Consider the following 71,837-nt stretch of genomic DNA (forward strand, 5'->3'; position numbering starts at 1 on the left):
AACACTGTCCCTTTAATTAAGACAGACTTTTTAACTGACTGGTTTTTCAAAGACAGCTTTGAAACTCCCCATTGCTGACCTATACGAATCTATAACTGGGCTAATAACTTGCTAACTATCAAAGAATATCAACACCTGCAGCTCTGCGCTCTGATCTGAAAAGCTCCTTCACTCATGATTGAAAGCCCACTCAAGCTAGCTAGCTACTGCAGGACATCAACAAAGCAGGCCAGAAACAGACACATTTTTCTGATAATGATGACCTGTTGCTTAGGATGTGATTTGATTTGTGTAAAGTCAAATCTTTAGGTTAAGTCAGTAACCCCGGTTCTCTGATAGTATGAGTGAGAAGCCTTTATTACAGCAGTCATGATTGGCTGGACATCGAGACGTGTGCGTCGGGAAGGGTGTCTCTCCTACCCTATACAAAATAAGCAATACCTCTTCCTCCCTCATGCAAGGAGGGTGGTCTTGTGAAATACCTCACTCATACTATCAGAGAACCGGGGTTACGGTTGTAACCTAAAGTTCTCTTTCAAGTATTTATTTCGGTATTTCCCTTATGGGATATACTGACTCCCGTGTTGCCAGACAAGCTTATCCTGACAATGACTGCCCTGAGCGATATATCACACAAAAATCGGGCTTTGCCCTCAGAAGATCCTACACGTTAAACAGTATGCGCCAGGGTCGGTGCAGTGACATTGAGCCTATAAAACTTTGCAAATGTAAGAGGCGAAGCCCAACTCGCTGCTGAGCAAATATATTGGATAGATATGCCCTTAAATAAATCCCAGGATGTAGCCATTCCTCTAGTGGAATGAGCCCGTAGGCCAACAGGAGACTGAAGACCCTTACTTGTGTAGGCCAAAGCGATAGCCTCCACTATCCAGTGGGAGAGGCGTTGTTCAGTGAGCAATTTACCTGTGTGAGGTTTCGCCCAGGCAACTGATCACATTTTCTAAATCCCTTTGTCCTGTCCATGTAGATTGCCAGAGCGCACACCGGGCACAACATATGCAAATGTTGATGTTGCCGGAGAGGATAACAGTGGGAGATAAAAAGCTACCAGCTCAAGGGGAAGATGCATCAAAGATGGGTTAATAATCTTAGGGAGGCGGGGTTAGGCAGCAAAGATACCTTATTGTTACCGGGTGCAAATTGTACACATAATGAGTGCACTGAGAGTGTGTAAATGTCACTTTTCTAGTAATTCTAGTAATAGCACGGCCTTAAATGAAAGCATCTTCAGCTCCACCTGATCCAGGGGCTAAAAGGCTGTTAGCATAGAGTATTCAAAACAATTGATAAATCCCATGACCTGGGAAAGCTGTTTTGGACACCGGATGCAAACAATGTGCACCCTTCATAAAACGGGCAACAAGAGGGTGTTGCCCCACTGTTGTGCTCCCAAAACCCACATGACAAGCCGAAATAGCTGCTAGATATACCTTAATAGTCAGAGCACTGGAATGGCACTGTCTGTGATTTAGTGCACCATTCCTCAAACACGTGCCATTTACAACTATAAAGGAATCTGGTGGATGAGGCTCTAGCACTCTGAATAGTCTAAATAACATTTTTGGGGAAACCCGGCAGTGTTGAAGTTGAACCATTCATGGCCCAGGCTCAGAGTGCCAACCGTTCCGAGTGAGGATGGAAAATCTCCCCTCGTGGCTGGTCCCGACACAGGGGGAGAGGCCACGGTTGATCGCATAGTGGGGGGAATGCATACAGGAGGATGTGTCCACGTGCGCCAATGCATCCACTCCCATCGGTGTATCTCGAGTATTATCTATTGATGCATAAAAGATCCACTGCTGGAATCCCAAAGTGCATCCAAACCTGATTGGCTACCTCTGGGTGGAGCTTCCACTCTCCGTATAGAGGGTTCCCCCTGGAAAGTAAATTTGCCCCCAGATTCAGTACTCCCGGTACATGAGTAGCTCTCAGTGACTGGAGATGCACACTGCTTCACATAATCACTATGTGTGCCAGTGTGTGTAAGTGAGGGGATTGCAGTCCCCCTTGTCTGTTTATGTAAGCCACAACAGTGGTATTGTCTGTTCTGACTAGAACGTGACGACCCTCCAGAAATGTGAGGAACGACTTTAATGCTAGGGACACTGCAAGGAGTTCCAGGCAGTTTATGAGTAGATCGGAGATAGGGTCCCCACACCCCGTTGACTGTTCTGCCCTCGTGGGTCACACCCCAACACGAGAGAGATTAGTCCGCCGTGACTACTTTTCTGGATAAAACAGTGGCCATCTGGGCACCCTGTGACAAAAATGTCTGTTGTCTCCAGGAGTGCAGTGCTACCATGCGGTCTATGGAGATCTGTACACGGTGATGTTTGTGACGTATTGGGTTCAGACCTAGAGACAGACCCAGCGTTGAAACCTTCTCATATTCAAACAAGGAAGGTGTTCCAAGAGTAGCTGACTGTGTTCTAAGACCTCGTCTCGATTGCACTCACAGCAGCCAAATGTCAATGAACATCATCAGCTGAATCCCCCTCTCTCTGAGTGGGGCTATGGCTGCCTCGATACACTTCGCAAAAACATGAGGTGAAATGAGAGGCCAAAAGGGAGTACCAGATATTTGTAGATTATGCCTTGAAAAGCAATTCTGAGATGTTTCCTGTGAGGAGGGTATATTGAGATGTGAAAGTAAGCATCCTTCGGGTGGATGGACACAAACCAATCGCCTGGGGCCTTAGAACGTAGAAGAGCAGTATGTCTCAACATTCTGAACGTGTACTTTCTCATGTGCCTGTTTAACTTCAAGGTATATAGGGGGCAGCATTTTCACTTTTGGATAAATAGCGTGCCCAATTTCAACTTCCTGCTACTCATTCCAAGAATATAAGATATGCATATTATTAGTATATTTTGATAGAAAACACTCTGCAGTTTCTAAAACTATTTGAATCATGTCTGTGAGTATAACAGAACTTTTGTAGCAGGCAAAACCCAGAGGACTAACCGTTCAGAATTCATTTTTTTTGGGTCTCTGTTCAGTGAGTTCTCATTGGGAGACGATATTTCTTAGGCACTTGTTTTTAGTTCCTACCGCTTCCACTGGATGTCACCAGTCTTTGGAATTTGGTTGAGGTTATTACTTTGTACAATAAAGAAGTACGGCCATCTAGGAAATGGGTAACACTGTTGAGAGTGCGCAAGACTTGAAAAGTAGCGTTGGTTTGTTGTCTTCCTGTATTGAACACAGATAGACCAGTCTTCAATTTGATCGATTATTAACGTTTAGATATACCTAAAGTTGTATTACAAAAGTAGTTTGAAATGTTTTGGCAAAGTTTACAGGCAACTTTTGAGCTATTTTGTAGTGACGTTCTGCAATTTGGAAGCTGTTTTTTTCTGGATCAAACGCGCCAAACATTTTTGATATATATGGACGGAATTAATCGAACAAAAGGACCAATTATGATGTTTATGGGACATATTGGAGTGCCAACAAAAAAGCTCGTCAAAGGTAAGGCATGTTTTATATTTTATTTCTGCGTTTTGTGTAGCGCCTGTAGGGTTGAAATATGCTACGCTCTTTGTTTACTGTTGTGCTATCATCAGATAATAGCTTCTTATGCTTTCGCCGAAAAGCCTTTTTAGAATCTGGATTCACACTGAGTGTAGCTTTAATTTAGTATCTTACATGTGTGATTTAATTAAAGTTTGATTTTTATATCATTTCATTTGAATTTGCCGCTCTGCATTTTCCCTGGCTTTTTGTCAAGTGGGATGCAAGTGTCCCCTATACCATAAGAAGTTTACGCACGTAGATCTAGGATCGGGCGTATGCTTCCCCCGATGTAATTTCCTCCCAGAGTACACGTGCTGATTCCCCTGAGCCTGAGAGTGTATGATTCCCTTGAATCAAGTCTGGGTGAACGTGTATTGCAGTCTATATCCTCTGTCTATCATGCCCTGTACCCAGTTTGACACTGCGCATGCCACTTTGAGAGAGGGCTGACCGGGCTTCCCCCCATTGGACTGTACAGCAGTACACCCTCCCCCTCTGTCGGGGAAGGGTGTACGACAGTCCGTGACGCACTGCGCATGTCCGGCTGGCTCGTAGCGGGAGAGGGCTTATGTGGTCTATCACCCCAGAAGGAGTAGCAGCTTCCTCTGGTGGCATTATAGGGAGGCACACTGTTTGTTTTGATTTTTGACTGCACCCTTCGCCTGTAGCCTGGTTGCGCTAGTGTTAACATATTTAATATAAACTTACATTGGGGAGTGTTTGTGAGACAAGAGGGGGCCTTGTAGGAGCATCCACCTGAACATTGTCTCTTCTCCTCTTTGGGCTGTACTCTGTTGCCACAGTCTTGGTCCCGGTATGCCGGAAAGAACACAGAAGTGCCTGAGAACTTGCACCCTGGAACAAGCTCAGGATTGGCGGAGGCGATAGAACTGCGCTTGGGGGAGGCCATTCTTGCTTCTCTGGCGATGGGTACGTCGCTAGGCCATCCGATGGGGGGGGGGGGGGCATCCGGTGGGGTTAAGGGCAGGCTGGCTCCTTGGTGCCATGGGTGGGAAAATACGCTTCTTAGACCAGGGGCCCTTAGGGTCCAATGTTCTCTGCTGCCCTGGGCTTGCAGCTTGGGGGTCTGGACGTCTGGGGATCTTAAAGGTTGAGGGGGGTCGAACTGCTGCAGCATGGGCAAAGGTGTGGCAAGGCACAGGGGAAGCACTGGGCTGTGTCTTCCTGGGGGCTTCACCCTCCCTCTTTTTCTCCTCACACCGTTTCTGCATCATCTCGACGGTGGGTCCGAAAAGGCCTTTAGGGTCTAGTGGAGCATCCAGGATCTTCAGCTTCTCACTATTAGACACCGTGGATAGGTTGAGCCATCGAGCCCTCTCCTGGGATATCATGAGCGCCATCGCTCTTCCTGACGCCTGGACAGCGGCTTTCAACAGACGCAGGTTGAGGTCTGTGGCAATACAGATTTAATCCCATAGACCTGGCTCCGGTGTGACCGCTAGCTCCTCCTGTAGCTCAGCTTGGTATGCTGAGAGCATGGAGGTGGTCCTTAGAGCCCTCACCGCTGTGGCGACCGACCTGTAGTACTTCTCTGTTGCAGAAGACTGGAAATGCTCTTACTTGTTTGGTAAGGTAGGGCCAGTTGAGGTCATGTAGGACTTCTGGATGGGATGTAGATGGGAAGACACCAGGGGTTCGATGGGGGGCATGTGGACAAGCCCAATCCCTGCCATGTCAACACAGTCCAACACCGACCCACCTTGGACAGGGTTCTTGGGGGAGAAAGGTGTACTCTTGTTACAGGTAACCTCCTCCAAGCATTCAGGGAGACTGTTAGTAATTGCCTTGCTGCCCCTTTGGCTTTGGGTATCCTTTTACCCTCGTAGCGGGATGTGGTGGTCTCTGCTACTGCATTGGGCCAGGGAATCACCAGTTTATTCGCAGCGCGTTTGCACATGTCCTGTAGGTCCACACCGAGAACTGGTGGGGATGGCACCCCGCCGGTTTCGGATTCCCCGGCAGGAGGCTTGGTGGCCTGGCGGCCTGGCCTGAGGGGATGAAGGAATCTTCGTCTCCGTCCGATGATCCCGAAAGGAGGCTGTCCCCAATCAGGAAGACCGGCAGGGAGTCCGTAAGGTCGGCAATGGCGTCAAGACCCCATGTTAGGGTCCTGTTGACTCAGGTTAGCTTGGCGTGCTAGCCTGTGACGGAGGTTCTTCACAGTGAAGAGAGCACAGTGTGGACAGGAGCCGGGGGGGGGGGGGGGGGGGCTAGTCCGACAGCTAGCGATTAGTGGGTTACCTCCGATGATGACACTCAGTGTGATGGCTGGAAAACGTTTCCGAAAAGACAGGTTAGAAAAGATAGCTTGGTGTAGCTAGTAAAAGCTTTTCTTGTTGGTAAACCACAAAAGCTAGCTAGCATGGTGGCTAGCTTGCTAATGATTAGTCACTGATTGGATACAGCTAAGTTGGTCGTGAACGAGTTAGCCGTGTCACAGCTGTACCAGTTTCTTCCTCAAATAATATTTCTCTAACTATGGTGAAGGAAAAGGAAAATTGTCACCACCGCACAGTCCCGAGAATAGCACCCGGCGAGCTAGTTGTAAAGCTCACGTCTGAACAGTTTAGCTAGTTCTAGAAACTGCAGTCGTGTTGACGTAAGTTTTCTGATGAAAAGCGAGAAGAGGTGTTTGAATGACTCAGAGACGCTGCCTTTTATAGGGTAGGAGGGACACCCTTCCCCGGCGCACACGTCTCGATGTCCAGATAATCATGGCTGGCATAGTACAACCAAAACGAATACTTTGAAAGAGAACCAAACTGGTCTCCCTTTTGCTGTGCCAGGACAACCCACATTTGAGCTCAGTTTAACACTGATTGGCATTTTTTTATTAAAAAAATATATTATCAAGGGAGGCCAAATGCTTGCTGGCATCAATCAATCAATCAAATGCTACAGCGACAACATGTCATACTAGTTTGTTCCAGAGAGCATCAGATACAGTACATGGGCTACCCATACTGAGACAGGGGGTCGCTGTTTCCCTCACTCAGATGATTCCACCAGGAATTGATGTTAAATTATGAAAACACAAAGAGGAAAGAGACATTATTTTATCATTTTTATTGGTCAAATATTTGGAGTGTATTCATTGTCATCCATGAATACACTCCACTGTTTCCCTTATATTTTAGATCCTAATATTACACTCTATGAACCTTCAACATATTGAAGATAAATAGTCTGAACACACGCGTGGAATGTATTTTGTTTCTGTAGCAGATTGGTATCACATGACTTGTTCATGAGCACGTGTAATTGACAGGGTAGTTCGTGGACAGGAGAGGGAGAGCGAGGCAGGAGAGATAGAGATAGATGCTAGTGGGAGTTACCAGCGGAGGATCGGCGGGGGAATGGAGCGTACTTTTTGTTGATTGAGGGGGACCTACCGTTTCTCCCGCGGCAGAAGCGGTAGTTCCCTCCCCAGGACAAGCATCAGTTTCCAAATGTAACCCCGGGTGGTGGACATATATGGATATTTATAGGTTAAACAAAGAAATGTGTCTAGACCATCACCAAGACAATCCCGGAAATAACAGACATACCCTCAGCCGGTCACGTAGGCTACATTGCTGGAAGCTTTGCGTTACTGATAGGTAAGTGTACAATCAGCTGACAGACAGAGGGCTATATTTTGCCGGGGCTACTATTATTACATGCACGTTGTTGAATTGATTTCTGAATCGTAGCTAAACTCACTCCAAAATAATCCAATATAGGCTATCTGTATGTTGGAAGGAATGCAAACACGTGTAGGCTATATGTCTTAAATTATTGGCTATGCATGCAGGCTATACACTGTAGTAATGTGAATGCATAACAAGGTAGAGTGGCATGCGTTCTTCAGATTAGCTGCTCTGACAGTGTGTTTGCCCCCTCATCGTGAAGTGGGGAATTATTATAACCGATATGAATATTATGACTTTAATGTGTTGTTATTGCCTGAAACATAGTCATAAAAATATTTTAGGCTTGAACTGCTGTAAAAAATCGATTACTATTTAACTACCCGAGTCACTATAGCCCCATGTCGGAATATAATATATTATTAGAATATAATAAAACATATTTAAAGCAATGTAGGCCTATTCTAAGTTAGTCAATAAATGTAGGCAACGCTACATAAGATATTCAGACTACGGTTCAATTTGTCTACAAAGTGTAGGGTCCCTTGGAGCTTTCTTAATTTATGGAATATGAATAGTCTCGGCCTGGTGGGAAGATTAGGCTGATTTATGTTTAGCTTGAGTATTTTGTCCCAAGCATGTGAGGCTATACGATTAGCCTACTTATTATAGGCTATAACGGTAATCGCAGTCAAGTAATTATTGTATCATTTTGTTTTAGAAACGTTTCAAGCTTCTGAATACCAGAAAACATTTCAATCGAAGACAAATGTGAAACCATTTAAAGAAAAATCATGAATGAAAGAAAAACTGTGGCAAGGAGACTTTTTAATATGAAACTTCCCACAACTGTGGCACCGCTCCTCTCTCGCAGCCTAGGCAGTTGTGCTGCACTCTCGCTCTCGCACGGTGGCTCCCGTAAAAAATGAGGCGAGGACGTGGGCTACGTGCGCATCTAGCACTAGACGAGATGAAATGGAGAGCTTGGAACACACGGACCTTTTAAATCAAAGCTCTTCCCACGGACACAACAGTTTTCCAGCCTCCGGCGAGAGAGTGAGAAACGGTGAACACATATTTGGAGCTGCCGAGTTTCAACCTTTCCAAACCAACATGGGACTCAATGGACTAAACGGCTACTGCCAGGGCATAGCGCCGGTTGGGAGCGCCACGGCCGCGGAATTACTGTCTGGTCTGGCTTCAAAAACAAGCACTTCCAGCATCACGGTTTTAAAGAAACAGACGAATACTGGGCTGCCGTTCTATAACGGTGGGATTGTGTCTCCGTTCGCAACCATTGAGGGCAACCACAGTGGTCCCAACGGTTACCCTCCGCAAGTGAAAGGGGTGGGGGAGACACCCAATGGCCTTGCGCAACCCCTAGGCAGCAGAGCACGCCTCGTGGAGAATGGGGACAGAACACAACATGAGAAATGCATTCTTCTGGTGAAGAGGCCCAATGGTGACCCGCAGGTCAAACAGCTGCACCATCGGAAGCGGAGAGGTGAGGAGAACCGGGACATGGGTTCTGAGACGCCCAAAGGTTGTGCCTTATCAGTGGGTTCAGGTTTAGGTACTCTAGGTATGATTTCCTATGGACCAGGTGAGTCGATAACCCCGGACTGCAAACGGAGACGAGTGTCGGAGAGCGAAGTTCACAAAGCAGAGCCCTCCAAACCCGGCAAGGCTGTCCTCCCTCTTGCTGCCAACGGCGACAGCAGCATCAACAATAACCATAGCAACCTCAACCACTGCGCCACCCCTCACCCCTCTTTGCCCGACACTCACAACAACAAGCTGCACCACAATGTACACAAGGTGATGCTGCTGGGCCCCGGGGTTGTTCCAGGCCAGATGTCCCCGGTGGAGGCCAACAGCATCCAGTCTCTACCGTTACCGGCCGGGGTGGGCTGGTCGGCGGAGAGTATCGCCCAGCAGTACATCGTGCCCTGCCTGACTTCCTATGGTATCTGTGTGAAGGACAGTTTCCTGGGGCCACGGCTGGGTGAGTCGGTGCTGGGCGAGGTGGAGAGTCTGAATCGCAGCGGGAAGTTCCGGGGGGGTCAGCTGGTCAGCCAGAGGAGCATCCCCTCACGGAATATCCGTGGAGACCAGATCGCCTGGGTGGAGGGGCACGAGCCGGGTTGCGAGGGCATCGCCATGCTGATGGCACACATCGACGAGGCCGTGATGCACAGCGCTGCCCACGGGCAGCTGGGGGACTGTGTCATCAATGGACGCACCAAGGTGAGAGAACTGGAAGGGTGGGGGAGGACAGAGGGGCAGGGTAGCAGGTAGAGACGGTGGGTTTGAGGACAGGAAGGGACGGCGTCATCACTTGGAGCACCAAGATGAGGAGAGATGTGGGACGAGAAGCTGGGGAAGAGGGAATATAGAGAATTGTGGAAGGGAACAGGGTGAGCTGGGGACTCAGTGTCATCAATGGCCATATCATGCTGAGGAGGATGAGGGGTGAGAAGAAGGAGAGACTGAAATAGAAAGGATTAGTACCAATGTCAACGTTTTATATAATTCTACGCCATAGATAGGGGGGTGCGGTGTCCCATTTTGATGACATCTCTACTGTGATCCTGAACTGGCACTATCATATCACTGACAAAGGGTGGGTATGTAATCCTGTCTGTTCTCCCTCAAGTAAGTGGGGCCATAGCTGTCCTATATGCCCCCGACTTCTCCCATGCCAGTGTATGCCCCTATTGTTATGCCACTGTTTATGCCAATGTTCTCATACCACTGGCAGCAAGTCAACCTTCTGGGAGCTATCTGGTCTGAGATCGGTGTTTCACTAGCTTTGAAGACCGCTCTTTCAATCTCTCACCCATACGCAAACAAGGCATTCTTGTGGCTGGTTTGGTAAGGGTGCGTGTGTTTGATTGGTTGGTGTCTGTTTGGATGGCTGTGTATGTTTGATTGGTTGGTGTCTGTTTGGATGGCTGTGTGTGTTTGATTGGTTGGTGTCTGTTTGGATGGCTGTGTATGTTTGATTGGTTGGTGTCTGTTTGGATGGCTGTGTGTGTTTGATTGGTTGGTGTCTGTTTGGATGGCTGTGTGTGTTTGATTGGTTGGTGTCTGTTTGGATGGCTGTGTATGTTTGATTGGTTGGTGTCTGTTTGGATGGCTGTGTGTGTTTGATTGGTTGGTGTCTGTTTGGATGGCTGTGTGTGTGTTTGATTGGTTGGTGTCTGTTTGAATGGCTGTGTATGTTTGATTGGTTGGTGTCTGTTTGGATGGCTGTGTGTGTTTGATTGGTTGGTGTCTGTTTGGATGGCTGTGTGTGTTTGATTGGTTGGTGTCTGTTTGAATGGCTGTGTGTGTTTGATTGTTTGCTTGCCTAGCCTATTGTAGGCTACTTCTGTATGGCTATGTATGTATGCGCTTGTTTGGATCGTTTTTGTCTTTGTGTGTTTGAGATTATGAATGTATGAAAGAATGGTTCTTTTTAACCGTCCTCCGCATTGCATAAAACATTAATATTACAAGCTTAGACAATGGCCAGATATGACTGACAGGTTTGGGTTCAATTCAAATTGAAGTCACTCAATTCAGGAAGCAAAAAAAAATGTGTGTGTGTGTATACACATATATATATTTTTTTAAATGAATAGTTTCTCCTTTTCAGTTCATTAAGAATTCCCTGAAAAGCCCTGTTCAGTTATTTAATTGGAATTTCAGTTGACTTCCTGAATAGACTGACTTTCATTCGATTACCAAGGCGCAGTAGTTGGCTACAGTGCTGTAAGCTGTCAGTGAGCTTGCCCAGTGACGCAGGTCTGGATATTTGAGCCAGGTCCTACGTCTATCTTTGCGTATTATGTCACGGTCCTACGTCTGTCACCCAGTCTCACTGCATTCTCCCAGGTTTCCATCCCACCCTGACCCAGTTTCTCAGCCCACTCAGCCCTCTCCTAAAGCAGAGTTCAGACCTATCTAGTCCTTGGTTCAACTAGACTAGATCATGGTTTGAGTCCTGTACAAGCCACAGTACATTATACTGAATATAACCCTATCGTGTTTCACTGTAAGTCACTTTGATATAATCTGCTACCTAGTGACTGTGTTATATTAACATATTATCTCAGTTGTTCACTACTGAACCTTGACCCAGGGTCTGCCTCTTATCAGTGGCGTTAGTCATTGAAGGACTGTCTAGACTTTGTTACGCCACATTTACTCAAAGAGCTTGAAGTGAAATATTTCATTTCAATATTTATAGTAGATAAAGTAGTGATGGTGGGGATAGCAGTCGTGATAGAAGTGGTAGAGGGCATAGCAGTAATAGTTGTGGTAGTTGTAGCCTTAATATAATTAGTAGTAGTAGCTATAATGTAGGGTACTACGTGTAATAGTTGAGGTAGTTGTAGCCTCACTAGTGGTAGTTGGGCAATTCCATGGTAGCGGAATTACGCTGAGACTCACATTATTTCACTTTAAAATGTATACCAAACAAAAACCATTTGCTTTCAAAGTTGAACAAACCGTTTTTCCAGTAAATGTGTTTTTATATATTTGAGTGAATTGTTCAAAGCAGTCGTTGTGCTTTGAAATCAATGTTTGTTTTTTGTTTGGCATACATTTTAAAGTAAAAAAATCTCTACGTATTTCCATTCTAGTGGAATTGCTCAGTTGTAGTGTAGGGTGGTAGTAATAGTTGTAGCTTTAGAAGTAGTGGTAACTGTAAGGTAGGGTAGTAGTAACTGTAGTGTAGGGTGGTAGTAATAGTTGTAGCTTTAGAAGTAGTGGTAACTGTAAGGTAGGGTAGTAGTAACTGTAGTGTAGGGTGGTAGTAATAGTTGTAGCTTTAGAAGTAGTGGTAACTGTAAGGTAGGGTAGTAGTAACTGTAGTGTAGGGTGGTAGTAATAGTTGTAGCTTTAGAAGTAGTGGTAACTGTAAGGTAGGGTAGTAGTAACTGTAGTGTAGGGTGGTAGTAATAGTTGTAGCTTTATAAGTAGTAGTAACTGTAGTGTAGGGTGGTAGTAATAGTTGTAGCTTTAGAAGTAGTGGTAACTGTAAGGTAGGGTAGTAGTAACTGTAGTGTAGGGTGGTAGTAATAGTTGTAGCTTTAGAAGTAGTGGTAACTGTAAGGTAGGGTAGTAGTAACTGTAGTGTAGGGTGGTAGTAATAGTTGTAGCTTTAGAAGTAGTAGTAACTGTAGTGTAGGGTAGTAGTGGTAACTGTAAGGTAGGGTAGTAGTAACTGTAGTGTAGGGTGGTAGTAATAGTTGTAGCTTTAGAAGTAGTAGTAACTGTAGTGTAGGGTAGTAGTAGTAGTAACTGTAAGGTAGGGTAGTAGTAACTGTAGTGTAGGGTGGTAGTAATAGTTGTAGCTTTAGAAGTAGTAGTAACTGTAGTGTAGGGTAGTAGTAGTAACTGTAAGGTAGGGTAGTAGTAACTGTAGTGTAGGGTGGTAGTAATAGTTGTAGCTTTAGAAGTAGTAGTAACTGTAGTGTAGGGTAGTAGTAGTAACTGTAAGGTAAGGTAGTAGTAACTGTAGTGGAGGGTGGTAGTAATAGTTGTAGCTTTATAAGTAGTAGTAACTGTAGTGTAGGGTGGTAGTAATAGTTGTAGCTTTAGAAGTAGTAGTAACTGTAAGGTAAGGTAGTAGTAACTGTAGTGTAGGGTGGTAGTAATAGTTGTAGCTTTAGAAGTAGTAGTAACTAAGGTAGGGTAGTAGTAGTGGTAGTCATAGTGGTACTGCAGTACTTGTGGATTTAGCCTAGCGTGCGAGTGGGGCACCAGTTCCAGGGTTAACAGTGTGTGTGCAGTAGAGATGTGAGGGGTGGCAGCAGTACCAGTGTTCAGTGGGTCAGAGCTGACAGAATATGGGCTCTTCACCTCTCGTGGGGTGCAGTGCGTGTGTGCGTGCGTGCGCGTCTGTGTAAACTACATTATCAAACCGTAGCTGCGCGGCGACCCCGTCGGAGTAGTAGAGATACACCTTGCCCCCACAGTGACATACTTTCTGGAATACCCAGACACCATGTGTTTGAACAGGGACGTCACTCTCCCAGTCATCAGCCCTTTGCTCCTCTGTCATGGAACTGACTATTCTTCTTCCAGGTCAAAGGTTATGCTTGCTCTGGTCCATGAGTGTGGCAGGCAGGCAGCTGATGCTAAATGGATTAGTTGAGCCACAAGCCAATGTCCCTGCTCATATGTTCCATCACAACTCCCCTACTCTTGTCTTGGCATACTGTGCCATCTTGAACGAAAAGAATGTCCTTGCTGTGTGTTATGTAGTGTGGTGGAAGTGGATAGAACAGTAGCAATGAGTCATAGATCAAGGTATGAATTGAGGGGGTGGAAGTGGGTGAGGCAAAGATTAGAATAACAGAAAGGGAGGGAGGAGTTCGGCTAATTTACAAGGTCATTGCGCCAGCAGTTCTCTGCTCTTTAATGTTTCTTCTTTTTTTTTTAAGGTGCAATATGCCATTTCCTGGTTGCAGAATTTCTACAAGTTTCCTAATTTCAGTTTGTGACCAAACAAGCAATATATAGAGTAGAATATCATTCTACCATCTAAACTGCTGTGAAATATATTTTCAATAACCAAAAATATTGTATTTTCAGCTGTTTGAAGTAAAACGTAAAAGACGCAAAAACAAAACTTAAGAAAGGGAAGCATAGAAATAGTGCACATAGAACAGATCTACCGCTTGTTGGACTTGCTTTCAATGAGAATTACAGATCTATAATGCACTTTTCTATGTGAATTTAGTCAGGTCTCCTAAAAGTTACATATTGTAGCTTTTAATACTTTTTATTTATTGGTTTTTAAATTGCAACAGAATCACAACACAAGCTATATACATTTACCCCCAACCTGAAACGTGCTCTTTTTCCTATGTCGATCTGTACGTAGCTCCGATCTGTATTAGCCTACTGTCTATATGGCTCAGTAAGTACTGTCCCCCACCATTGTTTCTCTCTAATGTTATGTGTCTATTCTTTCCTTTTGTCCTTCTTTCTCGTTGTTCCCTCTTTTTTCCCCCCCACTTCTTTCGGTCCTCTCTCCCACTCCCTTTCTCCTGCGTCTTATCAGCCCCTCTAGCTTCTCTGCCAAACTATTTCCCCTCCGTTTCCTTGGTAACAGGGCCATACAGAGCGTAGCACTGCAGTGTGTGTGTGTGTGTGTGTGTGTGTGTGTGCCCAGAATTATGCCACCATAGCACCAGCTGGAGCTCAACCCAATGCACGCTCAGCAAACACACACCAGCTCCATCCAAGCACAACGCAGCAGCGACAATATATCACAAGACAAGGCGCAGTGAAAGAGTGGTAGAGCGAGATATGAGTCGAGAGAGCGAGTAGTAGATGAAGAGAAGTGTGGAGGAGAGAAGGAAGAAGAAGATATCTTAGGTAGGGAGAGATGGATGTTATTTCGAAGGAGTGAGATGAGAGGTGGTTCAGAGGGATAGACAGCGCCCGATGCAGCAGAGCCAGCCGTATCATGAGTGTCTAGTGCAGTGTGCCCTCAGATGCCCCTCCCAGAGAGACTGCCGCGCTGGAACAGCCAGGGAGATTCTAGCAACTAGGATTTAGCCTAGCGCACTCACGATCCAGTACCAAGCTAGCTGCTAAGAGACATGTAAAACAAATGACGAGAGCTTTACATAGGCTTTAAAGGTACTGAGAGGATCACACTGCTCTTCGCACTTCCTATCCTTACCCGTTCAGTTTACAGAAGGCCGAAGGATCATGTAACCATTTGCACTCGAATGCAAAACCGTTTTAAAGATGAGCATTTACTTTTCTCTGGGTGACCTCCTAGGGGATTTTAGTGCTTGTTGTTTGTCCTGGGAGAGTAGGCTCTGGAAGAGCATGGTTCTTGTGATCTCAGCTTGTTTTGGAGCTTTTTACAGCAGGGGTTGATGACTCATACTGACTCTGAGAGCAGTCCGGACTGCGTTTCGGTGTCCTATGCCAAACAGTCACACATTCTCTACTTACTGTATGAACACATGCCCACTCACCTTTCAAGCGATTCTCACACACAGAGAGCACTTCCCAAGTGCAGTCCATCTTGGGTTTGAAATTCAGCGTGTCACTGTTTGTGTCTCGGTGTGCGTGTGTTCTAGTGTGTGACTGCCTGTGTGTTTACGTTGTGTTTTGTTTGCGTGTGTGTGCGTGTGTGTGTGTGTGGTCTCAGATTATGCTGACAGTAGGCTGGGTTGGTTGCGTTTGCATAAAGAGTCACACTGGTGGGTAGTGTGACGTTCTGATTTACAGAGCAGGGGAGAAAAGAGTGTACATAGTATAAATGACCGCTTTGTCAGGTTACTGGAAATGGAGGAGCACACACACACACACACAGAGAGACAGAGACACACCCTCAGCCCTGTGGTTAGTGTGACTCAAGCAAGATGGGGTCCATCACCAGGCATGACTCATCAAGGCTGATCAGCTTTTTCTGCTAGATACCCGACCTCATTAACAAGTACACACTCAGCCGCAGCGGAGGGAAAATGATGAGTTGATTTCAGTATGGAAACTGTGAGATGATGGATACATACGATTAGAGAGGTGAAGAGGAAGATAGAAATATAATGGGATTTAATGGTCGAATATCCAATAAAGTTTATTTCACTAGAAATAAACCTGTAATAATAGTCCTATTTTTCCTATTTGCTTCCAATAATTCACAGACGGGCATTACTTCATCAACTTATGTCAGTGTCAGCTCAGCTGGTTAGTCAGGCCCGAGACTTACTGCAGGTCCACAGAGAGCCTTAGAACCCAATGTACCTGTATCGATCCCTGGACAGGCGCCGTCTGTCCTTAGCTCAACCTTACTGACTCATCCAGAAATACACAGGCCAGCTGAGCACACAGAGTTCACCTCAGTCCAACACATTTGTCACTGTCTGATCGGCACAGAATTTGCCATCACAGCATAGAACAGCTCACATCAAACCAGTCCAGTAAAACCCACACAGGCCCACTTCAGCTAAGCTCAGCCTGGCAAATCCCCAGCCCAGTATACACCTACCTATCCCAGTGCTAGTTAGTTAGCCTAGCACTACCCTGATGCTCTCCCCTCTCTCGTCTGTCTGTCTGTGTGTCTGTCTCATCAGGGTCAGGCCCTGTATTTGTTCAGCCTTATCTCTCTCCTGCCTCTGTCCTCCATGCCCCTTATCTGCTGGCAGTATGCTATGACAGCGTGCTCGGCCCTTTTTATTTTACTTCTTTCCAGGAACAGCCTGTTCTCTCTCTCTCTCTCTCTCTCTGGCCTTCATCTTGGCAGGCAGGCATGCGGGCAGAGACAGGAGGCAACGCTATTAGGGCATTAACGCTGGTGCCAGTGGTGCCCATTAGATTGGCACGGAGGCGCTGAGAGATTTGAACAGAGATTGAAGAAGGCTGATCTGATTGCGACACGTCGGGTCATGCCGTTTGAATGAGATCAGTGGCTGGGAGCAACAGGAGAGGAGAGCGACTGGGATGCCGTTGTATGGTCACGGTGTTTGTGACATTCATATGCCGGTTTGATTGACTCTCACAGTTCTGGTTGACTACTGGCTTAGATCTCTACTAGCGCTGGTTTGGACTGTGTCATGTCTATATGAACGCTGGTGTACAAGAACTTTGTGTGTTTGTACACGCGTGTGCATATCCTCCAGGCTAGGGCTGTGCTGTGGCACGGTACATGTTAATTGTGGTTTAGTATACAACAGTTGCATGTGCTCTCAGGCCAAAAAAATGTGCACTTCTAAAATACTACATGCATACATGCAGTGGGCTGCAATCTTCAACACCATGGTCAGTGCAAGCATCAAATATCTATTGGCTGTATATCTACCCCTAAGCATCAAACATCTATTGGCTGTATATCTACCCCTAAGCATCAAACATCTATTGGCTGTATATCTACCACTAAGCAATCACACATATATTGGCTGTATATCTACCATTAAGCAATCACACATCTATTGGCTTTATATCTACCCCAAAGCATCAAACATCTATTGGCTTTATATCTACCCCAAAGCATCAAACATCTATTGGCTGTATATCTACCACTAAGCATCAAACATTTTATTGGCTGTATATCTACCACTAAGCATCAAACATTTTATTGGCTGTATATCTACCACTAAGCATCAAACATTTTATTGGCTGTATATCTACCATTAAGCAATCACACATCTATTGGCTGTATATCTACCGCTAAGCAATCACACATCTATTGGCTGTATATCTACCACTATAGTGCTTTTCCCATTTGTTTCCGTTGACATTTTTTTGCGAGGGTAATGAGTGAGGTTAGGGGATGTGAGGTTAGAGGATGCGACTATTAGCGACTAAAACATTCTGGAAGCCCGCTCGCTGGAAGTGCTTGACAACATAAATGTTCACCAGCATTTCTCTGTGCCCTCACACGGATTGCTTAGCAACAGAGCAGAGTGAATTGAGACTGTGATTTCCATCTCAATCCCAGATAAAGAGCTCTTCCACAGTGAGTCGGGATCAACACAAATGCCTTAGTAAGGCCATTCTTCCCCACAATGCAACACCACCACCCATGGTGCTGACGACATCATATTTCCCAGAAGCTACTGTACCGATTTATACTGTACTATGTTCACTAGCCAAACCTTTAATCAAGTCTTACTTACAGCCCATGTCCTGTGTGTTTATACACCAAAATGTTATCAGTTGAATTATGTAGCCACGTTCAACAGTCCCAAGTACAGTAAATCACATCGGGATTACTGTACTGTCTGTCCTCTACACACTGACTCCTGGAGGGACTTCAGAGGAGCTCTGTCCTGGCTGTGTGTGTGGGACTTGTTGGTGGGTAGAGACCAGCGGGTTGGGGCTGGAGTCAGAGGTTAATGAACACACACACAGCGCGTGAGCGTCGCGTGGTAATGAGGCGAGACGATGGTGGCCGGCAGGCTGGCCAGAGAGTCACACAGGCAGAAGGGAACACTTGTACTTTAGCCTGTATCACTAATAATGAGACTGAGACAGATTATGGTTTGGCTACAGATGGGAGTATTTGGGTGTCATCTTGGTATCCCGTGACTGTTCACTATGTCGGATATGATTATTGAGGTGTGCATTTGACACAGCTGCTTTGCACCACGGTTATGCAGACGGCTGACTGGCACTGTAATGGATTCAGTGGATTTGAACATGAAGGACTCTTCATGAAGGACAGTTCTGGAGTGACACTGAATGATACTGTCTTCTCTCCCTGCTCGCTCCTCATTCCTTGCTGATAACTGAGCCAATATTTGTCGAAATGAGCCGAGCTGGAGTGAAAGAGGAAGTCAGTCCTCCGCTCTTCACCAGTGTTTACTCTTCCGCCTTGTACTCTGTGATGGGCTGGGAGAGGGGAGGAGAGAGAAAGGAGGAGCTATGGAGGGACAGAGGAGAGGGAAGGTAAAGACAGAGAGTAATGACAGAATTTTTAAAGAGAAGGGAAGACCAAGTGAGAGAGAAAACAAAGGGAGGCAGAGAGAAACGACAGTGGAAGAGTGAGAAAAGAGAGGCAGAGAGAAACGACAGTGGAAGAGTGAGAAAAGAGAGGCAGAGTAAAACAAAGGGAGAAAAGGTTCTTGTTCAGAGTCGGTGAAGGGATGAGGTGTACTGTACTCTCCAGGGTCCTGATCTGTATCGTCATGAAGTATCCGTGCCCTGACAGAACACACTGTCACCGGGACCCTGATGGCTTTCTTTCTCACATTCCTGCTCTCTCTCTCTCACACACACGCACACACACCAAACCTGACCCAAATAACCTCCCCAGCAGAGATACAAAGGCTAGGGGTCCGATTCCGACTCGAGTTAAGCGTGAGTAAATGGACCGTAATTCCATTTTTATCCACTTCTCTATGCATATTCTGACCTTGAACGTAAGCATGAGAATAGCCTGCTATTCGTTTTGGGTGGAGATGGACTAAATGACGGTGTGGCTGAGGTATCTGTCTACAGATACGCAGTTTTCTGACCTTGATTTAATTACCTAATAAATTACACAACCTTTACGAGCGAGGAAACCAAGAATATCATCTAGCGAACCTACCAGTTCCAAGTGGAAACCTACTTCATTTTCCCCCAGATAGAAATAGCACCATTCTCCATGCACTGTAATGTACAACTATAAGAGCTATTGATACGAGCTAGGTAAATGAGTAATCCATTTGGATAAGGGAAGTGTAAATATAAATGACACTTGTTTTAGTTATATTTTAACTTGTAATCACCGGAGACAAATGTGAAACCAGTCGTATGGCCGAAAACTGAAATTCTGAAATACTGTGCCAATATGCAGAATTTAAATTGTATGGCCTTTTAACTTTCAGGGATGGGCACTCTCGAATATATTATTTATAGGCTACCCCGACTTTCTCTGTTGACCATTTCTGTTATGTTAAATATTACCCACTATCAGTATCGGCCGTCAGTAGGCCTAATAACCACACATATCCAACTGCCAATTTACTGTTAGTTCCATTCAGTTGGTAGAGCCTACATTATCATTCCATTTAATTCCATTGTTTAGTTTACCTTCATTTGCTTCCTCCACAAAATGACAGCCAAGTGGTTGACTTGGGGGCAGTTCCACAGACACAGATTAAGACTAGTCTTGCACTAAAAAGCAAGCTCAATGGAAAATGCTTTTTATTTCAGTATTAGGATTAATCTGTGTCTGGGAAACCACCCCTTGGTGTTCTAGAGGTGTTGGATCAGAGCCTTTGTGAAACAGTATTATTATTAGGATTAGTATTGAACAAGGTGCATCATGTGTGTTCACCATGTGTGGCATTGGATCTAGACGTGCTAATATGGCTAGGTTTACACAGGCAGCCCGATTCTGATATTTTTTTCCACTAATGAGTCTTTTGACCAATCACATCAGATCTTTTTCAGTGCTGATCTGATTGGTCAATTTTTTAAAGTTCAGAATTGGGCAGCCTGTGTTAACCCAGCCTGTGTTAAATGTGGTGTTGGTGATATGTGGTGTTAGCTTTTCGCATAGTTGCGTGCAGCGAAGGAATGTGTACTCCCAGCCCGTTCAGAAACACACATCCCTAGAGAAGCACAGCCTAACACAGCCTTGCCTAGCAGGGGGAAATGCCAGCTAGAGGCCATTGTTACTCTACTGATACTCAAGGGACTGTCTCCAGTCCAGTCCAGTACAGTACAGGTGAGGTTGAAACATTAGCTGAGAAGTTACATGCTCACTGTCCAATCCTCAACAGGACCAGCTAGTTAGAGTTTGAGTACCGTCTTGTGAAGACGATAACCCATGTCTTTCTCTATAATAAAGTTCTTAGAACAGTCCGAGTTTATAGTAATGTGTGACCCGTAATGTATGCATGTGGGTTAGAATTGTAGAGGTCCTACACAGAGAAATCATTGGGACACTGACTGTCTCTATACAGAACCATGGGACTCTGAGTGAGTACAGTAACCTATATGGTGCCCTATGGAGTGGAATATCCTCCCTACAAACACCAGTGAAGGGGTTAAAGTAACCGAAAACACAGCAGAGCCATACCACTTCTACTGCTCACCGCCTAAAGCCTTTTACCTGATTGGTGGGTAAAGGGTTCGGCCCACTGATGATACGGTACAGGCTCAGTGAAATGGGGGTGGCGACATGGCTGCCATACCCGGCCATTATGGCTTAAAGGCACAGCGTCTAGTTTCACAGCGAAGACTGAGTGTGCATGCTTCACTCTTCACATGATTTAAAATGGGCCATGGCACAAAACCCTTATTACAGACCCGCCGCCACGTTAGTAGCCAAACAAAAACCTAACCCTTGTAGCCCTAAAATTACAGGTTAAATGGAAGCTCTAACGTTGGTTACAGGGAGGCCCTTACTCTCTTTATCACCTTGCTTAACTCACACAGTGCTCTCTCAGAACCCATATATAGGGTAAACTGTGCTCGGTCCCTGGTAAGGAGGATGGAAGTTTCCCAGCTCCCAAGGCCAGGCCAGGCTGTTTCCCTGCCACCCTTACCTCCCAATGCCGGGGTGTTCCAGTTGCCTCACGGGGGAGGGAGGGAATGTCTGGGTTGTGTTTTTATAACACGTATTTAAAGGGGAACTGCACCTGCTGATTTGGCCTCTTTTTTCCCCCCTCTTGTTCCTCAAGAAATGCTGGCGGCCATGATGGAAGCCAAACACGGTGTGGTTTGATGTGGGTCCTTGCCACCACCAAGACACACCATAGAGTACCACAGTATGAGTCATAATACCCTTAAAACCTAGCGGTCAAAATAGGGAAATGGGTTCCAATCGTTTTTCCACAGGAGATTTTAGAAGCACTTAAAATAAGGTCTGTGTTTTGTGTAGGCTTACCCTGGCGTGACAATTTGATAACCGTGTAAATCTCTCTCGTACAAGGTGACTTATCAATATAGTCGGCAGTATTCACCCCCCCCCCCCCCCCCAAAAAAAAATTGTACCGCTTATTAGCTGCTCAAAGAACTACAAATGCCTGATGATTTGGACACGAATGCTGGATTGTGGCAAAGGTAAGAATCTCTGGATTAACCATCTAATGTTAGCTAAATGTAGTCATTAATAAATTGGCAACATTTCTTTAAATGAACAATTCTTTGAACTGTCTTGTGCAAGTTTTAAAAGGACCCAATACATGTTAGCAAAGGTGTCAGCTAGAGATGACGTGCAGGAGCTTGCAGGGATTTGTAGTTTTGCATGCATACTTTGATGCTAATTAGCATTTTCGAATCTGAGAGTAAATAAAGCCAAATATATTGATAAGTCACCTTGTCCTAGAGAGATTTACACGGTCATCAAAACGTCACGACAGGGTAAACCTACACGAAACACAGCCCCCCTTATTTGAAGTGTTTCTAAAAATCCCCTATGGGAAAAATGAATGGTGGAAAAATGATTGGAACCATTTCCCCGTTTGACCATGAGATTTCCAGGGCTTCTGAATCAAGTGCACCTTCCCGCCAACAGCGCAAACACAAAAAAAATTAAAAGGAGCGCAAGCCTTGTTGTTGGCTTTCATACAGAAATGTTTGAAGATCGACGAGTCGATTGCAATCGACCGGTTTGCAACCCACTGATGTAGAATAAAACAACCCTTTACAGATTTACCATAGAAGTAGTGTTCTGCTAATATAACAATGTGGCACCTTTCATTGTCATTCCCAGCCGATACAGATACTGGTGGTGGTAATGGGGCTACCTTGGCAAATATTTCAGAGTGGTCATACCTTCCTGTGTTATTTTTTTATTTTTTTATTTTACCTTTATTTAACTAGGCAAGTCAGTTAAGAACAAATTCTTATTTTCAATGACGGCCTAGGAACAGTGGGTTAACTGCCTGTTCAGGGGCAGAACGACAGATTTGTACCTTGTCAGCTCGGGGGTTTGAACTTGCAACCTTCTGGTTACTAGTCCAACGCTCTAACCACTAGGCTACCCTGCCGCCCCGTGCCCAGTATACAACAGGAGTTCCCTGATCCTGGTGTAGAACACATAGGGTTTCTCCCTCCCCATATTGACTGATTCAATTCAATCATTTAAAAAAAAGAAGACGAGACATCATTCCGAGACATCAGTATCAAGCCCGTCATCACATCATCTTGCAAGTTTCCATGTCCTGGCTCCATACATGTTTCTGTGAAACACATACACAGTGTCACTGTTCAGTTATGCCTCAGGATGGCATGTCCTTTTCATTGGAGTCGAGGGAGACTGGCAAGGGTACTTGTGTCGCATTACACACTTTCATTCGGAGGTCTTGCCCGACAAGCTTTAAAAATAGCAAGTGAACAGTGAATAAAATTATTTTTGGAGGTCGTTAAACCATTGCAATCACATTGCTGGACATGTAATGAAATCCACCTTTGCTCCTTCTGGTAGGTCCCGGAATCCATTCATGACCAAGAGATCAGTCTGGCCCCCAACGGTGCACTTTGTCTTTCAGAAAAAACAGTGTCAACAACTATCATATATAATATCATACTCCAATATAAACATAGCTCGAGAAAGAACGTAATCTTGTTCGGAAGGTAATTCTATGCTTTATAGATGTAGACTGACTGCCTCCAGATTGGATTAGATTCAGGCCGGTGACGCCCTTACACTCTGCAACCAACTGTGACATGTTTTGCTATTGACCTCGGTTGGTTTGAGTTTGTTGCTGCTAGTTAGTACACTATTGTAGTCATGCATGAGTTAGCTAGTTAATACCACCATAGCTGCATCCAATATTAATTTGTGCCCTAGACATTGGTTGCACATCAGAGGCTAATGTGACTGTAGTCTAAATTACACTAATTTAGAGTGGCATGGAAATACGATGGCTTTACTAAAGTAGGCAAATAATTGGTAGGAAACCATTTTGCCATATACTTTAGAGAGATGGCAATGTTGCCATTACTGTTTGTCAAACATAGTTAGCTAGCAATGTTAACGTTAGCATGTTAAAATACGGCGGTCCCCTCATCTTAGTTAAGCTGGCTAAAGTTACAGTATTTAGCATCTAAAGTCAATCTGGCAACATCACACTCATGATGATCGCAATCATGATGTTATCGTGTTTCCAAGCCAAATCTGAATTGTATTAGGTAGGCTAACGTTAGCTAGCTAGCAAGCTATGCTAGCGATAATGGTGATAATGATTATCAAAATATACATAACCAGAAGTCTATTGTCTAGCTACCAGTATACTCACCATCACTGGGGGACCAACGAACTTCCACCTTTTTCTGCATGATATAGGGTCCTTCGGCAGGGCATGCAAACCATAGTTGTTGGCTGTGCATCCTGCTGGTAGCATGCATTCCATGGTCAATCTGTATAGGGCTTTTCAGTGTCAAAAGGGGCGTGATCCTTTGAACGCATTGGTTGGGGGCGATGAAACAACCAAACCCCGTTCAATAAAGGGAAGCGAAGTGGGTGGTGGGGAAATTTTAATGTCCAATGGGACTCCCGGCCACGGCCAGTTGTGGCACAGCCCGGGAATGAACACAGGTCCTGCACTGCAATGTAGTGCCTTTGACCGCTGCGCTTACTCGGGAGGCCTGAGGTGTGTGTTCTTACTGTAACCGACTAACATCCCCGTCTTCTCTCCTCAGGCTATGGTGGCCTGTTACCCAGGTAACGGCACAGGGTACATCCGTCACGTGGACAACCCTAACGGTGACGGCCGCTGCATCACCTGCATTTACTATCTCAACAAGAACTGGGATGTCAAGGTACAATGGAACATTGAGTCTCATATCTAATCTACCGTATTTTACAGTCCCACCAGATTCCCTGTCTGCCATGGGTTTTGAACCGGCAACCCTCTGGCTACTCACCTGCCTCTCTAACCTCAAGGCTATGGATAAGGCACTGTGCATCTAACATGACACCTATTTGTGTGTGTGGTCAGGTTCAAGGAGGTTTGCTGCAGATCTATCCAGAGGGCAAGAGTGTGGTGGCCAACATAGAACCGCTGTTTGACCGTCTGCTCATCTTCTGGTCCGACCGCAGGAACCCACACGAGGTTAAGCCGGCCTACGCTACACGGTGAGTGACCACACACACACACACACACACACGGGAAAGGATATACGGACACGCTTGGTGCACAAATTGATGATGTATGTCGCGCAGCTGAGAGTCAAGTGGAGACAAACAGATTTAAACATTCGTCCTGATGAGCCCTTCCCAGCTAGCTAATTTATGCTTGTGGCTAGAAAGTTCAGTGAGAATTTGAAACTTGTCTGCCGAATTTGGGACTTGGGAGAGTGTTCAGAATCATTAAGTTTTTAAATTAGTATTTATTTTGTTAGTTTTTTTACTATAATGCCGTAGTTGTAATTTTTCGGTGAAAACCATGCTTTAGCTGTCTTCCTGGCCTGATACTTAGCTACACTATCTAGATACTTCCCCTGCTCGCCAAGAGGGCCCCTTGGTGTTATTGTGTTGCCGGCATGCGGCACAAACTCTCCCCGTTGAGCAGTAACGTTAGACTGTATCATGTTGACACCTAGGTGGTTACTACCACATGCAGTATTGCGTATTTGTTTCTTGTGTAGGCTGCTATCCTTCTCAAAATAAAGTGGGATGGAACAAATTGGCGACATTAACCCCTCGCCAGCGACATGTGATACGGCTGCCCCGGGGAAGCAACGACGTAGCACCTCCACACTATACCGTTGCACCCGCTTGTCGTCGCGTTAGCTAATTGGCATGTCACGGTGACATCCAGATGGTGACCAGTACTACAAAGTTATTTCTCCCTCGCATATCTAAATAAACATCTCTTTCTTTTACCTGTTTCAACTGGCACAGTGCTGCTTTTGTTGCCAGCATAACCTAGCTAGCTGGGAAGGACTCATCAGGATAACTGACTGAACCAAATCCACTCAACTCTCAGCTGCGTGACAGACGTCATCTATTTGGGCACCAGGCGTACCCGTATGGCCCCTCCCCGAGCGCGCGCACACACAAATGCATGCTGACATGGACTCGCACTAGGGTCAGAGAGGTGACACAGAATGTACACTTACAAAGCCACTGCATGCTCGCTGAGACGCAACGTATCCCATCTCCCACACACTCACAAATGTCCCATAGGTATTGTACACTCAAACAGAGATTTACTATGTACTCAGGCACACAAAGTCATTCCCAGAGAGGGGTTTTTGGATGACTCCCACTGCTTTCAGTTCCCTGAAAGTGTGCCACATCGTTTGACCATAACCACATCCACTCAACCCCCCCCCCCACCCCCACCACACTTCCTCTCTGCCGAGCCGTTACAACCTCTAACCCACTTTTTTGCCTTTACACACAGTGCAGTATCTGTTCACTAAAGGCTCTTAATGGTGTTGGGGAAGCCTGCTCTGTTTAAAGGGATACTTCAGAGTCAGATGAACTCATGGATACCATTTGTATGTCTCTGCATCCGGCATGAAGGAAGTTAGAGGTAGTTTCGCGAGTCAATGATAACTAGTGTTAGTGCAGTGACTGGAAGTCTATGGTATCTACTAGCATGCGCTAACACTCATTAGCAAATTCCTTCAAACTGCACGCAAGACAACATCAAAATGGTATCCGGGAGTTCATCTGACTCTGGGGAAGTAGATAAAGGGCTTCATTGCCAAAATACCGACATATCCCTTTAACAGATTATAGATCCACTCTCATGCTGATGATCCACTGTTGAGAGAAGTATGAACTCAGTCAGAGCCTATTCATGATGTGATCATGCAGATATTTTTTTTCATATACATACTGAATGCTGGAACGCAGTAGTCAGAAGTACGCCACAAAAATTTGACACGTGATTGGCCTGATTCTAGTTAGTTAGTCCTCTCCTCTCTGTCTGACAGCTGGGGGGTGAGGTGGGGCTCAGGACAGGAAGAACGTATTTCCTGACTGGGATTGGGGTCAGGGGTGGAGGGAGAGAGGGAGGGTGGTTGGTTCAGTTGCAGCTCTCGTGCTTGAGGGAGAGAGACAGGAATAAACAACACAACCCCACTGAGAAGCCCCACAGGAGAGGCAATGACCCTGACTTAACCCTCCACGGACCAAAACCAGCTCAGACTTTACCCTCCCCGGACCAAAACCAGCTCAGGCTTAACCCTCCACGGACAAAAACCAGCTCAGACTTAACCCTCCCCGGACCAAAACCAGCTCAGACTTAACCCTCCACGGACCAAAACCAGCTCAGACTTAACCCTCCACGGACCAAAACCAGCTCAGACTTAACCCTCCACTGACCGTATATAGCACAGACTTAACCCTCCACGGACCAAAACCAGCTCAGACTTAACCCTCCACTGACCGTATATAGCACAGACTTAACCTTCTCCTATGCTGTACTATACTGTGCTGAATTAGTCTGTACTTGTTTGTGAGCTGAGAATCTGTTGTCAGTCTGATCAGATCATCGTGTGTTACAGCTATGCCATCACTGTCTGGTACTTTGATGCCAAGGAGCGGGCCGAGGCCAGAGAGAAGTACAAACTGGGTGAGTTACAGTTCTGAATGTCTGACTTACATGTACCGTAATAGCGTGCATGAAACGGTTTATGCACTTTGTACAGTACATTTTTCAAAAAGTGTTTTTGACTCTTGGCTCCACTGCCATTTCTTGTGTCCATAGCAACCGGACAGAAAGGTGTTCAAGTGCCCGTCACTCAAAACAACAAAACCTAAATCTTGTTCAATCCCCCCCAGCTCTTTATTGGTTGAGAGGAGATACGGCAGCATCTTATTGGGCAGTTGAGGGAAAGAGGGCGGAGATGGAACACAGTGGACTCAGTTGGTGAATGGAGCGAGGCAGGGTCAGACTGACTCAGGTGGCATAAGGGCCAAAGAGGATGAAAATGACTCCTCTTCATCAGATAATTCAAAAATTATTTAAAGACAACTGAATGGAACAGACTCTTGTTTTTGCCTTATCAGCGCTATTATAATATAATCAGAAAGCAATCTTCTCTGCTCTCGCAAACTTTTCAGCTCGGTCAAACGATAAGGGGTAACATACAATAGACATTTCTCCAATCAAAAAGCAGGCCTAAGGAGACAGGAGCACCATCTGCGGCGTCGGAGGAATACGATTGCATCTGGGCTTTTGGACATTAACAAGACGATACTCTGTCTTAACTCCACCTTCACATTTACTAGATTGGTTCAACAGTGCAGAAGAGAACCTCGCCATGTAGTTCTCTCCTCTCATCAGGTTAAGACAGTTAGGGAAATGAGGTCCTGACATTCACACACATCGTGACAAATCCAGTGTGTTGCCTCAGCTTACACCCAGCCATCAGTCAACAACACACCATTAAAGAGGAAGTGACCTCACAGGAAATGGTCCTTTACATATCACACAGTAGTGTGACATTCAGCTATCCCAGCATTCATGTTGTTGGAGACCCTGTTAGGGTATCCACCTGCCACCAGTGTACAGAGAAGACTGAAGACTCTCTTTATCGCAGAGAAACATGAAGACTCTAACTCAACTAGTCAACAGAAGAAAAAAAATCTATAAATGTGTGTTCATGTGACAGTCAGTGAGAAAGGAGTGTGTAATGTCAGAAAGCAATGTAATATAATTCCAAGAGTGAGTTTTTGTTTGTTGAACGTTTTTGAAGACGACACCTAAACAAAGGTGGGTCGAAGGCAGGTCGAAACAGGGTTTGCTGAATGTTATAGTGTGTGTGTGTGTGTGTGTGTGTGTGTGTGTGTGTGTGTGTGTGTGTGTGTGTGAAAATGTACTGTACAAGCAACCCTGTTACTAGTACCTCAGTGGTCCCAGTTGCACCTGTAAGACCCACCCCTCCCTATACGGAGACTAGAGGCTACATCAGCACTATCATCACCTACAGTGCATTCTGGTCAACTCAAACATACAATAGATTGGACACGGTTCACCACAACATCTGAATCTAACCTAACCCAAACCCTCAGTCAACGTTGTTATACTCCACAGAAGCAAATGTTAATGCACAGAAGGGTCTGTGTGAAACTACTGCAGTGTCTGTCTGTCTGTCTAACTATACTTGTGGGGACTAGAAGTCTTCACAAGAATGGTAAATAAACAAAAAGTCTCCACAAGAATGGTAAATAAACAAAAATTTTACTGTGGACATTTTAGTTTGTCTCCACAAGGAAAAAGTATATTTCTATGTGGTTTAGGGTTAAGGAAAATATGATTTTGAATGGGAATCAATTGTACCCCCCAACAAGGTTAGTTAAATGTGTGTCTGGCCTTGAATGGGGGTGGGGATGCGCTTGTGTGTGTGTGTGTGTAAGGGTAAGAGAGAAGTAAAAATATGACTTTTCAGAAATGCTATCTGTGAATGATCAGTGTAAATTTAGAAACAAACTGTTTTTATGCTGTGGATAACATGGTTGAGATGCAATAGTGACTAAAATAATGAGAACAAAAAAAATGTTGCCTCAGTTTTTTCAGAAATTTTGCATTATTGAATTAAAACGTGTTTTTGTACAAGAAGACTTGTTTCGTTTTTTGCCTTCTTGAACATGGAGTAGTCCTTTCTGATTCTGGACAGAGTCACTGATACAACACAGAGCAGGGACCCTGACACTGTCTGGACATTCAGGGGAATTATGACCCATACATACACACACACACTGAGGCCATACAGTAAGAAGTCCACTCTCTTACCACAATCATGCAGCCATTTCCTCTCCCAGACCTATCTCAGCAGTGGTGAGGGAAGAATAGGGAGGTATAAAGATAGACTGAATGGCAAGAGACAAACAGAGAGAATAATATTAAAACTGTGGTGGGTGGGCAGCTTGCATGTCACTACATATTTGAGATCACAGCGTGGTCACACAGTGTTCTGAAGACCAGAATGAACTCCATGGCTCCAATTTTTGACCAGTAGTGCACAAGGGAATAAGGGTGCTATTTGGGACTTAAGTCTATGATATCCCTGAATCTGCCCCTCCCTCTATACTAACCACATTCCTGTTCCTCCGCTCTCTACCACCTCTTTTTATAACCCAAATGCTCATAGCCTCAGCCCCCTTTATGTAACCATATCAATATCAAGTATCTACCAACACGGCTGCTACAGTATGACAACATAAATCCACTCACTCACACGAAGAGACACACACACACATAATTGGAAAGATCAACCCAGCCACACAAACACACATCAAGACAATGGTCCTAGTGCCTCTCACTTCTTGTCTGGGAAAAAAAGTCCATTCACATTCACTTCTTTTTCTGCACTCTCCTGGAGCCTATAGTTACCACACAAGCACAACCTCAACCTCTCAGTGCTCAGTGTTCAGGGCCCATCTCCACAAAGCGTCTCAAGAGTAGGAGTGCTGATCTAGGATCAGTTGTGCCTTTTAGATCACATTCACGAGATTATATGAACTGATCCTAGATCAGCACTCCTACTCTGAGGCACTTTGTGGATACGGGCCCAAACATCCAGACAATCAGGCTGCAATGATGAATGGACTGTTCCTATTGGAATAATACCGTGGGGTGTTGTCACAGTATAAAAGCAATGTACTGCTTGCACTTCATTTTAAAAGTGTGATCACCCTAAAGAGAAGCCCTGGTGTGTGGTAGGGCCTATAGACAATCACGGACTATGAAAGGAAAACCTGCCACGTCACGGACACCAACGTCTTGCTTCCAGACAAACTAAACACCTTCTTTGCCCGCTTTGAGTATAACACAGTGCCACCAACGCGGCCCGCTACCAAGGAATGTGGGCTCTCCTTCTCCATGGCTTATGTGAGGAAGACATTTAAACATGTTAACCCTCGCAAGGCTGCCGGCCCAGGCGGCATCCCTAGCCACGTCCTCAGAGCATGCGCAAACCAGCTGGCTGTGTGTTCACCGACATATTCAATCTCTCCCTATCACAGTCTGCTGTCCCCACATGCCTCAAGATGGCCACCATTGTTCCTGTACCCAATAATGCAAAGGTAACTGAACTAAATTACTATTGCCCAGGAGCACTGACTTGTCATCATGAAGCGCTTTGAGAGACTAGTCAATGATCCTATCACCTCCACCTTACCTGTCACCCTAGACCCACTTCAATTTGCTTACTGCCCAAATAGGTCCACAGACAATGCAATCACCATCACACTGCCCTATCCCATCTGGACATGTAAGAATGTATGTAAGAATGCTATTCATTGACTATAGCTCAGCATTCAAAACTAGAGCACCCTCCAAGCTCAACATTAACCTTGAGGCCCGAGTCTCAACCCCACCCTGTGCGATTGGGTCCTGGACTTCATGAAGGGCCTACCCCAGGTGGTGAAGGTAGGAAACAGCATCTCCACTTTGCTGATCCTCAACACTGGGGCCCCACAAGGGTGTGTGCTCAGCCCCCTCTTGTTCTCCCTATTCACCCATGACTGCATGGCCATTTTAAAAAAATATATATTTCACCTTTATTTAACCAGGTAAGATAGTTGAGAACAAGTTCTCATTTACAACTGCGACCTGGCCAAGATAAAGCAAAGCAGTGCGACACAAACAACAACACAGAGTTACACATGGAATAAACAAGCGTACAATCAATAACACAATAAAAGGAAGTCTATATAGTGTGTGCAAATGGTGTGAGGAGGTAAAGCAATAAATAGGCCAGAGTAGTGAAGTAATTACAGTTTAGCAAATTAACACTGGAGTGATAGATGAGCAGATGATGATGTGCACGAAGAAATACTGGTGTGCTAAAGAGCAGAAAAGTACATAAAAACTGTATGGGGATGAGGAGGTAGATTGGGTGGGCTATTTACAGATGGGCTATGCACAGCTGCAGCGATCGGTTAGCTGCTCAGATAGCTGATGTTTAAAGTTAGTGAGGGAAATATAAGTCTCCAGCTTCAGCGATTTTTGCAATTTGTTCCAGTCATTGGCAGCAGATAACTTGAAGGAAAGGCGGCCAAACGAGGATTGGCTTTGGGGATGACCAGTGAAATATGCCTGCTGGAGCGTGTGCTACGGTGTTGTTATCGTGACCAGTGAGCTGAGAGAAGGCGGAGCTTTACCTAGCATAGATTTATAGATGGCCTGCAGCCAGAGGGTCTGGCGACGAATATGTAGCGAGGGCCAGCCGACTAGAGCATACAGGTCGTGGAGGTGACAAAATGGATGGCACTGTGATAGACTGCATCCAGTTTGCTGAGTAGAGTATTGGAAGCTATTTTGTAAATGACATCGCCAAAGTCAAGGATCGGTAGGATAGTCAGTTTTACGAGGGTATATTTGGCCGCGTGAGTGAAGGAGGCTTTGTTGCGAAATAAGAAGCTGATTCTAGATTTAATTTGGGATTTGAGATGTTTAATATGAGTCTGGAAGGAGAGTTTACAGTCTAGCCAGACACCGAGGTATTTGTAGCTGTCCACATATTCTAAGTCAGAACCGTCCAGCAAATGGTTGAAAAGCATGCATTTGGTTTTACTAGCGTTTAAGAGCAGTTGGAGGCCAAGGAAAGGAGTGTTGTATGGCATTGAAGCTAATTTGGAGGTTAGTTAATACAGCGTACAAAGAAGGGCCAGGAGTATACAGAATGGTGTCATCTGCGTAGAGGTGGATTAGGGAATCACCAGCAGCAAGAGCATCATTGATATATACAGAGAAAATAGTCGGCCCGAGAATTGAACCCTGTGGTACCCCCATAGAGACTGCCAGAGGTCCGGACAGCAGGCCATCAGATTTGACACACTGAATTCTATCTGAGAAGTAGTTGGTGAACCAGGCGAGGCAATCATTTGAGAAACCAAGGCTGTTGAGTCTGCCTATTAAGAATATGGTGAATGACAGAGTCGAAAGCTTTGGCCAGGTCAATGAAGACGGCTGCACAGTACTGTCTTTTATCGATGGCGGTTATGATATCGTTTAGTACCTTGAGCGGGGCTGAGGTGCACCCGTGACCAGCTCGGAAACCGGATTGCACAGCGGAGAAGGTACGGTGGGATTCAAAATGGTCAGTGATCTGTTAATTAACTTGGCTTTTGAAGACGTTAGAAAGACAGGGCAGGATGGAAATAGGTCTATCACAGTTTGGGTCTAGAGTGTCTTCCCCTTTGAAGAGGGGAATGACCACGGCAGCTTTCCAATCTTTAGGGATCTCAGACAATACGCAAGAGGTTGAACAGACTGGTAATAGGGGTTGTAACAATGGCAGCAGATAATTTCAGAAAGAGAGGGTCCAGATTGTCTAGCCCAGCTGATTTGTACGGGTCCAGGTTTTGCAGCTCTTTCAGAACATCTGCTATCTGGATTTGGGTGAAGGAGAAGCTGGGGAGGCTTGGGCAAGCAGCTGCAGGGGGTGCGGAGCAGTTGGCCAGGGTTGGAGTAGCCAGGAGGAAAGCATGGCCAGCCGTAGAGAAATGCTTATTGAAATTCTCGATTTATCGGTGGTGACAGTGTTACCTAGCCTCACTGCAGTGGCTTGAGTTAGAGCTACAGGATGCAAATTTCTGTTTGAAAAAGCTAGCCTGCATTCCTAACTGACTGAGTGTATTGGTTCCTGACTTCCCTGAAAAGTTGCATATCGCAGTGACTATTCAATGCTAGTGCCGTCCACCACAGAATGTTTTTGTGCTGGTCGAGGGCAGTCAAGTCTGGAGTTATAAATTTTTTGAAAGGGGCATGCTTACTTAAGATGGTGAGGACATTACTTTTAAAGAACGACCAGGCATCCTCAACTGACGGGATGAGGTCAATATCCTTCCAGGATACCCGGGCCAGGTCGATTAGAAAGGCCTGCTCGCAGAAGTGTTTTAGGGAGCGTTTGACAGTGATGAGGGGTGGTCGTTTGACCGGACCCATCGCGGATGCAGGCAATGAGGCAGTGATCGCTGAGATCCTGATTGAAAACAGCAGAGGTGTATTTGGAGGGCAAGTTGGTCAGGATGATATCTATGAAGGTGCCCATGTTTACGGATTTAAGGTTGTACCTGGTGGGTTCCTTGATAATTTGTGTGAGATTGAGGGCATCTAGCTTAGATTGTAGGACTACCGGGGTGTTAAGCATATCCCAGTTTAGGTCAACTAACAGAACGAATTCTGAAGATAGATGGGGGGCAATCAATTCACATATGGTGTCCAGGGCACAGCTGGGAGCTGAGGGGGCTCCATAACAGGCAGCAACAGTGAGAGACTTATTATTAAGCATATCCCAGTTTAGGTCAACTAACAGAACGAATTCTGAAGATAGATGGGGGGCAATCAATTCACATATGGTGTCCAGGGCACAGCTGGGAGCTGAGGGGGGTCTATAACAGGCAGCAACAGTGAAATACTTATTTCTGGAGAGATACATTTTTAAAATTAGAAGCTCGAACTGTTTGGGCATAGACCTGGAAAGTATGACAGAACTCTGCAGTAGATTGCAACTCCTCCCCCTTTGGCAGTTCTATCTTGATGGAAAATGTTGTAGTTGGGGATGGAAATCTCAGAATTTTTGGTGGCCTTCCTTAGCCAGGATTTAGACACGGCGAAGACATCAGCGTTGGAGGAGTGTACTAAAGCAGTGAGTAAAGCAAACTTAGGGAGGAGGCTTCTGATGTTAACATGCATGAAACCAAGGCTTTTTCGGTTACAGAGGTCAACAAATGAGAATGCCTGGGGACATGCAGGGCCTGGGTTAACCTCCAAATCACCCGAGGAACAGAGGAGGTGTAGGATGAGGGTACGGCTAAAGGCTATCAATAATGGTCGTCTAGTGCGTTGGGGACAGAGAATTAAAGGAGACCATTTCTGGGCGTGGTAGAATAGAGAGGTTGCATCTCTGGACGGGCTAGTTATGCTGGGTGAGGTCACCACATGTGTGGGAGGTATCTGAGGGATGTTGAGTGGGACTAGGGACTCTGCAGTAAACTGAGACAATAATAACTATCCTAAACAACAGTGTACAAGGCATATTGACATTTGAGAGAGACATTAAGAGAGGCATAATACAATCACAGGTGTTGATTGGGAGAGCTAGCTAAGGCAACAACGTGTAACAGCTAATCAGCTAAGACAACAGCTAAAATGGCGATGAATGGGCAGATAGGGTTGGTTTACTACAGTCATGGCCAAAAGTTTTGAGAATGACAAATATTAATTTCCACAAAGTTTGCTGCTTCAGTGTCTTTAGATGTTTTGTCAGATGTTACTATGGAATACTGAAGTATAATTATAAGCGTTTCATAAGTGTCAATGGCTTTTATTGACAATTACATTAAGTTGATGCAAAGAGTCAATATTTGCAGTGTTGACCCTTCTTTTTCAAGAACTCTGCAATCCGCCCTGGCATGCTGTCAATTAACTTCTGGGCCACATGACTGATGGCAGCCCATTCTTGCATAATCAATGCTTGGAGTTTGTCAGAATGTGTGGGTTTTTGTTTGCCCACCCACCTCGAGGATTGACCACAAGTTCTCAATGGGATTAAGGTCTGGGGAGTTTCCTGGCCATGGACCCAAAATATCGATGTCTTGTTCCCCGAGCCACTTAGTTATCACTTTTGCCTTATGGAAAGGTGCTCCATCATGCTGGAAAAGGCATTGTTCGTCACCAAATTGTTCCTGGATGGTTGGGAGAAGTTGCTCTCGGAGGATGTGTTGGTACCATTCTTTATACATGGCTGTGTTCTTAGGCAAAATTGTGAGTGAGCCCACTCCCTTGGCTGAGAAGCAACCCCACGCATGAATGGTCTCAGGATGCTTTACTGTTGGCATGACACAGGACTGATGGTAGCGCTCACCTTGTCTTCTCCGGGCAAGCTTTTTTACAGATGTCCCAAACAATTGGAAAGAAAATGACTTTACCCCAGTCCTCAGCAGTCCAATCCCTGTACCTTTAGCAGAATATCATTCTGTCCGTGATGTTTTTCCTGGAGAGAAGTGGCTTCTTTGCTGCCCTTCTTGACACCAGGCCATCCTCCAAAAGTCTTCACCTCACTGTGCATGCAGATGCACTCACACCTGCCTGATGCCATTTCTGAGCAAGCTCTGTACCGGTGGTGCCCCGATCCCGCAGCTGAATCAACTTTAGGAGATGGTCCTGGCGCTTTCTGGACTTTCTCAGGCACCCTAGAGTTTTCTTCACAACAATTGAACCGCTCTCTTTGAAGTTCTTGATGATCTGATAAATGGTTGATTTAGGTGCAATCTTACTGGCAGCAATATCCTTGCCTGTGAAGCCCTTTTTGTGCAAAGCAATGATGACGGCATGTGTTTCCTTGCAGGTAACCATGTTTGACAGAGCAAGAACAATGATTCCAAGCACCACCCTCCTTTTGAAGCTTCCTAGTCTGTTATTCAAACTCAATCAGCATGACAGAGTGATCTCCAGCCTTGTCCTCATCAACACTCACACCTGTGTTAACCAGAGAATCACTGACATGATGTCAGCTGGTCCTTTTGTGGCAGGGCTAAAATGCAGTGGAAATGTTTTTTGGGGGATTCAGTTAATTTGCAAGGCAAAGAGGGACTTTGCAATTAATTGCAATTCATCTGATCACTCTTCATAACATTCTGGAGTATATGCAAATTGCCATCATACAAACTGAGGTAGCAGACTTTGTGAAAATTAATATTTGTGCCATTCAAAACCTTTGTCCATGACTGTACACAGGGCCTGAGTTGGGGCCGACAGATAAACAAAAAATAAACAAAATGGAGTACCGGGATTAATGAACAGCAGGCATCAGCTATGTAGCCAAGTGATCATAGGGTCCAGTGAACAGCAATAGATGGAACAGGGAAGCCGCGGGGTAGTCGTTACTATGCTAGCACGTGGGATACACAGCGTTTAAGGTTAGCAGGCCGGGGTAAGTAGAAGCGTCTTCTCCGACGTCCGGCAAAGGCCGGTTGAGGGCACAGCGGATGGAGTTAAGTCAGCGGACCAGTCGTGGTGGTACGGTGAGAAGCCATGTCGACAAAGGGTCCAGACCAGATGGCGAAAGAGGTAATTGTAGTTGTAGTTATTTCTTTTGCTAGCCTGGAGATGCGCCTGGTTCGTGACCAACTGGTGCTAGCTTCTGGGCAGGGGCGTTAGCCACTATAGCAACTCGGTAGCAGCGATGATCCAATGCACAGGTCCAGAGCTTACGGAAAGGATCCGGTGGAGTGGTGGATTCTAGCAGTGTTGGGGTAGAATCCGGAAGGCATCGGCTGAGTAGCCGGGTGATCACAGAGTAGGCCTGGAGGTGGGCCTGGCTCAAGGCTAGCTTTGGGGCTGGGTCACTCGGTGGCAGCTAGCTAGCTGTGATGATCAGGAGTAATGGTCCAGGGTTTATGGCAGGAATACGGCGTTGTAGTGGAGAAAACAGTCCGATGCTGGCAAGTATTATCCAGGCTAAAAAAACAGCTGGTGTCTGTGCAGAAGGAAAGGCAGCTAGCAGTGGCTAACAATGGGTAAATAGCTAGTAGATAATTAGCTGGTTACCTTCTCATGGCTAACTCTGATGGAGGTTCTGGGTATAAGGTCTAAAAAAATAGCGGATCTGTGTCACATTGGGTGAGGCGGGTTACCGGAAGGTATATTTAATTTAATAATGGAAAAGAGATTGAAAATAAATTGAAATATATACAAAAGAAAGACGAAAAATACAAAAGTACACGAGAGGATGACAAACCACATCTGCACTGCTACGCCATCTTGGGAGAATGTATGCATGCCTCCAACTCAATCATCAAGTTTGCAGACGATACAACAGTAGTAGGCTTGATTACCAACAACGACAAGATAGACTACAGGGAGGAGGTGAGGGCTCTTGGAGTGTGGTGTCAGGAAAATAACCTCTCACTCAACGTCAACAAAACAAAGGAGATGATCGTGGACTTCAAGAAACAGCAGAGGGAGCACCCCTCATCCACATCGATTGGACAGCAATGGAGAAGGTGGACAGTTTTAAGTTCCTCAGCGTACACCACGGACAAACTGAAATGTTCCACCCACATAGACAGTGTAGTGAAGAAGGTGCAACAGCGCCTCTTCATCATCATGGGGCTGAAGAAATTTGGCTTGTTACCTAAAACCCTCACAAAGCTTTACAGATGTACAATAGAGAGCATCCTGTCGGGCTGCATCACCGCCTGGTACGGCAACTGCACCGCCCACAACCGCAAGGCTCTCCAGAGGGTGGTACGGTCTGCACAACGCATCACCGGGGGCAAACTACCTACCCTCCAGGACACCTACGGCACCAAATGTCACAGGAAGGCCAAAAAAGATCACCCAAGGACAACAACCACCCGAGCCACTGCCTGTTCACCCACTACCATCCAGAAGGCCAGGTCAGCACAGGTGCATAAAAGCTGGGACGAGAGACTGAAAAACAGCTTCTATCTCAAGGCCATCAGACTGTTAAGCAGCCATCACTAGCACAGAGAGGCAGCTGCCTACATACAGACTTGAAATCATTGGCCACTTTAAATAATGGAACACCAGTCACTTTAATAATGTTTACATGTCTTGCATTGCTTATCTCATATGTATATTCTGTATTCTATTGCATCTTAGCCTATGCCGCTCTGTCATTGCTCATCCATACATTTATATGATTCTTATTCCTTTACTTAGATTTGTGTGTATTAGGTATTGGTTAGATATTACTCATTAGATGTTGCTGCACTGTCGGGACTAGAAGCACAAGCATTTCGCTACACCCGCAATAACATCTGCTCACCATGTGTACGTGATCGATAAAATGTCTTCTCATGTTTAGTCTAACCCAGGATATTGAACAGCTGAGAGGTCTAGGAGTGATGTTCTGTACTGTAGCACATTTCTGCCATGGACTTCAACTAATTAGGTTCTCCAACCTAAAGCTTTCTCCAACATAATATACTCATTCCATTACTCTCAGTTTCTGATCAAATTTCCTTCAGTCCCCAGCCCTGAGCATGATTCAAGTAAACACAGAATCAGATCTTAAAACTGTTGTGTGTGTTTAATTATACCTGTGGGGACCAGAAGTCTCCACAAGAATAGTAAACAAACAAAAATTTGACCAACTGGGGACATTCCGTTCAAATGCTATTTCTAGGGAGTTTAGGATTAAGGTTAGAATTGTTGTTAGGATAAGAATTAGGTTTAAGAGCTAGGGTTAGTTTTAGGGTTAGGTTTTTGATTTAAGGTTAGGGTTTGGAATGGGACTGAATTGTGTCCCCCCACAAGGTTAGTTGTACAAGTGTGTGTGTGTGTGTGTGTGTGTGTGTGTGTGTGTGTGGGTGTGTGTGTGTCCAGCATGGTCAGAAGTAGGGTGGTGTGACTGAGACCAGAGTGTCAGCTGCTCATCACATCAAAGGGTTGTTGGCCTTCCTGAAAGAACCCTGTCAACACACACAAACACCTTGTTCCCCCCCCCCCCCCCCCCGACTCCCTGTGCTCCTCATGCTAAACAATCGTCAGGTAGGGCAGACGTGGTCTGTGTCCCCAAGGACTGCAGGGAGACAAAGGGCCCACCACACAGAGAGAGACAGACAGGAAGAGGTCCCTTATGCTTATGCACTTATGCTACAGTGACCAGTCACACATGCACGCACACAGATCCGACAGCAGCACTTGAACGTTTTCCACAGTTTGTTGTGTTACAAAGTGGGATTAAAATGGATTTGTACCTTTTTTTTAACAATCTACACAAAATAGTGTGGGAGGGTATTTGTTTTATTTTGCCAAGCAAAGTATAAGGGAGTTTTACTCCAGTCTAGTAGGTGGCGCTAATGCTAAATATATTGGATGCCAACCGCCATTAAACCTCATCAAAGAAGAAGGTCAACAACCAACTTGACAGAGATTGAAGCATTTTTTAAATAATAATGTGCAAATATTATACAATCCAGGTGTGCAAAGATCTTACAGACTCACCCAGAAATACTCTTGGGTTGAATACTTATCTAGTCAAGATATACTAGTGTTGATTTCTGAAAAATTAAACACTAATAAACTCCAGAAAATAAAATGTCCCTTTTTCAGGACCCTTTCAAAGACAATTCGTAAAAATCCAAAGACGCCTAAGACAGCGCTACAGGGAGACAGGACTGACAGCTGATCGTCCTCGCAGTGGCAGACCATGTGTAACAACAGGACAGGTACAGGATGGCAACAACAACTGCCCGAGTTACACCAAGAACGCACAATCCCTCCATCAGTGTTCAGACTGTCCGCAATAGGCCGAGAGAGGCTGGACTGAGGGCTTGTCCTCACCAGACATCACCGGCAACAACGTTGCCTATGGGCACAAATCCACAGTAGCTGGACCAAACAGGACTGGCAAAAAGTGCTCTTAACTGACAAGTCGCAGTTTTGTCTCACCAGGGGTGATGGTTGGATTCATGTATATCGTAGAAGAAATTAGCATTACACCAAGGTCTATACTCTGGAGCGGGATCGATTTGGAGGTGGAGGGTCCGTCATGGTCTGGGGCGGTGTGTCGCAGCATCATCGGACTGAGCTTGTTGTCATTGTAGGCAATCTCAACGCTGTGCATTACAGGGAAGACATCCTCCTCCCTCATGTGGTACCCTCCTGCAGGTTCATCTTGACATGACCCTCCAGCATGACAATGCCACCAGCCATTCTGTGCATGATTTCCTGCAAGACAGGAATGTCAGTGTTCTGCCATGGCCAGCGAAGAGCCCGGATCTGAATCCCATTGAGCATGTCTGGGACCTGTTGGATCGGAGGGTAAAGGCTAGGGCCATTCCCTCCCAGAAATGTCCAGGAACGTGTAGGTGCCTTGGTGGAAGAGTGGGGTATCATCTCACAGCAAGAACTGGCTAATCTGGTGCAGTCCATGAGGAGGAGATGCACCGCAGTACTTAATGCAGCTGGTGGCCACACCAGATACCAACTGTTACTTTTGATTTTGACCCCCCCCCCCCCCCCCCCCCCCTTAGTTCAGGGACACATTAATCAATTTCTGTGGAACTTGTTTAGTTTATGTCGCAGTTGTTGAATCTTATGTTCATACAAATATTAATGTAAATTGTCTGGTGGCGATTTTTATGAGTTGTTCAGCAGTCTAATGGCTTGGGGGTAGAAGCTGTTGAGGAGCCTTTTTGGTCCTAGACTTGGTGCTCCGGTACCGCTTGCCGTGCGGTAGCAGAGAAAACACTCTATAACTTGGGTGACTGGAGTGTGACAATTTTCTGGGCTTTCCTCTGACACCGCCTATTATATAGGTCCTGCATGGCAGGAAGCTTGTCCCCAGTTATGTACTGGGCTGTCCTCACTACCCTCAGTAGCGCCTTACAGTCAGATGCCGAGCAGTTGCCATACCAGGCGGTGATGCAAGTGGTCAGGATGCTCTCGATGGTGCAGCTGTAGAATCTTTTGAGAATCTGGGTGGCCATTCCATATCTTTTAAGTCTCAGGAGGGGGAAAAGGTTTTGGTCGTGCCCTCTTCACGACTGTCTTGGTATGTTTGGACCATGATAGTTCATTGGTGATGTGGACACCAAGGAACTTAAAACTCTCCACCCGCTCCACTACAGCCCCGTCAATGTTAATGGAGGCCTGTTCGGCCCGCCTTTTCCTGTAGTCCACGATCAGATCCTTTGTCTTGCTCACATTGAGGGAGAAGTTGTTGTCCTGGCACCACACTGCCAGTTCTCTGTCAGGCCTACCACTGTTGTGTCGTCAGCAAACTTAATGATAGTGTTGGAGTCGTGTTTAGCCACACAGTCATGGGTGAACAGAGAATACAGGAGGGAACTAAGTACACACCCCTGAGGGGCCCCAGTGTTAAGGATCAGCGTGGCAGACGTGTTCTTGCCTACTCTTACCACTTGGGGCGGCCTGTCACGAAGTCCAGGATCCAGTTGCAGAGGGAGGTGTTTGGTCCCGAAGTCCTTAGCTTAGTGATGAGCTTCGTGGGCACTATGGTGTTGAACGCTGAGGTGTAGTCGGTGAACAGCATTCTCACATAGGTGGTCCTTTTGTCCAGGTGTGAAAGGGCGGTGTGGAGTGCGATTGAGATTGCGTCATCTGTGGATCTGTTTGGGCAGTATGCGAATTGGAGTGGGTCTAGGGTGTCCAGGAGGATGCTGTTGATGTAAGCCATGACCAGCCTTTCAAAGCACTTCATGGCTTCTGACGTGAGTGCCATGGGGCAGTAATCATTTAGGCAGGTTACCTTCGCTTCCTTGGGCACAGGGACTATGGTGGTCTGCTTGAAACATGTAAGTATTACAGACTCGGTCATGGGGAGGTTGAAAATGTCAGTGAAGACACTTGACAGTTGGTAACCGTTTAAAAGTTTTGTTCACATCGGCTACTGAGAGCGTTATCACACAGTAATCCAGAACAGCTGGTGCTCTCGTGCATGCTTCAGTGTTGCTTGCCTCGAAGCGAGCATAAAAATAAATGTTGCTCATCTGGTAGGCTCGCATCACTGGTCAGCTCGCGTCTGGGTTTCTCTTTGTAGTCCGTAATAGTTTTCAAGCCCTGCCACATTTGATGAGCATCAGAGACGGTGTAGTAGGATTAAATCTTAATCCTGTATTGATGCTCTGCTTGTTTGATGGTTTGTTTGAGGGCATAGCGGGATTTCTTATAAGCGTCCGGGTTAGTCTCCCACTCCTTGAAAGCGGTAGCTCTAGCCTTTAGCTCAATGCGGATGTTGCCTGAAATCCATGGCTTCTGGTTGGGATGTGTACGTACAGTCACTGTGGGGATGACATCATTGTTGCACTTATTGATGAAGCCGATGACTGAGGTGGTGTATTCCTCAATGCCATTGGATAAATCCCAGAACATATTCCAGTCTGTGTTAGCAAAACATGGAAGATCCCGCCAGTTCTATATTGTCCGTTTCTTCGTTCAGCCACGTCTTGGTGAAACTTAAGATGTTACAGTTAATGTCCCGTTGGTAGGATAATCTTAATAGTAGGTCATCAATTTCATTTTCTAACGATTGCACGTTAGCTAGGAGAATGGAAGGCATTGGGAGTTTACTCGCTGGCCTCCGGATTCTCAGAAGGATCCCCTTTTCCGACATCTTATCTTCACGCAAAGGCGTGGATCTGGGCCTGTTCCAGTGAAAGCAGGATATCCTTCTTGTCGGATTCATTAAAAGGAAAAAATGTCACTTTTCTGATGTCCAGAAGTTATTTTCGGTCATAAGAGATGGTAGCAGCAACATTATGTACATAATAAGTCAAATAAAATACGTTTTTTTAATTACACCAAAAATATAAATTGCGCAATTGTTTGAGAGAATGTAAAACGTCAGCCATGTTCTTCGGCACCATCTTCGCAGTTCACTTTTTCAGGCACAGATTCAACCTCTAAACTCAAAAGAACAGACAATGGCTTCTGTTTCACCACTCACGCCACCCTGTCTGCTTGGCACCAAATGACAAGCATTACAAACACCGGGAATCTTCCCCTTCAGTTGGTCAACTTTTACATTTACTACCAATAGTTGCCCTTGGCGAGGCATTGGAAAACCTCCCTGTTCTTTGTGGTTGAAATTCACTGCTCGATTTCAGGACCTTACAGATAACTGAATGTGAGCAGTATAGACAGTAGATGAGATAGTAATTCAAAAATCATGTTAAACACTATTATGGCCACTAACTGTGGATAAGAGCATCTGCTAAATTACTAAAATGTCACATGTAAAGTCACAGAGCTAGTCCATGCAATTTATGTGACTTAAGCAAATTATTACCCCTGAACTTTAGCCTTGCCATAAAAAGGGACGGAAAATGTAAAAAAATGTAAAAATGTTTTTAAAAAAACAATTCCACTGACATTATGGGGTACTGTGTGTAGGCCAGTGACAACAAATCCAAATCGTAACAACAAAACCTGTAAAATGTTAAGGGATGTGAATACTTCCTGAAAGCAGTGTACATGGCCTTGCATAGGCTCAAATGCAGAACATTCACACCCCTAACATCAATACAACGAACATATTCTAAGTCAGAGATTCTAGGCACATTTATAAAGCCTATCTGAACACAAACCAGCTGGAAACTTAAAGGGCATTGGAGGCATAACTTTACAAAAACACTTGGAATGTTGTCAAACAAATAACACAGAAGTGTTGTGTTGCATTTGGTTCTCACCTCAAACATTTCTTCTCAATCAGACTGCATGGTTGGTCTTATGAGCATAACAGTCAGGCACAGCAATAAAGCCCAGCACAGCAATTAAAGCCAGGCACACATTCTACACAGGACCATGTAGAAAAAGTTGAAAGCGTCACCAGGTGCAAAGGTGGCTTCATACCTTTTACATGTTCCCTTGTAATCCTTACAGGGTCGTTGGTTCCTTCCCTGTCACACAAACAATTTGAAACACTAAAACTGTTTCATTGGCCTTATGTGATAATGGACTCCATTTTGAGGTCTATCGGCGCCATCTGGTGGCTGAATAAGCTAAACACAAGGTGCAGGAAAAGTATAAAGAGATTAACCAGATGTACCGAGAGAAACAGACTACGTTAAACGTTTACAAAATAAAATACACATGTAATAAGGGAAGAATATGGCATGGTTTATTTTACATACCAAACGCATGACGGCGCTACAAATAATACATTTCCCAACATTGTGCACGGGAGCATCACCTCCTTCCGTGTGACGTTTGCAGTGTGAAAGTTCACAGGGCATGCTAAGGTCGTGTTTTTAGAGAGCTATGGCTGCCTTGAGTTGGTTTACTTGCAGACAGCTGCCGCGGATTGCATCTCAGTTCGCCCGGGTTGTGAAACACGTCCGGCCGCAGTACCTCGGAGGACTGCCGGCGAGGAGAGTCCACGGGTCTTCGCGGAAATGGGTAGTTGAGAAGGAGCAATGGGGCAAGGCTCGCGTTCCCGAGTATCATCAGCTGACAGAACTCGATAAGGCGGATGCTTTGGTAAATTACAATGAATACTCCTTCCTGCATTATGGAAATGATCTGTGTGTGCTGACATCACGCACCTTTCTAAATCACTGGGATTTGTCTTATTGTTTGCTCTGCAGATGCTGAGAAAGTCCCACGAAACCGGTAACTGCACATTTACAGAGCATTCGGAATGTATTCAGACCCCTTGACTTTTTCCCCATTTTGTTAAGTTACAGCCTTATTCTAAAATGGATGAAATTATCCCCCCCCCCCTCAAATCTACACACAATACTCCATAATGACAAAGCAAAAACAGGTTTAGATTTTTTTTGCAAATTTATAAAATTAAAATAAACTGATTACATTTACATAAGTATTTTGACCATTTACGCACTACTTTGTTGAAGTACCTTTGGCAGCGATTACAGCCTTGAGTATGACACTACAAGCTTCTCCCATTCTTCAAGCTCTGACAGGTTGGATGAGGAATGTCTCTTCACAGCTATTTTCAGGTCTCTCCAGAGATGTTCAATCGAGTTCAAGTCTGGGCTCTGGCTGTGCCACTCAAGGACGTTCAGAGACTTGTCACAAAGCCACTTCTACGTTGTATTGGCTGTGTGCTTACGGTTGTTGTCCTGTTGAAAGGTGAACCTTCGCCCCAGTCTAAGGTCCTGAGCGCTCTGGAGCAGGTTTTCATCAAGGATCTCTCTGTACTTTGCTCCGTTCAGCTTTCCCTCAATCCTGACTAGTCTCCCAGTCTCTGCCACTGAAAAACATCTTCACAGCATGATGCTGCCACCACCAGGCTTCACCGTAGGGATGGTGCCAGGTTTCCTCCAGGCGTGACATTTGGCATTCAGGCCAAAGAGTTCAGCATTGGTTTCATCAGACCAGAGAATCTTGTTTCTCATGGTCTGAGAGTCCTTTAGGTGCCTTTTAGCAAACTGCATGCAGGCTGTCATGTACCTTTTACAGAGGAGTGGCTTCCGTCTGGCAACTCTACCATAAAGGCATGATTGGTGGAGAGCTGCAGAGATGGTTGTCCTTCTGGCAGGTTCTCCAATCTCCACAGAGTGACCAACGGGTTCTTCGTCACCTCCCTGACCAAGGCCGTTCTCTCCCGATCGGTCAGTTTGTCCGGGCGACCAGCTCTAGGATGGAGGCCACTGTGTTCTTGGGGACCTTCAATGCTGCAGAAATGTTTTGGTACCCTTCCCTCGAACTGTGCCTCGACACAATCCTGTCTCGGAGCTCTATGGACAATTCCTTCGACCTCATGGCTTGGTTTTTGCTCTTACATGCACTGTCAACTGTGGGACCTTATATAGACAGGTGTGTGCCTTTCCAAATCAAGTCCAATCAATTGAATTTACCACAGGTGGACTCTAATCAAGTTGTAGAAACATCTCAAGGATGATCAATAGAAACAGGATGCACCTGAGCTCAATTTTGAGTCTCATAGCAAAGGGTCTGAATACCTTTGTAAATAAGGTATTTCAGTTTTTTTATTTGTAATAAATGTGCAAACATTTCTTAAAACCTGTTTTCACTTTGTCATTATGGGGTATAGTGTATAGATTGATGGGGGGAAAGACATATTTTTGTACATTTTAGAATAAGGCCGTAACGTAACAATGTGGAAAAAGTCAAGGGGTCTGAATACTTTCCGAAGGCACTGTAGATTAGGAAGAGGTTTAAAGACAGGCTATTTATTTAATTACTACGCTATGCATTTTTGTTAGAATTCCTGTTGGCCCAGTTAGATTAGTTGTTATAGTGTAAGAAGTTCTGCATGCGTCTCTAGGCTATGTTTACACGTCTGAATCCAGGAACCTCCGCAACATGGGAGAAGCTCCTGACTGCAAACACTGATAGGGTTAGAGGAAGGAATGAGGGGGTTGTTTTCAGACTGGGCTGTAATCTCTGTGTTGTTCTGTTCTAGGTTTCCTGTCTTGGTTCCGTAACGGACTCCTGGCCACCGGTATCGGGGTCATCGCTTTCGTCCAGAGTGACGTAGGACGAGAAGCAGGCTATGGTAAGGAGGCTAGGAAGGGCCAGGGGCAAGGCTCTATTCTGTCGCAGCGAAGCATAATTATCAGGAAAGTCCTTAACATTGCTGAAACACACCCATTATAAATATACCGCTATCGGTAATCAATCTTTCCGCCTCTCTCTCCCCCAGCCTTCTTCATCCTGGGTGGTGTGTGTGTATCGTTCGGCGGGGCGTCCTACGTGGGCAGCCTCTTTTCCCTGAGGAGGATCATGCTTCTCTCCCTGCCTGCCGTGCTGCTGAATGTTGCTGTGGTAAGCAGCATCGCCCTCTTCTGGCTGTGTGCGGTATCGCTCTACATCGGACGCCTGGAGGTGGAGATTATTCACGAGGATGACGATGACGGAGGGGAGTGCCCAGACTGTCGCGACCGTTGCAACCACTCCCATGGCGACAGGCACCACGGCAACGGCCAAGACAAGTAGAGCGCTTGAGTGGCAAAGGTGACGAAGTGTGTGTTTGTTTCTTTGTGTGTGAGTGAGACCGAGAGAGTGTATGACACTCAAAGATACGTGGGTACAAAGGGGATCAGTGAAAGGCATGATTTGGTTATGTCCTCTGTGAGAGTAGTTTGTGTGGGTGGGTGATTGTCTTAAATTGCTGTGATAGGTATCAGATGGGGCGGCAGGTAGCCTAGTGGTTAGAGCGTTGAACTTGTAACCGAAAGGTTGCAAGTTCGAATCCCCGAGCTGTCCTGGACAAGTCAGTTTAACCCACTGTTTCTAGGCCGTCATTGAAAATAAGGATTTGTTCTTAACTGACTTGCCTTGTTAAATAAAGATGAAAAAATAGATAATATCAGATGTTCGTTTTATTTTACACACACACACACACACACACACACACACACACACACTGTGAGAGTGCCTCATTTGAGTTTATTTACTCCTCATCATGTTAACTTTATGAATCAAAGAGCCCTGTACAATTCTTAAGCCATACTCTGAGCCAGCTCATGCTGTGTTTCACCTAAATATGGTTTTGATTGATGCTATTTTTTAATTTTTTTTATATCAGTTGATTCTATATCCATACAAAGGACTACTTGGATTCTGTGTAGTAATCCTTGCTGGTGACGTAGAATGAGGAGATGTAGCCCATGTCGACGCGTTGAGTGGATGAACTAGCGTCCTATGCGAATTGAACGATATAGGGTACAAATAGGTCATCAACAATGGTCTATCTTTCTGGAATTCGATGTCTCTGTGTGCGTGTAAGTCTGGTCTAGTTCTGTTCTTACAGATAAACGATTTAGGCTTCGGCTTACATTTTTCCAAAGGGTTTTGTGATTCGTATAGCAAATAGCACTTTGCCAGTTTTGTTTTTGTCATGAGTTGTAAATTGCTTTATTAAACATGTTCAATGCAATGTTGAATTCAATATTCAATTTCCATAGAGTCGTTGAACTGCAAAGTAACGATATTACATACCTTTAGTCAATCGAGGGATGATAGTTGGGAGCTACAACTTAATCGAAATTTTGTATAACCTGTATGTTTTGTGTGAGATGATAAGAGTACATTTAGGTATTGTTAGCCTGTAGCCTGTAGCCGCCATCCTGACCTGGCCGCTGAGCTACAGAACATGAGCTTGCGAGACCTGGATGGTGGAACGAGGCGAGCTGGTCTCCGGGTTAGAGATCATCTGTATGGAGTTGCAGTGTGATGTGTGTTTTGATTTCTGCATGGCCTTCAGTACAACTTATTGTACATCATTAGACTTTATGTATGTATGAATGTGTACATAAACACAGTTACAAAATCAAACTGGTGTTATTGCTGTGTGTTTGACCCCTACGCAAAAAGACTACATACTGTATGTTTGTGGTCAATACTTAAAGGTGCTACACAGGATAAAACCAAATGAAAATTGCATTGTAATTTCAGAAAATGGCCATAATATATTTGCCGCTAATAGTGGAATGATAGTGTTTCACTTAATACTTACCCACCATTGCTGTTCTGACTTTGTGGCTGTGTTATATTGTGGAAATCGCTATGTCATGGTTAAAATGCTACACTGTTTGCTCTATTTCAGTTCATGTGAGCAAATAAGCGCTGAATAGTTACAATTACAATGCAAAAATGTAAAAGTACCCTATGTGTAGCACCTTTTTAAAGAGATCAGAATGTTGCATACACCCGTAGGGTTATCGATCAGATTTGACACCGTAGAAATGGAATAAGAATATGGAATCAAAATGGCTGACATTCCCTTAATTCGTCTTGTGTCGTTCCTGTCACTCAACCAAGCATTGATGTCATGTATTCTTCCACCCTCCTCTCTGGGTACACGACACACAGAGCAGCACCTCCCGTGCTGTCTGGATAACACCGCGGGAGGGCGATTATAGGGATCACTGAGTAGGTTACAGGCCCAGGTGCGGGTTATCTCTCATCCATCGATTCACTGGAGAGATGAGAAGGTTCGGGTCGAGGCACGAGCTGCTGAGACTCACCTCTCTGTCCTGAGGTCGGAAGCCCATCCAGTGCTTCTTACCATCCCTCTCTGTCCTTCTCTTTCTCTCCACCCCAGGCGTTTTGGCGCAGTTAGTTTCTCATGCAGGGTGTGTCTGGGTGCTGCATTGTGCCCTAACCCCCCCCCCCCCCCCCCCCCCCCCCCCCCCCCACCCCACCTCCCTTCTCCTCGGCTGCGTCTGACTGCGCAGGCAGCTCTGTTTGGCATGCAGGCGGCTCCTGGGGCCTGGCGCGTCTAAAGGGCATGGCGCCAAGCAGCACGCACCCACACTGACAAACACCCAGACCGTGGACTGACTCAACCCACCTCACGGCACCATGGCAGGTTATAGATGAGCGTATTACCCTCCCCTCACGACCTGGACGGAATAGAGGAGGGATGGGGCTGTGGCAGTGAAATAATGAGTGGAACAGGTGGCGTGGGTGGGGATGGAGAGGCTGAAGGAGGAGGGTTGATAGTGTAAAATGAGTGGTAAGATTGAGGGAAGATAAGAGGTGGAGAAGAGAGGGGGTGGGGCACGTTGAGGGTGGTGTAGTTGGGGATAGGATGGATGGGGGGAGGGAGGAGAGGGGGTATAAAGGAAGGGGGGGGGATCTACCTTCAGTTCTCACTCAAATATTTCCTCCCGTGTTTTCCGTTTCAGTGTCAAGCCCATGTGGCCAAGGTACTATTTCCCTAGAGACTGCAGCTCCGTTCAGGGGCTGAGATAAGCCTTCAAAGTCACTGACAGACAGACAGCCAGGGCGTAGGGTTGAGGAGAGACGCCCATGTCCCCCACAAACCCACAGTCCCTATCTGAGATGTAGAGGCACACCTTCACACCCACCATGGAAAAGGCTATCAGCTGAAGAACTCACTCCTGAGAAAGCAAGAGATAAAGGAGGAACCTGAGGTCATTTCTTAACTCTCTTTACTCGTGTGTGCGCGCGCACACACACACACACACACACACACACACACACACACACACAGCAGACGTGCGCGCACACACACACACTCAGCAGACGTGCGCGCACACACACACACTCAGCAGACGTGCACACACACACACACACGTACACTCACATTTTCTCCCCAACAACTGCTCTTGTTTAGTATGCGCTTCCTTTGGTCTTGAGAAGGAATGATCCTCCCTCTAATGAACTGGGGCCTGCCACTTGAATGTAAAACAGGATTTAACCCGTCTTCAATGTCAGAGCCCCTCCCTAGGGCTGCCTGGAACAACACAACACCCGCTCTGAAACATACACACGTACGGCCCCTCGGTAACACACACACACATGCTCGCATTCGCACACACAGATACACCGGCCATTCGCACAACCCACTGTATGCATACACACGGCCTCAGGCAGACAGACACCCAGCCTGACACAAGCACAGGCATACACACACAAACACTGCCTCAGTCGCACGCACACACACACACTGCCTCAGTCACACACACGCGCACAAGCACACGCACACACTTTGTCTTAATCTTCAGATCCATTACATAGAGAGCTTTGGCTCATAAACCTGGATATACAGTATACTGTCTAACGGGCATGTTTTCTCTGCACCACATCAGGCCCGGGTCACTCAAACTGGGTCACTCAAACCGGGTCTACAGGGACCAATATGGATGATGGTTTTTAACATCCGGTACTTTTTCACAAACATTGTTATGCACCCTTGTGCGGGGCAAGTATAGACATACTCAGCCATCACCTTCATCTTCCAATGTCTCGAGACGGAACGTCGAGATGACTTGAGACACCGAGAAGACTTCTCGAGGTACATTCTGAAGGCATGTTTTTCGAGACAGGCAGTCGCCCGGACAACTCTTACCGACAGCCAGTCAGACACTAGAGGGAAATAAGAAAACTTTCTTGTACTCCTCAAATGTAATATTTTATTGTCGTCATCAGTATCATAGTATTTATACATGGGTTTGTTTTCATTTGAAGATCAGAAGGGGGTGGTGTATTCAGAAATATTTGAACAGAACGGGGTTCGAGTCACTGATGTGGCAGGTAAGTGTGTTGTTGTTGTTGCCGAGCCAGTGGAATTACAACCGACGCACAGGCGAACAGACATACAGGCGAACAGACATACAGGCGAACAGACATACAGAGATACAGATGGACAGACATACAGGCGAACAGACATACAGATGGACAGACGGACAGACATACAGGCGAACAGACATACAGACGGACAGACATACAGACGTACAGGCGAACAGACATACAGGCGAACAGACATACAGACGGACAGACATACAGGCGAACAGACATACAGGCGAACAGACAAACAGAGATACAGACGGACAGACATACAGGCGAACAGACATACAGACGGACAGACATACAGACGGACAGACACACAGGCGGACAGACATACAGGCGAACGGACATACAGGCGAACAGACATACAGAGATACAGACGGACAGACATACAGGCGAACAGACATACAGACGGACAGACATACAGACGGACAGACATACAGGCGAACAGACATACAGGCGAACAGACATACAGAGATACAGGCGGACAGACATACAGGCGAACAGACATACAGACGGACAGACACATAGGCGAACAGACATACAGGCGAACAGACATACAGACAGACAGACATACAGGCAAACAGACATACAGACGGACAGACATACAGAGATACAGACGGACAGACATACAGGCGAACAGACATACAGACGGACAGAGATACAGAAGGACAGACATACAGGCGAACAGACATACAGACGGACAGACACACAGGCGAACAGACACACAGGCGAACAGACATACAGGCGAACAGACATACAGAGATACAGACGGACAGACATACAGGCGAACAGACATACAGACATACAGACGGACAGACATACAGGCGAACAGACATACAGACATACAGGCGAACAGACATACAGGCGAACAGACATACAGACGGACAGACATACAGGCGAACAGACATACAGGCGAACGGACATACAGGCGAACAGACATACAGACGGACAGACATACAGGCGAACAGACATACAGGCGAACAGACATACAGGCGAACCGACATACAGAGATACAGACGGACAGACATACAGGCGAACAGACATACAGACGGACAGACATACAGGCGAACAGACATACAGACATACAGGTGAACAGACATACAGGCGAACAGACATACAGCCATACAGACGGACAGACATACAGGCGAACAGACATACAGGCGAACAGACATACATACGGACAGACATACAGGCGAACAGACATACAGGCGAACAGACATACAGACATACAGACGGGCAGACATACAGGCGAACAGACATACAGACGGACAGACATACAGGCGAACAGACATACAGGCGAACAGACATACAGGCGAACAGACATACAGACGGACAGACATACAGGCGAACAGACATACAGACGGACAGACATCCCCTCGTATGACACACATGGTCCTATACAGCTGACATCCGACCCCTGTCCATCAGTAATTCTTCATTTATAACCAGGACAGCGATTTAAGATATGGGGACATTTTAATCTCTAGAATATTCCGTTTGGGATGATGGTCTTTCTCTCATGGCCTCATAATGTTTGGGATGGGATTTCTGGAGATGTGTTTAAAAATGAATATCTTTGATATGATTTGATATATGTTTTCCACCCCGCCTCTAATGACCTTATATGGATGTTTCGGACAAGTACGTTGAGAACAAAAAGCTGCAGTTCTTATTTTATTGACCACAACTGTACTAAATCCCCATGGTCATATTTGAATGACCACACGTTTAATGACCGCGTTTTTAAACTCCTGTGGTCTTTCTTTCATGTGGTCCGTTTGTGGTATTCATCATGACCACTCTGTAATTTAACCCTTAATGCACACAAGGAAATTCAAAAGTGCTATGTGTTCATAACAAATTTCAGGAAGTGCTCAGACAAATGTGAATAAATCTAAATAAATACCCCCCCCCCAAACCCTTTCTTTTGAATACATTTGTAGAGGGCGTCTGAATTCAACTGTGGCATTTCCCAAAGTATGTTCTCCAGTAAGACAATAGTTCTTACACCTCTCCCACTTCACCCTATGGCAACAACATGACAACATAACAGGACTATGGCTTTCATCTCAAACCCAGCACAGCCCAGCATCTCTAACTTTCACAACACTTCATTCTGTAGGATCATTTTTCAGTTTTTACAAGACTGAAAACATTACAAAGTGACCAGACAGTAGAGGTGTTGTGCGTTCCCGCCTCCCATGCCTTTCTTTCCCAGACGACATCATGACAGAACAGCCTCGGAGTGGAATGGAATGTATCTGAGACTCTCTCACTCTCTCTTTAAGAGATGATTCAGGGGGGGAACAAAAATGTCATCCATTTTCTTTTTCTCTTTTTTTCATTCACACTTAAGTCAGTCTGACAGGCTCAGGAGCAGTTGTTATAATACTGAGGAAGGAATAGTGAAGGTATGTAATGGCCCTGTCTCTATGTACAATATGGCTTTAGACATGGAACACTGCACAGTCATTTAACAGCAGCGGAGAGAGGATGTGGTAGAGCAGAGAGGGGGACAAAGCTTGGACAGCTAGTGGGGTAATGTCAAGTGTCAAAGTCCACTTTGAGTGTCACCCATCCTGTCACCTGCGTCGGAAACCATCTGACTCCCCCACGGAAGCTGTGCAAATTTGTTCAGTTTCCCAACCCCATATGTCCCAATCACCTGCCCCCCATGTCTGTCTCTCTAGCCCCTACTCTCTTTCAGTCCTCCTCGGACCCCGCGGCCCCCCTCAGTCCGTTCACACAGAAGGGGTTGAAGGGATTGTCCGAGGCGGAGAACCCACTGAAGGAGGGCAGGCCGGCCAGCCTCTGGAGGTGGGGGAAGAAGGCTGGGGGGCCCTTGTGGTGGTCGGAGCGCAGCCCCTCAGCACCGAGGTGGGAGTGGGGCAGCTCTGGGGGCGCATAGCGGATGGTACTGGGGGCGTACAGGCTCTGTGGCCCCTGGGGGCCGAGGGCCAGGGGGTGAAACAACACCCGTCCTGCAGCACCCCCCGCTGCCAGTCTATGCAACAGCTCAAAGTCCGGCCCGCCCCCCCTGCCTCCAGACAACATTCCCCGCTCCTCACACGGTAGAGGGGAGGAGCCGGACATCGGAGGGGACATGGAGGGGGAGGGCGGTGTGAAAATACCATTGGGTGGGGCTTCACTGCTGGAGGAGGAGTCCGGGATAGGGGTGAGGGGACTGTCGCCGTTCAGGCTGCCGCAGGGTGTGTGTGTGTGTGAGGGTAGGGGTTGTATGTGTGAGGAGGTGTGTGTGTGTGTCCAGCGACCCCCTGCGATCAGTGCCTCATGTTCAGTCTTGATGTTGGGGCGGCCAGAGAGAGGCGAGGACACTACACTCTTCAGGTGCTGGATTACTGCACGGCCGTTGTGCACCCCGCCGCCCCTCACTGGGGTCTCCCCAGCTCGTTTCGAAGGCCCCTCCTCTCGTTTGACACTCGCGCTGTCTCCCCCATGCTCCCACTCTCTCTCCTCTCCCCCGCTCTCACTGCCCAGGTCTGAGGAGGCTGACACACTCCGCTCTCTCTGGCGGAACTCTTCCAGGCGACGCCGCGTTTCCGCGGGAGCACCCTCAGAGTCAGACCGCAGCGGACGTTTCCTCCTGTCCCCTGATTGGACACCGGGATTATAGATCTCTCTTGGTTTCGAGTCAGGGTCACCTTTACACACAGAGCTTTTCATTGGTTGTGGGCCTGGGAAGGGGAAAAGAGTTGGATGTATCATTACATTTTAGCCATTTAGCAGACACTCTTATCCAGAGTGACTTACAGGAGCAATAAGAGTTAAGTGCCTTGCTCATGGGCACATCGACAGATTGTTCACCTAGTGGTCTCGGGGATTCGAACCAGCGACCTTTTGATTACTGGTCTATTGCTCTTAGCCGGTAGGCTACCTGCTGCCCCATCATGTGTGTTTGTGTATGTGTGAGTGTGCGTGTCTGTTTTGACTGTGGTTCCCTACCCCGGGTTTGTGGCGAGTGTTCTGAAGGGGAGGAGCTGGCTTTCAGACGCTCCGCCCTCAGACTCTCTGGGAGCTGCAGCAGATCCAGGGGAGTGTCTGGGAGCTCTGTCCGACTGAGAGGGAGGGAGAGAGGGAGAGAGGGAGAGAGAGAGAGAGAGAGAGAGAGAGAGAGAGAAAGAAAGAGAGAGAGAGAGATATTGAGAGAGAGAGATATTGAGAGAGAGAGAGAGAGAGAGAGAGAGAGAGAGAGAGAGAGAGAGAGAGAGGGAAAGAGAGAGGGAGAGAGAGAGGGAAAGAGAGAGGGAGAGAGAGAGAGGGAGAGAGAGATATTGAGAGAGAGAGAGAGTGTGAGAGAGAGAGAGAGAGAGATATTGAGAGAGAGAGAGAGAGAGAGAGAGAGAGAGTGAGGGTGAGACAGTAAATATAAGATAATAAATGCACCTTTTACAGCTCTTGAGTGCTGCAGCAAACCACTGTTTATGTCTCCTGATTTAGCAAGATGGGTGCAGGGAGTACTTTACAGAGAGCTTTATATGGTCTTAACTTCCTTCACACCATTACCCTCATCTATCAACAATACCAGCCTCTCCAACTAATACCTCCCATCAACTTCCTTCACACCATTACCATTATCTATCAACAACAACCAGCCTCTCCAACTAATACCTCCCATCAACTTCCTTCACACTATTACCATCATCTATCAACAACAACCAGCCTCTCCAACTAATTCCTCCCATCAACTTCCTTCACACTATTACCATCATCTATCAACAACAACCAGCCTCTCCAACTAATTCCTCCCATCAACTTCCTTCACACTATTACCATCATCTATCAACAACAACCAGCCTCTCCAACTAATACCTCCCATCAACTTCCTTCACACCATTACCCTCATCTATCAACAACAACCAGCCTCTCCAACTAATACCTCCCATCAACTTCCTTCACACCATTACCCTCATCTATCAACAACACCCAGCCTCTCCAACTAATACCTTCCATCAGCTACTCCCAACCCCCCCCAATTTCACGCACACACACACCAGCCACCCTTGCTCTCCCGTATAGCCAGCCCTGCTCCACTCAGGAGCCCACCCGTAAAGAACTGAGCCCAGACAGGATCGGGGGGGGGGGGCTGCTGCTGGAGAAGTTAATGAGCTCTTGTAATTACAGCACTAATGAACTAAAACACCATTCAGACCCAACATTCTGACATCTATTTGTTGTAATAGTATTGTAATTCAGCCTGTCCCCCTTGTTTTTGTCCGACTCCTCTCTTGCTCTGTGCGTGTGTCTGTTTGTCTTGGAGTGTGTATGTGTGTCTGTTTGTCTTGGAGTGTGCATGTGTGTCTGTTTGTCTTGGAGTGTGTATGTGTGTCTGTTTGTCTTGGAGTGTGTATGTGTGTCTGTTTGTCTTGGAGTGTGTACGTGTGTCTGTTTGTCTTGGAGTGTGTATGTGTGTCTGTTTGTCTTGGAGTGTGCATGTGTGTCTGTTTGTCTTGGAGTGTGTACGTGTGTCTGTTTGTCTTGGAGTGTGTACGTGTGTCTGTTTGTCTTGGAGTGTGTATGTGTGTCTGTTTGTCTTGGAGTGTGCATGTGTGTCTGTTTGTCTTGGAGTGTGTATGTGTGTCTGTTTGTCTTGGAGTGTGTGCGTGTGTCTGTTTGTCTTGGAGTGTGCACGTGTGTCTGTTTGTCTTGGAGTGTGTACGTGTGTCTGTTTGTCTTGGAGTGTGTATGTGTGTCTGTTTGTCTTGGAGTGTGTACGTGTGTCTGTTTGTCTTGGAGTGTGTACGTGTGTCTGTTTGTCTTGGAGTGTGTACGTGTGTCTGTTTGTCTTGGAGTGTGCACGTGTGTCTGTTTGTCTTGGAGTGTGTACGTGTGTCTGTTTGTCTTGGAGTGTGTACGTGTGTCTGTTTGTCTTGGAGTGTGTACGTGTGTCTGTTTGTCTTGGAGTGTGCACGTGTGTCTGTTTGTCTTGGAGTGTGCATGTGTGTCTGTTTGTCTTGGAGTGTGCATGTGTGTCTGTTTGTCTTGGAGTGTGTACGTGTGTCTGTTTGTCTTGGAGTGTGTACGTGTGTCTGTTTGTCTTGGAGTGTGCACGTGTGTCTGTTTGTCTTGGAGTGTGTACGTGTGTCTGTTTGTCTTGGAGTGTGCACGTGTGTCTGTTTGTCTTGGAGTGTGTACGTGTGTCTGTTTGTCTTGGAGTGTGCACGTGTGTCTGTTTGTCTTGGAGTGTGTATGTGTGTCTGTTTGTCTTGGAGTGTGCACGTGTGTCTGTTTGTCTTGGAGTGTGTATGTGTGTTTAGGAGCTGGAGGGTTGTGGGTCCTGAGACAGAGACAAAAGAAAATATTGAATTTCCTTGAATCCATGTGCGAATACTTGTATCATTTAGGCGTTGTAAATGAACAAAGCCCTATATAATGCTATAATGAAATGTATACATCGTCATAGTATATTAAAATGACGGTGGACTGAAGGAGTCAGACTCCTTGTCTAAGAGCATAATGCTGGATACATTGTCTGCTGCGGTTGACCTGAGGCTACCGTGGCGACGGGGCTGACTAGCGACGGGGCTGACTGGCGACGGGGCTGACCTGATGACGTAGTTGACCCAGATGACGTTGCGTTCGTGGGGGGCTTTGTGGTTGATGGAGACGGTGGCACAGGACTGGACCCACAGATAACCCCCTCTCCTCTGGAGCCAGCGGTAGTACCCGGTCACCACCTGACCCTTCCTCAACACTGGGGGGGAAGAGAGAGAGAGAGAGAGAATTAGACCCAACCAAATCATGAGAAAACAAAAAGATAATTACTTGACACATTGGAAAGAATTAACAAAAAAACTGAGCAAACTAGAATGCTATTTGGCCCTACACAGAGAGTACACAGCGGCAGAATAGCTGACCACTGTGACTGACCCAAAATTAAGGAAAGCTTTGACTATGTACAGACTCAGTGAGCATAGCCTTGCTATTGAGAAAGGCTGCCGTAGGCAGACATGGCTCTCAAGAGAAGACAGGCTATGTGCTCACTGCCCACAAAATGAGGTGGAAACTGAGCTGCACTTCCTAACCTCCTGCCCAATGTATGACAATATTAGAGATACGTATTTTCCTCAGATTACACAGATCCACAAAGAATTAGAAAACAAATCCAATTTTGATAAACTCCCATATCTACTGGGTGAAATTCCACAGTGTGCCATCACAGCAGCAAGATTTGTGACCTGTTGCCATGAGAAAAGGGCAACCAGTGAAGAACACACACCATTGTAAATACAACCCATATTTATGTTTATTTATTTTATCTTGTGTCCTAACCATTTGTACATTGTTAAAACACTGTATATAAATATAATATGACATTTGTAATGTCTTTACTGTTTTGAAACTTCTGTATGTGTAATGTTAACTGTTAATTTGTATTGTTTAATTCACTTTATATATTCACTTTATATATTATCTACCTCACTTGCTTTGGCAATTTTAACACATGTTTCCCATGCCAATAATGCCTTTGAACTGAATTGAATTGAATTGAGAGAGAGAGAGAGAGAGAGAGAGAGAGAGAGGGGAGAGAGGAAGAGAGTGAAGAGAGAGTTGGCGTAGCACTACAGGACTTTGGCAACAGAGGGCGCTGATTGCAAAATATTAACGTTCAAAGGTAAACACACACACACACACACACACACACAGAGGGCAGGGCAGTGACTCACAGTCCTCATGGCTCTGTCTGATGTTATCCAGGTCTTCCACGTGGATGAAGTGGTAGCAGGTGTGTCCCACCACCTCTGCCGGGCTCAGGTCCATATACTCTGAGATCCTAAAGGGAACAACGATGGTTTTATCCACGTGATGTAAACATAATAGACACACATACACAGGCAAACAAACACATACCATTTCTTAATGGAGTCAAATACAACCATAAAATGATTCACAGTACAACCATATATGCGCCCCCATACAGACATCGGCCCCTGTGTGCATCCGTGTTGTTGATGTGTTGTTGTGTCGTTGTGTAGCTGCGTTGGCGTGTTGTTGCGTTGTTGATGTGTTGATGTGCTGTTGTGTACCGTTGTGTCGTTGTGTAGCTGCGTTGGCGTGTTGTTGCGTTGTTGATGTGTTGATGTGCTGTTGTGTACCATTGTGTCGTTGTGTAGCTGTGTTGTTATGTTGTTGTTGTGTTGCTGTGTTGTCGTGTAGCTGTGTCGTCGTGTGTCACTGTAGCTGTACCTGTTCTCGCAGTAGGTGACCTGCAAATCCATGTTGACCCGGAAGACAAACATCTGGCTCTCCATGCGCACCTCGTTCAGCGTGGAGGGCGGGAGCGTGTGCGCAAGGGCCACCAAGCCCATTGGCCGACGCACCGAGCGGGCGGAGCCTGGCACCATGGCAGGGCGACAGCGGATTCGCCCGGTCACATGGATCACCTGACAGGAAGAGTTTACAGTAACTTGCACGGTTGCACATGTACAGTGTCTCTACTAAACGAACGGCGAGTAGTCCATTACTAGAGTTGCAAAACTCTCTGTTTTTACAGAAATCCTGGCTGGAAGATTCCTGGATTTACGAGGGAATAAACAGGAAACCGGAATTTTGCCACCCTGTACATTCCAAACAGTCTGAATGATTTCTAGGAATGGAGAGTTTGATTTCTCTCTCTCTCTCTCCATATATATATATATATGTCTCTTACTCTGACCTTGTAGCCCGAGGACTTGACGTGGAGGCCTCTCTTGGTGAGGGTGGACTTCATACGGATAAAGAAGCCTCGGTCAGGAGGTTCATTCCCAGGAGAGAGGGGGCTTGAGGGGGCTGTGGAGAGACAGGGGGACGACAAGAGTTAGCTTGGGAGAAACCACATTTGGACCAGATTTGGACAACATCAGTCCAGGTCTACAGACATGTACAGTGGGGCAAAAAAGTATTTAGTCAGCCACCAATTGTGCAAGTTCTCCCACTTAAAAAGATGAGAGAGGACGGTAATTTTCATCATAGGTAAACTTCAACTATGACAGACAAAATGAGGGGAAAAAAATCCAGAAAATCACATTGTAGGATTTTTAATGAATTTATTAGCAAATTATGGTGGAAAATAAGTATTTGGTCACCTACAAACAAGCAAGATTTCTGGCTCTCACAGACCTTCTTTAAGAGGCTTCTCTGTCCTCCACTCGTTACCTGTATTAATGGCACCTGTTTGAACTTGTTGTCAGTATAAAAGCCCCCTCTATATACTTCCGGCCCGTCCTTGGACACTGTGCTATCTAACCTCCAAACGAGCTTCAATGCCATACAACACTCCTTCCGTGGCCTCCAACTGCTCTTAAACGCTAGTAAAACCAAATGCATGCTTTTCAACCGTTCGCTGCCTACACCCGCAAGCCTGACTAGCATCACCACCCTGGATAGTTCTGACCTTGAATATGTGGACATCTATAAGTACCTAGGTTTCTGGCTAAACTGTAAACTCTCCTTCCAGACTCATATCAAACATCTCCAATCGAAAATCAAATCTAGACTCGGCTTTCTATTCCGCAACAAAGCCTCCTTCACTCACGCCGCCAAACTTACCCTAGTAAAACTGACTATCCTATCGATCCTCGACTTCGGCGATGTCATCTACAAAATTGCTTCCAACACTCTACTCAGCAAACTGGATGCAGTTTATCACAGTGCCATCCGTTTTGTCACTAAAGCACCTTATACCACCCACCACTGCGACCTGTATGCTCTAGTCGGCTGGCCCTCGCTACATATTCGTCGCCAGACCCACTGGCTCCAGGTCATCTACAAGTCCATGCTAGGTAAAGCTCCGCCTTATCTCAGTTCACTGGTCACGATGGCAACACCCACCCGTAGCACGCGCTCCAGCACGTGTATCTCACTGATCATCCCTAAAGCCAACACCTCATTTGGCCGCCTTTCGTTCCAGTACTCTGCTGCCTGTGACTGGAACGAATTGCAAAAATTGCTGAAGTTGGAGACTTTTATCTCCCTCACCAACTTCAAACATCTGCTATCTGAGCAGCTAACCGATCGCTGCAGCTGTACATAGTCTATCGGTAAATAGCCCACCCATTTTTACCTACCTCATCCCCATACTGTTTTTATTTATTTACTTTTCTGCTCTTTTGCACACCAATATCTCTACCTGTACATGACCATCTGATCATTTATCACTCCAGTGTTAATCTGCAAAATTTTTATTATTTGCCTACCTCCTCATGCCTTTTGCACACAATGTATATAGACTCCCTTTTTTTCTCTACTGTGTTATTGACTTGTTAATTGTTTACTCCATGTGTAACTCTGTGTTGTCTGTTCACACTGCTATGCTTTATCTTGGCCAGGTAGCATGTTGCAAATGAGAACTTGTTCTCAACTAGCCTACCTGGTTAAATAAAGGTGAAATAAAAAAATAAAAAAAATAAAAAAAAAACCTGTCCACAACCTCAAACAGTCACACTCCAAACTCCACTATGGCCAATAACAAAGAGCTGTCAAAGGACACCAGAAACAAATTTGTAGACCTGCACCAGGCTGGGAAGACTGAATCTGCAATAGGTAAGCAGCTTGGTTTGAAGAAATCAACTGTGGGAGCAATTATTAGGAAATGGAAGACATACAAGACCACAGATAATCTCCCTCGATCTGGGGCTCCACGTAAGATCTCACCCCGTGGGGTCAAAATTATCACAAGAACGGTGAGCAAAAATCCCAGAACCACACGGGAGGACCTAGTGAATGACCTGCAGAGAGCTGGGACCAAAGTAACAAAGCCTACCATCAGTAACACACTACGCCGCCAAGGACTCAAATCCTGCAGTGCCAGACGTGTCCCCCTGCTTAAGGCAGTACATGTCCAGGCCCATCTGAAGTTTGCTATAGAGTATCTGGATGATCCAGAAGAAGATTGGGAGAATGTCTAATGGTCAGATCAAACCAAAATATAACTTTTTGGTAAAAACTCAACTCTTCGTGTTTGGAGGACAAAGAATGCTGAGTTGCATCCAAAGAACACCATACCTACTGTGAAGCATGAGGGTGGAAACATCATGCTTTGGGGCTGTTTTTCTGCAAAAGGACCAGTACGACTGATCCGTGTAAAGGAAAGAATGAATGGGGCCATGTATCGTGAGATTTTGAGTGAAAACCTCCTTCTCATCAGCAAGGGCATTGAAGATGAAACTTGGCTGGGTCTTTCAGCATGACAATGATCCCAAACACACCGCCCGGGCAACGAAGGAGTGGTTTCGTAAGAAGCATTTCAAGGTCCTGGAGTGGCCTAGCCAGTCTCCAGATCTCAACCCCATAGAAAATCTTTGGAGGGAGTTGAAAGTCCGTGTTGCCCAGCAACAGCCCCAAAACATCACTGCTCTAGAGGAGATCTGCATGGAGGAATGGGCCAAAATACCAGCAACAGTGTGTGAAAGCCCTGTGAAGACTTACAGAAAGCGTTTGGCCTCTGTCATTGCCAACAAAGGGTATATAACAAAGTATTGAGATAAACTTTTGTTATTGACCAAATACTTATTTTCCACCATAATTTGCAAATAAATTCATTAAAAATCCTACAATGTGATTTTCTGGATTTATTTTCCTCATTTTGTCCGTCATAGTTGAAGTGTACCTATGATGAAAATCACAGGCCTCTCTCATCTTTTTAAATGGAAGAACTTGCACAATTGGTGGTTGACTAAATACATTTTTGCCCACTGTATGTGAGACGTACCAGGCTCGGGGGTCCCGGCCAGGGAGGATGTGGAGGCAGAGCTGGAAGCGCTCTCGGGGGCCACGTGGCAGCCAGCCTCGGCCCTCAGGTGGGGCCTGATGCCCAGACGCTCTGCCATCTCCACATGGTCCGCTGGGTGGATGTAGTCAAACACACTGCTGCCCGTCAACTCCACCTGAACACAATCAAATGTAGAGGTGAGACACAAACACTCATGCATGAACACATGAATGCACGCAACAACACGCGGACGCACGTCGCACACACACCCCTGAGCTGGGGGACAGACACCGATGACAATAATACACATCGGGAAGGATAGAATCCTGTTGTTTTTGGTGATTAAAGGTAGCTGAAAGACACCAGGGATATAACATCTGTGAAGGTCAGATTTGACTATTTGAATCTGTTCATTCATTCCCTATTAATTCATAGGCACCAGCGTATCCAGCCCACTCCCAGAGAGGGATGAAGACCACTAACACCTCCCAGCTATCATCCTCCTGCATCATAGTGTCCTACTCCAATCATTTAAGGTGAGATTCCATTTCATATGATAAAGCACCTGCCTGCTCCCTGCCTGCCTGCCTGCTCCCTGCCTGCCTGTCTTCTCCCTGCCTTCCTGCTCCCTGCTGGGCTGCCTGTCTTCTCCCTGCCTGCCTGCTCCCTGCTGGGCTGCCTGTCTTCTCCCTGCCTGTCTTCTCCCTGCCTGCCTGCTCCCTGCCTGCTCCCTGCCTGCCTGCCTGCTCCCTGCTGGGATGCCTGTCTTCTCCCTGCCTGCCTGCTCCCTGCTGGGCTGCCTGTCTTCTCCCTGCCTGCCTGCTCCGTGCTGGGCTGCCTGTCTTCTCCCTGCCTGCCTGCTCCCTGCTGGCTGCCTGTCTTCTCCCTGCCTTCTCCCTGCCTGCCTTGTCTGCTCCCTCTCTGTCTGCTCCCTGCTGGGCTGCCTGCCTGCTTCCTGTCTGCTCCCTGCCTATCTGCTCCCTGCCTGCTCCCTTCCTGCCTGTGTGCTCCCTGCCTGCCTGCCTGTCTGCTACCTACCTGCCTGCCTGCCTGGCTGTTCCCTGCTGGGCTGTCTGCTTGGCTGCCTGCCTGCAGCCTCACACCCTTGTCTGTAGGACATACCCATTTATGAAGGATTAGATCCATTTAGTGTGGGCTTTATGGGATTTCCAGCAGGCATTCAAGGACATCACAGCCAGAGAGCTGAGCGAGGGAGCAGATTAAGTGTGAATGAAGAGAAAAAAAGGAGGACTAACTCCTGTAGTGTAAAAGTGTAAAAAAAAAAAAAAAATTAAACACAAGGAGAGAGGATTCGAGTAAGTAACGAGGGATCAGCGGAGAGATAAAAGTTTTAAAACAGCCCGGTGTTAATGAGTTGCTCGATGTAAACGAGACGTAAACGGACCAGAATCCCCTGCAGAGACAGGAAGTCAGCCCTGGAGGACCCCAGGCTTCCCCACAGTCCTTTTCCCTCCTTCAGTAAAAGGCAATACTAACGTCTGTGGTACTTTACCTGTCTGTCTACTGTCACTTCATCACAGGGAGGAGAGAGAGAGAGAGAGAGAGAGAGAGAGAGAGAGAGAGGAGAGAGGGAGAGAGAGAGAGAGAGAGAGAGAGAGAGAGAGAGAGAGAGAGAGAGAGAGAGGGAGAGAGAGAGGGAGAGAGAGAGGGAGAGAGGGAGAGAGGAGAGAGAGAGAGAGAGAGAGAGAGAGAGAGAGAGAGAGAGAGAGAGAGAGAGAGACAGACAGACAGACAGACAGACAGACAGACAGACAGACAGACAGACAGACAGACAGACAGACAGACAGACAGACAGACAGACAGACAGACAGACAGACAGACAGACAGACAGACAGACAGACAGACAGACAGACAGACAGACAGACAGACAGACAGACAGACAAAAGGCATAGGTATAGTGTGGGGGGGTTGAGAGAGGGGGGGAGAAGGAGAGACATTATATAAATAATAGCAGGGAGCTTTAATATGTATGAGGCATCCGGGCAGTCGTCCACAACACACTCTCAGCCCGCCGCTGACGGATGGGAGAGGAGAGAGGGAGGGGGAGTGATGAGGGCTGCATACTAACCAGTCCAGGATCAATTCCCCGCTCCCTCCATTCCTCCGTCCTCCCTCCTGCCGTGCAGGAGGTAAGGGGGGGTTGAGCAGCAGGACCTGGGGTCCCGGTTCAGAGCGCGCCGCTCCGGCCAGGAAACCTGGGGTGAGGGACATGATCACCTCCAGGTAGCAGGGGAGCGGACGGCGGGTTGTGCCCTTGGTCAAGGTGCCTGACCTGGGCTAAGCCTGTCTAAGAAACCCCACTGTCTGGAGAGGGGCCCCGTGGGTAAGCCAGGGCAGAGGGGTTAGGCTGGGGGACAGGTCAGGGCGGTCCACAGAGAGATCCATGTCCTCCAACAACAACCACCAGTTACATTTCTCTCTCTCTCTCTCTCTCTCCTCCCTGAGAGACAGGGATTTGTTCTGTTAAAGTGTGTATACCCTTTCTCTCACCTCCCTCCCTCTTTCTGTCTCTCTCTCTCTCTTTGTCTTGCAGTCTCTCTCTCTTGTCAGTTTTTTCTAAACGTGGTACTGTGTGTTTTGGAGTTAAGGTAAATCTTGATTGTAATTTTGTTTTAAGGCTGGTGTGTTTAGTTCTATTTGAGGAGATTTGACTAGTGAGGCCATCTGTTTAAGGAATAAGAATAGCCTTGGTTGTTTACCTATTCAGTCCCATGATGCATTTCACTTCAACTGCACATTTAAGCTCTATTTGCATACCAAAAATGCTTTCCATTGCCATTTGGCTGTGTAGTCATTTCACACCTGTTCAGATATATTTCATAATTAGATTTTAAGTTTGTGTTTACCAACAGTTAGCAGGAGAAATACCAAACTGTAACACACTGGCACACACACACACACACACACACACACACACACACACACACACACACACACACACACACACACACACACACACACACACACACACACACACACACACACACACACACACACACACACACAGACCACTAATAACTAGCCTCTCTCCAGGACAGTCCAATCCAACCAGGGGCAGACTCCCTATTACACCCAAATCCCCCCTTTTAAAACCCACTCAAATACCACCTATATCGAAATGTCCTCCCGCTTTTCTCTCTCTCATTCTGTATCCCCCATCCTTTTCCCCCCAAACATATCTTATCACTCCCCTCCCCTCCTCCCTCCCTCTCTATCCCTATCTGTCTCCTCATCCCCCTTGGTGTTTTTTTCTCCTCCCCACAATCAATGGAGCTTTTAAGATGCCTATCGATTTGCTCCCTTAGACAGGTCCTGAGCGCAGGGGCGACACTTTGATTGTTGGGCCAGTAATTACTGTTATTATTTATGCATCTGGTCGAAATGGCAGGACTTAACATTCACAGTACAAGAGGCCGCAGGCAATCAACAAAGGTGAGCACCTGGAGGGACGAAGGGTGGGAGGGAGAGGGAGAGAGAGAGGCAGAGAGACTGAGAGGGAGAGAGAGAGAAAGAGAGAGAGACGGAGAAACTAGAGAGAGAGAAACAGAGAGACAGAGGGAGAGAGAGTGTGAGAGAGTGTGAGAGAGAGTGAGAGTGTGAGAGAGAGAGAGAGAGAGAGAGAGAGAGACAAAGAAACTAGAGACAAGCAGAAGAGAACAGTCAAAGACATCTAGACACACACAAAGGTGGGAACACACCCAGACACATTACAACATCTGACATGAAAATGAAAAGAGAGATGATGGGAGTAACCTGCGTGAGTGAGTGAGTGAGTGAGTGAGTCAGTGAGTGAGTGTGTGTGAGAGAGAGTGTGTGTGTGTGAGAGTGTGTGTATGTGCGTCCATGTACAGAAGGCCTTACCTGTGAGAGGCCCAGGTAGATGGAAACAGTCTCTGATATGTAGAGGAAGCGTCCCTCTGAGCTTACCACAAACACAAAGCCGTCCAGGGACTGTGGAAGCAACACACACACACACACACACACACACACACAGACACACACACACAGCCAGACAGACAAATTAGAGCAATTAGCGTGTATCGAGCAAATTACAATGAGAGGCTGCCTGCCGCTGGAGAACCACCAACAACCAGCCCTTCACCGCTCAGTCTCTCCGACCTCTCTCCCCTCCTCTCCCGCCCACATCAACAGTCCTGTCTGGCTGGCCCCTCAGGTACACACGACACACTACTGGTAAACACCACCCGCCTGTTCAGAGAGTCAACAAGGCACATTGAACACAGAGCCGGCAGACACCAGCGGAGCCGTTTCAATCAGTGTCAATAACAGTAGGACGGCATGGTGTTTCCTGTTGTGTTGTGTCTGTCTGCTGACCAGAGACACCGGTAGGTAGGTAGAGACAGGGAGGGGGTGATTATGATGGTAAGTCACCCCATTAGGAAGGACTCCGTCACAGAATAATATTTGTCGTAATAACAAGCATTCACACAAGTGAGTAGCGGCGGTGTGCTGGGAAGCTCGGGCCACTTTGCTGAAGAAAGATTGCTGTTTTGGCAGCGGCGCTGAAAGTGCCGCTAATTTATGCAACTGACACATTCAGTATGCAAATGCGAGTGGCCGGGGTGTGGGGGGGCGCGGTGAGCCCGGCTGAATGGCAGAGAAATAAAGTGCAATTATCATGCTATTACTGGCAGAGGACGGCAAGAGGAAAGAATCATAGCGTTTTCTGGAGCCCTAATTTGATTTCTATCAGCGTCGTTCCTCCTCAGAACGTTTGGCGCAGACGGCAGTCTTTTGTCTCAGCATACCTCTGTCATTTAGGACAACCCATACCCCCCCCCCGTCTGTCACCCTTCTCCTCTTTCCCTCCCGCGTTCTATCGCTCCACTTTCTCTTTTCTGTCCACTGTAGTCATTTGTCGTTGTTTGATCGTAATACGGTGGGGCGGTGCGATGTCTTGGTCTGTGGTTTTACATTTTTTTTCCAAGTGTTGATTGGCTGGAGGAGACGTCAGAGGGGTCCAAGCATGTCTTTAAAGGCAGGAGGAGACGTCAGAGGGGTCCAAGCATGTCTTTACAGGCAGGAGGAGACGTAAAAACAGAGAAGCAGCGTCACACTGTCAGACTGTCACAGGAATAAACATGGCTACCTTGTCCCACTAACAATTGCAGCATGCTGTGACGATAATAATGTTTACATGGTTGAATATTTGAATATTTTTGGAAAAACATTTAAATATATTAAACTTGTCAACAAACAAAAGTGCAGAGAATTAACCTCTTGAATGACCTGGCTAAATGTGTACTATTATAAAATGCTGTTTGTTCTCAATGACACGCTTGTACTGTATAATAAATACATTTCAAAGGAACCCTGTGTGTGTGTGTCTGCGTATGTGATGTTTACCTGTAACAGGTGTGCTCCCAGGTGCTGTTCGAACATGTCAGTGGCCAGAGAGTGGGAGGAGCGTCGCACTGCAGGGACACAGATCGACACATACTGATCAACACACATCAGAACGACACACACTGATCAACACACGTCAGATCGACACACACTGATCAACACACATCAGAACGACACACACTGATCAACACACGTCAGAACGACACACACTGATCAACACACATCAGAACGACACACGTCAGATCGACACACGTCAGATCGACACACGTCAGATCGACACACGTCAGATCGACACACTTCAGATCCACACACGTCAGATCGACACACGTCAGATAGACAGACGTCAGATCGACACACTTCAGATCGACACACTTCAGATCGACACACGTCAGATCGACACAAGTCAGATCGACACACGTCAGATAGACACACGTCAGATCGACACACATCAGATCGACACACTTCAGATCGACACACTTCAGATCGACACACTTCAGATCGACACACTTCAGATCGACACACGTCAGATCGACACACGTCAGATAGACACACATCAGATCGACACACGTCAGATCGACACACATCAGATCGACACACTTCAGATCGACACACGTCAGATAGACACACATCAGATCGACACACTTCAGATAGACACACGTCAGATCCACACACGTCAGATCCACACACGTCAGATCGACACACGTCAGATAGACACATGTCAGATAGACACACATCAGATCGACACACATCAGATCGACACACTTCAGATCGACACACGTCAGATCGACAAACGCCAGATCGACACACATCAGATCGACACACGTCAGATAGACACACATCAGATCGACACACTTCAGATCGACAAACGCCAGATCGACACACATCAGATCGACACACATCAGAGATATGAGGCAGCTAATCACTTTTAAACGATGCTTCATTGTTAGTCTGCAAAAAGTATATTTTTTAAATATATAGTAGTGTGGTTGATGTAACTGCCCTAAGGGAAATGGCTGTTTTTAAACACACACACAGGCAACCAGGCACAGACACACGCACACATACCTCTATAGCCTCACCACTCCTAATGCATCCCAAACACAAGCTATTACAGAAGCCTTGCCATCATAGCTGTTTATGGAGGTAATTACAACTGAGAGAAAGAGGAAGACAGAAATAGAGAAAAGGAGATATGGAGAGAGAAACCAAAATAGAGAGTATCAGAGAGAGAGAAAGACGGATAGAGATTGTGTGTGTGTGTGTGCGTGCGTGTGTGTGTAAGAGAGGGAGAGACAGGGGTTAAATCTACAATTCCCGTTTCTACCGTTTTATGTCAAATTGTGTGTGTGTGTGTGTTAGTGTGTGTTAGTGTGTGTGTGTTAGTGTGTGTGTGCGTGAGTGAGTGAGTGTGTGTGGGGATCGCCAGATATCCCTGTCCATGTGTCGTTGCAAGGCTTTGTGAAATCAATACATGTTATGACAGCAAAATTAAAGTGCTGTTCTGGGTTACAACTGAACACAGAGGGGGGGGGGGGGGGCACACATCCGTCCCCCATCCGTCTGTTCATCGTGTCCCTGCCATCGGTCAGCCAACAGAAGAGAAGACATTCCTTTAGACCTGCAGGCACATACAAATACCCCCCCCCCACACACACACACACTCAGAAATAAACAGTTGCCGGACAAAGCCCCAGTGCCATTGTGAGATTGGGGTCCCCATGTGTGAAAGCTTAGGAATATCAATGAGGCTGGTCCATTCAGGCTGAAAGGGGATCTGGGGCTGGGGACCTTACAGCCACAACTCAGAAGCTAACCCAGAGGGGGAGGGGACCCTATCGCTCTGCCTGCCTGCCTGCCTGGACCCTAGTGGGGCTACGGGGAGAGGGCTGGCCCACTGGGGGTCTGGTACCAACCCCCATCATCATAACACACAGCCCCCCCCCCCCCCCTCCCACCATGGGTGATCAGTGGCGATGAATACTGTCAGGGGGCCTGAGGAAATGGTGGGTGTGACATGAGGCCAGTGGGGCTGACGGATGAGCCTACACACAGATCCATTTACTACAGTCACTCCACCCGCCTGCCTGCCATGCCTGGGGTCACACAATTGGGCGGCCAAGAAACCAAAACAGCCTCAACAGTGTGTGTGTGTGTGTGTGTGTGTGTGTGTGTGTGTGTGTGTGTGTGTGTGTGTGTGTGTGTGTGTGTGGTGATGGTAATGTTCAGGGGCCTTACGAAGGTGCAGGGTATCTCACCCTGAGAACAAAGACCCTTCTGTGTTAGTGGAAATAAGTGTGTGTGCGTGTGTGTGTGTGTGCGCGCGTGCACGTGTGTATGTGTGTGTGTGTGTGCGTGTGTGTGTGTGTGCGTGTGTGTGTGTGCGTGTGTCTGTGTGTGTGTGTGTGTCTGTGTGTGTGCGTGTGCGTGTGTCTGTGTGTGTGTGTGCGTGTGTGTGTGTCATAGGAGAGCTCTTGGGGTACCTTCTATCACATTGACTTTTAATTAGCTTGGCTAGATTTGCTCTCCGTGTTTTAATTTCATTTGTGGAATGGGATGAAGGGTCCATGTTAATTACAGTGTGACTCGCAGGTCAGTTTTTGGGGGCTCTTCCTGATGTTCCTCACTGATAGAAGAGAGAAATTTGATTGCTTGATATTTATGCTTCTGTTCTATACATAATTTAGTCCAAGTTCACTCACCCCTCTCCCACCTCTCTTTTTTTAAACTTTCCACCCCATAGCTGTTGACCTTTAAACCTAGTTATGACGTTACCATGGGAACCAAATCCAGTCAGGTTCAACAGTTTTGGCACCCTTGAAAAATATGAGAAAAAAACAGTTTAATAAATAATCCAAATACTGAACTATATTGTATGTATTGTTAAAAAACGGGACTATTCTATTATTTATACCAATACAATCGCTCAGATAGAGATTTAGTTTAACAAGTCCTGTTTAGAGTTCCTCAAAAAGATAAGGCTCAACATTATTGCCACCCGGTGTTCAATGCCGTTCAATACCTCACCTTGCGAGGATAACGACAGTGAGCCTTTTTCTAAAAACTAAATATGAGATTGGAGACATACAGTGCCTTCAGAATGTATTCACACCCCTTTGAATATTTCCACAATTTGTTGTGTTCCAGCCTGAATTTAAAACGGATGAAATTGAGATTTCGTGTCACTGACCTACACATAATAACCCATAATGTCAAAGTGGAATTATGTTTCAAGAGATTTTTACAAATTAATCAAAAATGAAAAGGTGAAAAATGTTGAGTCAATAAGTATTCAACCCCTTGGTTATGGCAAGCCTAAATAAGTTCAGTAGTAAAAATGTGCTTAACAAGACACATAATAAGTTGCATTCAAAGATACAGGCATCCTTCCTAACTTGCTGGAGAGGAAGGAAACTGCTCAGGGATTTATACCTTGAGGCCAATGGTGACTTTAAAACAGTTCGAGTTTTAATGGCTGTGACAGAAGAGCTGAGGATGGATCAACAACATTCTAGTTACTCCACGATACTAACCTAAATGACAGAGTGAAACGAAGGAAGCCTGTACAACATAAACACAATATTCCTAAACATGCATAGCCCTGTCTTTCATTTTAGTTACTCACCTGGTCTCATCAGCTCCTTATTTAGTTCAGTTCATTCTGTTTGTGCCTT

The 71,837-nt window shown here is 46.3% G+C and overlaps 3 protein-coding genes across 3 annotated transcripts in view; 2 read left to right on the plus strand and 1 right to left on the minus strand.

Moving 5' to 3' along the window:
* The first annotated feature begins 6,830 nt into the window (after window positions 1–6,830).
* LOC109881113 (egl nine homolog 1-like) lies at window positions 6,831–29,162 on the plus strand. Its single transcript, XM_020473268.2, has 6 exons — window positions 6,831–7,158; window positions 7,910–9,435; window positions 24,286–24,405; window positions 24,585–24,721; window positions 27,106–27,173; window positions 27,309–29,162. Exons 2-6 carry the CDS (start codon window positions 8,164–8,166, stop codon window positions 27,359–27,361), a joined length of 1,650 nt encoding a protein of 549 aa, XP_020328857.1. The 5' UTR covers window positions 6,831–7,158; window positions 7,910–8,163; the 3' UTR covers window positions 27,362–29,162.
* Window positions 29,163–44,229: 15,067 nt separating this feature from the next.
* On the plus strand, window positions 44,230–48,308 carry LOC109881114 (transmembrane protein 160). Its single transcript, XM_020473269.2, has 4 exons — window positions 44,230–44,522; window positions 44,630–44,654; window positions 46,435–46,527; window positions 46,675–48,308. Exons 1-4 carry the CDS (start codon window positions 44,304–44,306, stop codon window positions 46,965–46,967), a joined length of 630 nt encoding a protein of 209 aa, XP_020328858.1. The 5' UTR covers window positions 44,230–44,303; the 3' UTR covers window positions 46,968–48,308.
* Window positions 48,309–50,887: 2,579 nt separating this feature from the next.
* Window positions 50,888–71,837, minus strand: part of LOC109881120 (neuronal PAS domain-containing protein 1-like) — a 39,332-nt gene continuing 18,382 nt past the window's right edge. Inside the window, exons 4-12 of the mRNA XM_031796893.1 lie at window positions 68,167–68,234; window positions 66,661–66,750; window positions 62,779–62,953; window positions 59,746–59,858; window positions 59,277–59,473; window positions 58,757–58,863; window positions 57,636–57,783; window positions 55,035–55,147; window positions 50,888–54,766 (exon numbers count right to left, since the gene is read on the minus strand). Coding sequence (XP_031652753.1) covers window positions 53,775–54,766; window positions 55,035–55,147; window positions 57,636–57,783; window positions 58,757–58,863; window positions 59,277–59,473; window positions 59,746–59,858; window positions 62,779–62,953; window positions 66,661–66,750; window positions 68,167–68,234 — 2,003 coding nt within the window. The 3' untranslated portion in view covers window positions 50,888–53,774. The remainder of the gene's footprint in view (window positions 54,767–55,034; window positions 55,148–57,635; window positions 57,784–58,756; window positions 58,864–59,276; window positions 59,474–59,745; window positions 59,859–62,778; window positions 62,954–66,660; window positions 66,751–68,166; window positions 68,235–71,837) is intronic.

This window comes from Oncorhynchus kisutch, linkage group LG18 (assembly GCF_002021735.2).
Source record: "Oncorhynchus kisutch isolate 150728-3 linkage group LG18, Okis_V2, whole genome shotgun sequence".
NCBI classification, from domain to species: Eukaryota; Metazoa; Chordata; class Actinopteri; order Salmoniformes; family Salmonidae; genus Oncorhynchus; species Oncorhynchus kisutch.

Coding starts and splice junctions, on each gene's coding strand:
- LOC109881113 (XM_020473268.2), top strand. CDS start 8,164: ATGGAGAGCTTGGAACACACGGACCTTTTAAATCAAAGCTCTTCCCAC. Junction 9,436..24,285: donor TCATCAATGGACGCACCAAG/GTGAGAGAACTG, acceptor TTCTCTCCTCAG/GCTATGGTGGCCTGTTACCC. Junction 24,722..27,105: donor AAGCCGGCCTACGCTACACG/GTGAGTGACCAC, acceptor CGTGTGTTACAG/CTATGCCATCACTGTCTGGT.
- LOC109881114 (XM_020473269.2), top strand. CDS start 44,304: ATGGCTGCCTTGAGTTGGTTTACTTGCAGACAGCTGCCGCGGATTGCA. Junction 44,523..44,629: donor TCGATAAGGCGGATGCTTTG/GTAAATTACAAT, acceptor TTTGCTCTGCAG/ATGCTGAGAAAGTCCCACGA. Junction 46,528..46,674: donor AGGACGAGAAGCAGGCTATG/GTAAGGAGGCTA, acceptor TCTCTCCCCCAG/CCTTCTTCATCCTGGGTGGT.